At 36.0% G+C, this 72,089-nt stretch overlaps 1 protein-coding gene and 1 long non-coding RNA gene across 2 annotated transcripts in view; one reads left to right on the top strand and one right to left on the bottom strand.

The window, feature by feature from the left end:
- LOC139857788 (uncharacterized) overlaps positions 1–433 on the top strand; it is a 3,694-nt gene extending 3,261 nt beyond the window's left edge. Inside the window, exon 5 of the long non-coding RNA XR_011762696.1 lies at positions 143–433. This is a non-coding gene — a long non-coding RNA (uncharacterized lncRNA). The remainder of the gene's footprint in view (positions 1–142) is intronic.
- Positions 434–19,117: 18,684 nt separating this feature from the next.
- Positions 19,118–51,679, bottom strand: LOC139856859 (microtubule-associated protein 70-2-like). Its single transcript, XM_071845570.1, has 11 exons — positions 51,274–51,679; positions 51,090–51,175; positions 50,216–50,281; positions 49,955–50,125; positions 49,689–49,859; positions 49,407–49,562; positions 21,290–21,436; positions 21,090–21,161; positions 20,164–20,679; positions 19,885–20,072; positions 19,118–19,629 (listed from the first exon to the last, which is right to left on the bottom strand). Exons 1-11 carry the CDS (start codon positions 51,338–51,340, stop codon positions 19,590–19,592), a joined length of 1,680 nt encoding a protein of 559 aa, XP_071701671.1. The 5' UTR covers positions 51,341–51,679; the 3' UTR covers positions 19,118–19,589.
- Positions 51,680–72,089: the final 20,410 nt, after the last annotated feature.

Here is a 72,089-nt window from a genome sequence, read left to right on the forward strand (position 1 = left end):
TAACTGTCTTTCATATGTAATTGAATCTAGGGTTTTGGTTATAGATTAAGCTAATACTTGAATATGTTAAGTTTTAGCCATTGATTTTTCTGTTCGATGTAATAAGCTAATTAAATAATGTGTGTTTTTGTATGTGGAACAGATAAAGTATTTCCAAATTTTATATACTTGGATAATGTTGATGCTGAAGAATCTGATATGCATATACAGAAAGTTGTGAGTACAGGCTATGTTAACTATGCAATGAAGTATTCTACACACCTTCTCAATCCTTATAGTACCTGTCATTTTTTAGTACTACACAAGTTTTTCATGTGTTGTAATATGCTATGGGTATAAATCTGCAAATTTTCTTGAAACTTTATACAACTGTACTGATTTTATATTGCAAACTACAGTTTGTATAAGGGTACTTGGTGTGGACTAATTGGTTGAAGGTAAAAGTTTCTTTTGATGACATTCTTTTGTAGTATTTTCATGTAGGTTTTATGTAGTATTGTCATTTATATGTTTTGCATATATTGTTTGTAATATTACATTATGAGTACTTTTTATTGGATGCTCTGATAATATTTCTCGAGGTATATTGTTAGTCATTTTAAACGGTTTGTTTTAATAAACCCGTGATACCACATGTCTGTTCACTAGTGGGACCCTGTAAAGGGTAAACACAAGTAGTGTTTTTTTTTTTGGAATGGCGGCTAGGAAGAAGCCAAGGGAGAAGATTACAAAGACTCTAGAAACCATAAGTTCCAATTAGAAAAACTTGATGACCTATGTTTTTAAGCCAATTAAAAGAAAATAAACGTAAAACACAGGTAGTGTACTCGTAAAAATAGAAAAAAAAACAGTACATCTTTTGCACAATAGTCTACAAGTTTAATCTTCTGAACACAACACAGACATCCCGCACGCCTATACGCTTTTAGTAGCTAAATTAGAATTGTAATCTTCATAGTGATGTCATGCTGAAAAACTATTCAAACTACTTAATAGAAAAGAGCCATCACCACCATAAAAGCTTAGTTTATATATATATATATATATATATATATATATATATATATATATATATATATATATATATATATATATATATATATACCACCATCCGCTGAATAAGGACTTTTAATAAATATAAAAATAAAAATAATAAGTGGTAACAGTAAGTAGTCCATACTAATGTATACATGATTTCTTTTTTGTGAAAATTGATATATTACAATTTCTGTTTTTTGCCAAAAATAAAAAAAAATAAAAATAATGTATACATGATGAAGACATAAAATGATGTTAAAAAATAAATTTTTTAAGATTATTATTTAAAAATATTATGCAGTATTTATTTAAGTTTATATCAAAACGGTAAAATATATATACCAGAGCAAGTGATACGCAGTATACAACTCGTAATATGTAACAACCCAACCCGTTAACCATCCGTAAAAGTGCCATAAAAAAAAAATTTGAGAGCCAGTTGATCTGGACGGCGTCCAGTTGTAAAAACCAGGACGGCGTCCAGATGTGCTGCCAGATTCTGATCAGTTTTACGTTTTACACACGGGTGAAAAACCCGCTTCCCGACACTTTTAAACCAACACACTTTCACAATATATTACAATAGGTTAAACTAAGAGTTTTTCATAATAAAAACCGAGCTTTACGACACCGGACCCACATCGACCCAAAATACCACAAGTGACTATTTCGACCCATTAGTTTATACAAAACATAGACCGAGCATGGGATTGGGGACACGCTACCCAATCCTAAACAAATCCAAAAGCAAGTCTTCTAAAGCAACTACGCAAGTCCACTAGTCCCCGCGCTTACCCGAGCCACCGCATCTATGCAATCTATAAAAATGTAAACAACGAGAGGGTAAGCTAACGCTTAGTGAGTGAAAATATACTACATACATATATATGTATAAAATGGACACGCCACAATAATAATCAAATAGCGCATACCGAAGCATCCAAGTATAAGGCAAGCTAAACCTAGCATCCCATACGTTCACTAAGCACAAGCTAACAACACCAACAATATAGTAAGTTCGCAAACAACGTTGCGAACAATGCCAATAAGCTACAACCAGAAGGTTAGCTACATCACGTCAATACAACATTATACGTATACAATATATATATAACAACGCGTAAAACTCCCAAGGTTAACCATAACGCTATGGTGCTACCGGCTCGTGGTTCACACCATACGCAATTGAGTCATACTCTTTTATAGTGCTACCGGCTCGTGGTTCACACTCGATGCTACCGGCTCGTGGTTCACATCAATTATTTTATAGTGCTACCGGCACTTGGTTCACACTCGATGCTACCGGCACGTGGTTCACATCAATTATTTTATAGTGCTACCGGCTCGTGGTTCACACTCGATACTACCGGCTCGTGGTTCACATCCTATCACACACACACATTATGGCACTACCGGCTCGATGGTTCATACCATAACATTCACAAATAAATACGCCATATACACATACGTATAATTATTCCACTCACAATACTACCCTTCGCCATTGGGGTTATATCTAAGTCCGCATCACAATATTAACCCTTAGCCATTGGGGTTATATAATCCACATCATACCGCGTGTGATAATGTACACACAAATTGTGTACCCCGCCAAAGGTGGCCAACCAAAACGCACAACCGTGCTAATTGGACCTATACACAAGTCCATCAAATCCACCTATATGTGAAGTGAGCTCTATAACCAAGAAACACTTCACCCCGACCCGCACCCATCCTACACATACATATGCACATAGGATATTAACACTCACTTCGTCGTCTTGATGAATGCTTTCGAATAATCCGCAACGCGCCAATGGAAAGTACCTATTCCATTATCACAAATACAATAACACGATTAGGGTTGACTTACAAACCAACCCATATGACACTTAGTGCAATTTCGACCCAAATGCACTTCCAAGTACAAACCGCGCCCAAAACTAACCAATAATCACTAACACTAGTGAAAATGGTCCTAACACACCAATTAAACTCGAACACAAGTGTTAAACAAGTGTCATACACATTTTGACACCAAAACCCTAGTTTTGACCCATTTCAAAATTAGTTAACCAAACTCACCCAAAAGAGTTTCAACACTTCCATAGTCACTAAACCTAGTGATTAAACTCAAGATCAAACCCTAATCAAGGCTAAAACGTCAACCAACCCAAAACCCTCCAAGTGACAAGATTAACAAGTCACCATGAACCTACTTCATCATCTAAAAGGGTTTCACAACAATCTAGCTCAAAACCCTAACTTGAACATCAAATCTAACAAATGAAATTCGGAGTTTGAGCTTACCAATACCACCACAACGTAGCTAGGAGCGAGATGAATAACTTTAGAACCCGAGCTTTTGCGAGAATCCGACTCCTTCTTCTCCAAATCCACCTCTCTCTCTCTAGAACTTCTCCTCTCTCTCTAGATAATGTTGGGAGTGTTTGTGAGGATGAAATATGATCCACAAATGACCAAGGAACCAGCCTTGAAGGCTCCAAACCGGCATCTAAGTGATTTTACCATTTTACCCCTTTTAAAATAATTAAAACAGCTGGCTCGACAGACCGTTTGGACGGCGTCCCAAACTTTGGTCGGCGTCCCACCTTTTGTTGCTGGACGGCGTCCCCCCCTATCGGGACGGCGTCCCACCTTTTGTTGCTGGACGGCGTCCCTCCTATCTGGACGGCGTCCCAACCTACTGCAAAATCAGAAACAAAAACAGGGTGTTACAACTCTCCCCCACTTAGAATCGATCACGTCCTCGTGATCCTCGTCACTTAACCAAACGGACCACACTCTACGGTCCTCAACATAAGTCCCAATCCGACTTTCCTAGTCAACTCTTCCCAAGGAATCACCTTTAACAACTAAAATCGTCTCCCGCGATTTATCAAACCCACTATCCGAACACTAAAACCATGCTCACTCCCTATCATCGGGAAAACTCAACCAATCTCGGACCGAGATATCAACCCTTCAGCGTACCATTACAGGTACAATGCTAGAAGCAACCAAGTCTCAATCCTAAAGTCAACAATCCGAAATGATGAAGACCGAACCACATGAATCCTTACGGATTACACTTACCACTAAACATCCTTTGTAGTGCGCAATACAACCAATACGCCACTATCCTAACATCATAAACAACGGCTAAAACCAAAAGCGCCCAAAACGACTATGGCAATGCTAATCCTAAGGTGTACAAAATCGGCTATTGTCACACCCGTGACAACATGTGAGCGAAACACGGCTATCGCATCACAAATCACACCACACGGTCCTCACGACCCCACCATCGGCTTATAAAACAACCGATAGTTCCCACAACACAACTCAAGAATGGTACTCTCATTTCCCACCGGTACTCGCATTTCCCGATAATGTTATGCCATGCCGACGTAACACTACTCTCCTGATGAAGTCAGCGGACCCCGAAGGCCATGCTTCACCAATCTCAACACCGGATGAAGTCAGCGGACCCGAAAGTCATGCTTCACCGATATATCACCTCGCTCATGATGAAGTCAGCGGACCCGAAGATCATGCTTCACCAATCGCATACTCCCATGATGAAGTCAGCGGACCCTAAAGGTCATGCTTCATCAATCACATACGCACTTTCGGCCTCAAACAACGAGTAGTGCAACATCGCGCTCTGTTACACTATAGTGAACCCTAGCGGATACCACTAACCATCCACAATCGAGCAAGAACCACCTATATCGAACATAGGTACCAAACAATAATTCTCCAAAAGAGAACCCGACTCACACACATCCCTTAACCGAGGGATTTTACCTTGCTCACCAAACACGTCCATTATCTCTCAACGAGATTCACCAACATACCACCTCAGTGATAATTTACAAATCCAATATCATAAGTACAAGTTAACCAAAATTGTACTCTACTACAAATCGACCCAAACTGTGTCTCGACCAAATTTTCGGATCTACCAAAAGCATCATCCGAAATCTCACACTAAAACTTCCTCGTGCGGGAGTGTAACTCCCCCACTTGGAACTACGTTCCAATATCCACAACTCGTACAATGCTACCAAAGGTAGACTTTACCAACAATTGGGTTCACACGACCCATCACTACATCTTGCTCCAACCTTGAGCATACGAAGGATTTTAACCAATCCTTAAAACCTTTCGAACGAAAAGTGCACCACAAATTACACAAACCAATACCCTCGCAATCGTCCAATTGCTTTAGTTTGTCAACTTCCACTTACTCACTCATGTACCTGAGGGTTTCACTCCGGTACCCTAAGCACAATGTAACCGCAACACTATCGGAGTCGAACACCACGCTAGTAGGTATAAAAGAGGCACCTAATGTCGCGTCATGTAGGCTCCATTACCAACATACATCGATATCCAAAACACTCTATCTCAAGGGTTCCAACCCCCCGACGAACCTCACGGTTCATCAATCTCAACACAAAAGCGAACACGCGCTTAACAACCGAACACCAAAACTCATTTCCATGGCTTGGTAGAACATTTCCCAAATACTAAGGAATGCTTGGTTGCACCAAGTCTTAAGCCCTTCGCCCGACAATCCAACGTCACCATAGGGTACTTCCATTAGAAACGTCACCCATAACATCAATATGCACAACACAAGGCATTTAATCAACTCAAACGCAACGGCTCATAATAAATAATCAAAGGACATATTTATTAAAACGAAACGTACCTTAACGTCTCCTTGCCGCACCTGTCCCCGCTAACTTGGGACACTTCGACTTACGATGTCCTTCTTCTTGGCAATGGAAGCACACCATGCCATCACCCTTTGGTACCGAACATTCCCAAGACTTGTGACCCCTCACACCACAATTGTAACATCTAGCAGCACTAGAATCCGGTATACCCGTTCGCGTACCACCCATGCTCACACTCGGACCCTTAGTCCTCTTACTCGGAGCACCATAAGAAACAACCCTTCTCTCCCTTGAAGGTTCACCCTTCTTCGATCGTGAATACGACTCGAAACCTCTAGCCGCGGCGAATAACTCCGCAAACGATTTCGCCTTAACTCTGCTAATATTACTCTTCAAGTCATCATTCAAGGTTCGATAGAAATCTTGCATCAACAAATGATCATTTCCCAAATACTCCGGGCAAAAACGAGCCTTCGCCATAAAGGTCGTCTTGAGAGTATTCAAATCCATAGACCCTTGTCGCAAATTTCTCAACTCATTACGCAATTCCCACAAATCGGCCGAAGTCCGGAACTCCTCGAAGAATTCCTCCTTAAACTCGTCCCACGATAAGGCCATAAACGTTTCGCCACCGACAAGATCAATCTTACCATCCAACCAATCCCTCGCCCTACCCCGCAACAAACTCGTAGCTAGTCTCGTCTTTTTCTCGGGAGGGCAATCAATAGTACGAAAACACCCTTCAACATTCGAGATCCAAGTTGTGCTTACCAAAGGATCCGGTTTTCCGTCATTCATCGGGGGTTTAGTCCTCTTGAAGCTCTTAAGACAACGCTCCATTTCACCACTACTTTGAAGTTCGGAATACTTCCTATCCATTTCTTCTCGAAACGCACTCATTTGCTCCGCAACGGCGGCCACAACTCTAGCGTTAAACTCCGCGTCATTCGCCTCGATCTCGTTTCGCGTCGTCATTCTAAAGAATGTAAAACGATTAGTCCACGAACGTATAAAACCGCACGCACAACACCGTCCCATCTTGCTAAACACTCGTCGTACATCACTCGTTAGACACGATTTGCACCCGTAATAAGGTTTGCAAGTCCTTATTACGCACACACGCCGCATCGACTCGTTAGTACAACGACCGCCTCGCTCGATGATATAAACAAACACAACCACAAACAAAACACAACGCAAGAATCAATATCGCAACACAATAGCATATTAATAATATCTGCATTACTAATATAAACGTTAGTCAACCTACAATCAAGGCACTAACTAAACACATTCCGACCCGTAATCCTACAAGTCCCGCAACAAATAAGCACACACAAAAGTCTAAGTCTAGGCACCTATCTCAAGTCACCTAAATCCCTTAGACCATGCTCTGATACCACTTGTAACAACCCAATCCGTTAACCATCCGTAAAAGTGCCATAAAAAAAAAAATTTGAGAGCCAGTTGATCTGGACGGCGTCCAGTTGTAAAAACCAGGACGGCGTCCAGCCATCTGGGACGGCGTCCAGATGTGCTGCCAGATTCTGATCAGTTTTACATTTTACACACGGGTGAAAAACCCGCTTCCCGACACTTTTAAACCAACACACTTTCACAATATATTACAATAGGTTAAACTAAGAGTTTTTCATAATAAAAACCGAGTTTTATGACACCGGGCCCACATCGACCCAAAATACCACAAGTGACTATTTCGACCCATTAGTTTATACAAAACATAGACCGAGCATGGGATTGGGGACACGCTACCCAATCCTAAACAAATCCAAAAGCAAGTCTTCTAAAGCAACTACGCAAGTCCACTAGTCCCCGCGCTTACCCGAGCCACCGCATCCATGCAATCTATAAAAATGTAAACAACGAGAGGGTAAGCTAACGCTTAGTGAGTGAAAATATACTACATACATATATATGTATAAAATGGACACGCCACAATAATAATCAAATAGCGCATACCGAAGCATCCAAGTATAAGGCAAGCTAAACCTAGCATTCCGTACGTTCACTAAGCACAAGCTAACAACACCAACAATATAGTAAGTTCGCAAACAACGTTGCGAACAATGCCAATAAGCTACAACCAGAAGGTTAGCTACATCACGTCAATACAACATTATACGTATACAATATATATATAACAATGCGTAAAACTCCCAAGGTTAACCATAACGATATGGTGCTACCGGCTCGTGGTTCACACCATACGCAATTGAGTCATACTCTTTTATAGTGCTACCAGCTCGTGGTTCACACTCGATGCTACCGGCTCGTGGTTCACATAAATTATTTTATAGTGCTACCGGCACGTGGTTCACACTCGATGCTACCGGCACGTGGTTCACATCAATTATTTTATAGTGCTACCGGCTCGTGGTTCACACTCGATGCTACCGGCTCGTGGTTCACATCCTATCACACACACACATTATGGCATTACCGGCTCGATGGTTCATACCATAACATTCACAAATAAATACGCCATATACACATACGTATAATTATTCCACTCACAATACTACCCTTCGCCATTGGGGTTATATCTAAGTCCGCATCACAATATTAACCCTTCGCCATTGGGGTTATATAATCCACATCATACCGCGTGTGATAATGTACACACAAATTGTGTACCCCGCCAAAGGTGGCCAACCAAAACGCACAACCGTGCTAATTGGACCTATACACAAGTCCATCAAATCCACCTATATGTGAAGTGAGCTCTATAACCAAGAAACACTTCACCCCGACCCGCACCCATCCTACACATACATATGCACATAGGATATTAACACTCACTTCGTCGTCTTGATGAATGCTTTCGAATAATCCGCAACGCGCCAATGAAAAGTACCTATTCCATTATCACAAATACAATAACACGATTACGGTTGACTTACAAACCAACCCATATGACACTTAGTGCAATTTCGACCCAAATGCACTTCCAAGTACAAACCGCGCCCAAAACTAACCAATAATCACTAACACGAGTGAAAATGGTCCTAACACACCAATTAAACCCGAACACAAGTGTTAAACACGTGTCATACCCATTTTGACACCAAAACCCTAGTTTTGACCCATTTCAAAATTAGTTAACCAAACTCACCCAAAAGAGTTTCAACACTTCCATAGTCACTAAACCTAGTGATTAAACTCAAGATCAAACCCTAATCAAGGCTAAAATGTTAACCAACCCAAAACCCGCCAAGTGACAAGATTAACAAGTCACCATGAACCTACTTCATCATCTAAAAGGGTTTCACAACAATCTAGCTCAAAACCCTAACTTGAACATCAAATCTAACAAATGAAATTCGGAGTTTGAGCTTACCAATACCACCACAACGTAGCTAGGAGCGAGATGAACAACTTTAGAACCCGAGCTTTTGCAAGAATCCGACTCCTTCTTCTCCAAATCCACCTCTCTCTCTAGAACTTCTCCTCTCTCTCTAGATAATGTTGGGAGTGTTTGTGAGGATGAAATATGATCCACAAATGACCAAGGAACCAGCCTTGAAGGCTCCAAACCGGCATCTAAGTGATTTTACCATTTTACACCTTTTAAAATAATTAAAACAGCTGGCTCGACAGACCGTTTGGACGGCGTCCCAAACTTTGGACGGCGTCCCACCTTTTGTTGCTGGACGGCGTCCCACCTTTTGTTGCTGTACGGCATCCCTCCTATCTGGACGGCGTCCCGACCTACTGCAAAATCAGAAACAAAAATAGGGTGTTACAACTCTCCCCCACTTAGAATCGATCACGTCCTCGTGATCATCATCACTTAACCAAACGGACCACACTCCACGGTCCTCAACATAAGTCCCAATCCGACTTTCCTAGTCAACTCTTCCCAAGGAATCACCTTTAACAACTAAAATCGTCTCCCGCGATTTATCAAACCCACTATCCGAGCACTAAAACCATGCTCACTCCCTATCATCGGGAAAACTCAACCAATCTCGGACCGAGATATCAACCCTTCAGCGTACCATTACAGGTACAATGCTAGAAGCAACCAAGTCTCAATCCTAAAGTCAACAATCTGAAACGATGAAGACCGAACCACATGAATCCTTACGGATTACACTTACCACTAAACATCCTTTGTAGTGCGCAATACAACCAATACGCCACTATCCTAACATCATAAACAACGGCTAAAACTAAAAGCGCCCAAAACGACTATGGCAATGCTAATCCTAAGGTGTACAAAATCGGCTATTGTCACACCCGTGACAACATGTGAGCGAAACACGGCTATCGCATCAAAAATCACACCACACGGTTCTCACGACCCCACCATCGGCGTATAAAACAACCGATAGTTCCCACAACACAACTCAAGAATGGTACTCTCATTTCCCACCGGTACTCGCATTTCCCGATAATGTTATGCCATGCCGATGTAACACTACTCTCCTGATGAAGTCAGCGGACCCCGAAGGCCATGCTTCACCAATCTCAACACCGGATGAAGTCAGCGGACCCGAAAGTCATGCTTCACCGATATATCACCTCGCTCATGATGAAGTCAGCGGACCCGAAGATCATGCTTCATCAATCACATACGCACTTTCGGCCTCAAACAACGAGTAGTGCAACATCGCGCTCTGTTACACTATAGTGAACCCTAGCGGATACCACTAACCATTCACAATCGAGCAAGAACCACCAATATCGAACATAGGTACCAAACAATAATTCTCCAAAAGAGAACCCGACTCACACACATCCCTTAACCGAGGGATTTTACCTTGCTCGCCAAACACGTCCATTATCTCTCAACGAGATTCACCAACATACCACCTCAGTGATAATTTACAAATCCAATATCATAAGTACAAGTTAACCAAAATTGTACTCTACTACAAATCGACCCAAACTGTGTCTCGACCAAATTTTCGGATCTACCAAAAGCATCATCTGAAATTTCACACTAAAACTTCCTCATGCGGGATTGTAACTCCCCCACTTGGAACTACGTTCCAATATCCACAACTCGTACAATGCTACCAAAGGTAGACTTTACCAACAATTGGGTTCACACGACCCATCACTACATCTTGCTCCAACCTTGAGCATACGAAGGATTTTAACCAATCCTTAAAACCTTTCGAACGAAAAGTGCACCACAAATTACCCAAACCAATACCCTCGCAATCGTCCAATTGCTTTAGTTTGTCAACTTCCACTTACTCACTCATGTACCTAAGGGTTTCACTCCGGTACCCTAAGCACAATGTAACCGCAACACCATCGGAGTCGAACACCACGCTAGTAGGTATAAAAGAGGCACCTAATGTCGCGTCATGTAGGCTCCATTACCAACATACATCGATATCCAAAACACTCTATCTCAAGGGTTCCAACCCCCCGACGAACCTCACGGTTCATCAATCTCAACACAAAAGCGAACACGCGCTTAACAACCGAACACCAAAACCCATTTCCATGGCTTGGTAGAACATTTCCCAAATACTAAGGAATGCTTGGTTGCACCAAGTCTTAAGCCCTTCGCCCGACAATCCAACGTCACCATAGGGTACTTCCATTAGGAACGTCACCCATAACATCAATATGCACAACACAAGGCATTTAATCAACTCAAACGCAACGGCTCATAATAAATAATCAAAGGACATATTTATTAAAACGAAACGTACCTTAACGTCTCCTTGCCGCACCTGTCCCCGCTAACTTGGGACACTTCGACTTGCGATGTCCTTCTTCTTGGCAATGGAAGCACACCATGCCATTACCCTTTGGTACCGAACATTCCCAAGACTTGTGACCCCTCACACCATAATTGTAACATCTAGCCGCACTAGAATCCGGTATACCCGTTCGCGTACCACCCGTGCTCACACTCGGACCCTTAGTCCTCTTACTCGGAGCACCATAAGAAACAACCCTTCTCTCCCTTGAAGGTTCACCCTTCTTCGATCGTGAATACGACTCGAAACCTCTAGCCGCGGCGAATAACTCCACAAACGATTTCGCCTGAACTCTGCTAATATTACTCTTCAAGTCATCATTCAAGGTTCGATAGAAATCTTGCATCAACAAATGATCATTCCCCAAATACTCCGGGCAAAAACGAGCCTTCGCCATAAAGGTCGTCTTGAGAGTATTCAAATCCATAGACCCTTGTCGCAAATTTCGCAACTCATTAAGCAATTCCCACAAATCGACCGAAGTCCGGAACTCCTTGAAGAATTCCTCCTTAAACTCGTCCCACGATAAGGCCATAAACGTTTCGCCACCGACAAGATCAATCTTACCATCCAACCAATCCCTCGCCCTACCCCGCAACAAACTCGTAGCTAGTCTCGTCTTTTTCTCGGGAGGGCAATCAATAGTACGAAAACACCCTTCAATATCCGAGATCCAAGTTGTGCTTACCAAAGGATCCGGTTTTCCGTCATACATCGGGGGTTTAGTCCTCATGAAGCTCTTAAGACAAAGCTCCATTTCACCACTACTTTGAAGTTCGGAATACTTCCTATCCATTTCTTCTCGAAACGCACTCATTTGCTCCGCAACGGCGGCCGCAACTCTAGCGTTAAACTCTGCGTCATTCGCCTCGATCTCGTTTCGCGTCGTCATTCTAAAGAATGCAAAACGATTAGTCCACGAACGTATAAAACTGCACGCACAACACCGTCCCATCTTGCTAAACACTCGTCGTACATCACTCATTAGACACGATTTGCACCCGTAATAAGGTTTGCAAGTCCTTATTACGCACACACGCCGCATCGACTCGTTAGTACAACGACCGCCTCGCTCGATGATATAAACAAACACAACCACAAACAAAACACAACGCAAGAATCAATATCGCAACACAATAGCATATTAATAATATCTGCATTACTAATATAAACGTTAGTCAACCTACAATCAAGGCACTAACTAAACCCATTCCGACACGTAATCCTACAAGTCCCGCAACAAATAAGCACACACAAAAGTCTAAGTCTAGGCACCTATCTCAAGTCACCTAAATCCCTTAGACCATGCTCTGATACCACTTGTAACAACCCAACCAGTTAAACATCCGTAAAAGTGCCATAAAAAAAAATTTGAGAGCCAGTTGATCTGGACGGCGTCCAGTAATCTGGACGGCGTCCAGTTGTAAAAACCAGGACGGCGTCCAGCCATCTGGGACGGCGTCCAGATGTGCTGCCAGATTCTGATCAGTTTTACGTTTTACACACGGGTGAAAAACTCGCTTCCCGACACTTTTAAACCAACACACTTTCACAATATATTACAATAGGTTAAACTAAGAGTTTTTCATAATAAAAACCGAGTTTTACGACACCGGGCCCACATCGACCCAAAATACCACAAGTGACTATTTCGACCCATTAGTTTATACAAAACATAGACCGAGCATGGGATTGGGGACATGCTACCCAATCCTAAACAAATCCAAAAGCAAGTCTTCTAAAGCAACTACGCAAGTCCACTAGTCCCCGCGCTTACCCGAGCCACCGCATCCATGCAATCTATAAAAATGTAAACAACGAGAGGGTAAGCTAACGCTTAGTGAGTGAAAATATACTACATACATATATATGTATAAAATGGACACGCCACAATAATAATCAAATAGCGCATACCGAAGCATCCAAGTATAAGGCAAGCTAAACCTAGCATCCCGTACATTCACTAAGCACAAGCTAACAACACCAACAATATAGTAAGTTCGCAAACAACGTTGCGAACAATGCCAATAAGCTACAACCAGAAGGTTAGCTACATCACGTCAATACAACATTATACGTATACAATATATATATAACAACGCGTAAAACTCCCAAGGTTAACCATAACGCTATGGTGCTACCGGCTCGTGGTTCACACCATACGCAATTGAGTCATACTCTTTTATAGTGCTACCGGCTCGTGGTTCACACTCGATGCTACCGGCTCGTGGTTCACATCAATTATTTTATAGTGCTACCGGCACTTGGTTCACACTCGATGCTACCGGCACGTGGTTCACATCAATTATTTTATAGTGCTACCGGCTCGTGGTTCACACTCGATGCTACCGGCTCGTGGTTCACATCCTATCACACACACACATTATGGCACTACCGGCTCGATGGTTCATACCATAACATTCACAAATAAATACGCCATATACACATACGTATAATTATTCCACTCACAATACTACCCTTCGCCATTGGGGTTATATCTAAGTCCGCATCACAATATTAACCCTTCGCCATTGGGGTTATATAATCCACATCATACCGCGTGTGATAATGTACACATAAATTGTGTACCCCGCCAAAGGTGGCCAACCAAAACGCACAACCGTGCTAATTGGACCTATACACAAGTCCATCAAATCCACCTATATGTGAAGTGAGCTCTATAACCAAGAAACACACTTCACCCCGACCCGCACCCATCCTACACATACATATGCACATAGGATATTAACACTCACTTTGTCGTCTTGATGAATGCTTCCGAATAATCCGCAACGCGCCAATGAAAAGTACCTATTCCATTATCACAAATACAATAACACGATTAGGGTTGACTTACAAACCAACCCATATGACACTTAGTGCAATTTCGACCCAAATGCACTTCCAAGTACAAACCGCGCCCAAAACTAACCAATAATCACTAACACTAGTGAAAATGGTCCTAACACACCAATTAAACTCGAACACAAGTGTTAAACACGTGTCATACACATTTTGACACCAAAACCCTAGTTTTGACCCATTTCAAAATTAGTTAACCAAACTCACCCAAAAGAGTTTCAACACTTCCATAGTCACTAAACCTAGTGATTAAACTCAAGATCAAACCCTAATCAAGGCTAAAACGTCAACCAACCCAAAACCCGCCAAGTGACAAGATTAACAAGTCACCATGAACCTACTTCATCATCTAAAAGTGTTTCACAACAATTTAGCTCAAAACCCTAACTTGAACATCAAATCTAACAAATGAAATTCGGAGTTTGAGCTTACCAATACCACCACAACGTAGCTAGGAGCGAGATGAACAACTTTAGAACCCGAGCTTTTGCGAGAATCCGACTCCTTCTTCTCCAAATCCACCTCTCTCTCTCTCTCTAGAACTTCTCCTCTCTCTAGATAATGTTGGGAGTGTTTGTGAGGATGAAATATGATCCACAAATGACCAAGGAACCAGCCTTGAAGGCTCCAAACCGGCATCTAAGTGATTTTACCATTTTACCCCTTTTAAAATAATTAAAACAGCTGGCTCGACAGACCGTTTGGACGGCGTCCCAAACTTTGGACGGCGTCCCACCTTTTGTTGCTGGACGGCGTCCCCCCTATCGGGACGGCGTCCCACCTTTTGTTGCTGGACGGCGTCCCTCCTATCTGGACGGCGTCCCGACCTACTGCAAAATCAGAAACAAAAACAGGGTGTTACATAATATATGCTATGATAGTTAAAATTTTTAGATTGTATATAAAAAGAACGTAAATTTAAAACAAAATTAATAATTAATAATTTGGTGTTGTAAAAATGAAATAGAAGTGGAGATACAAAATTAAACTTAATAATAAATAAATGTCAGAGTGGTATGATGTAAAGACTGCGGGTCCCACATTTTCATTTTAATCTAGGCATATTAGAGTGTAGATTGCAGGTTTTAATGAGTCATTTAAAGTGAACCCCACATCAGTTTTTGGACAAGGTTTGTCCATAGGACATGACCCTTTAAATTTCGAACTGTCTTTGTAACTTCAAATTTCTTGAGAGTAAAGAACCCCATCATCTTGGTCTTATTTCCCTTCTCCGACTACTGACAGTCTGACACTACTAACTATAGATGCACAAACCGGATAAAAAACCGGATTCGGACAAAAAAAAAACCGAATTTTTTTGTCCGGATTTTTCGGAACCGGTTCCGGTTCCGGTTCTCGGCGTCGGATTTTTTTCGGATTTTTTTCCGGAACCGGTTCTTTTTCGGATCTCGATCGGATTTTTTCGGATTTTTCTTGGACTAGGATTCGATTTTGCGAATTATATTTTTACCGGTTCTATTTTTTTAACGTTTGACAACAATAATATAATCGGTATAAAGAAAAGTTATAATGCTCAACTGCTTAACACAATAGATAATATAAATAACAATATTCGAACAATACAATTATATAAATAACACTTTTATTCGAACGATACAATAATAAAAATAAAAACACTTTTATTCGAACAATACAATTATAATTAATACATTTCGAGCTTCGGCATGGCCATCACCCAATAATGTATTAAGACTAAAGTATATCGAGCTTCGGCATGGCCATCACCCGTTATACTTTAGTCGTCAAATGACCCAAATGTGTTATCTTGTTGAGCGCGTTGAGGATGGTGCCTTCGATCGTAGTCTTCAAAAGCGGGGTCATCAACTAGAGAAAGGTAAGCTTGTTGGTAACCCGATACATTCATTTCGGTTTGGTCCATATCAAACGGTTCATAGTCACCTTCATCCACTTCGTTTAGTTCATTGTCGGAATTCTCTTCGGTTGTTGTAGGTGATAATCCCGCTAAATTTTCTTCAAACTCTATACATTCTTCAATGTCGTTATATAACGGACCTTCTAATGAAGTTTGATCTTGTATCCTATCTACCCCATCCAAATAATCTTTCAAACATACACATACTTTCACAGCTTGGGGGGTAAGTCTTGACCTTCTTTCCGATATAATTCGACCACTCAAAGAAAAGGCCGATTCGGAAGCTACAGTTGAAGCTTGAACGGTAAATAAGTCACGAGCCATAATGCTTAATATTGGATATGTGTCTTGTTTTGTTTCCCACCATTTTAAAATGTCAAGGTTGTTAAATTGTTCTTCACTCATGTCTAGTGCAAAGTTTGCCATCTTATAATTTCCCAACTCGCTTGTGGGTGCCGATGTTCGTGCGCGTTTGGAAGCGTCTTCACGTACCAAGTTAAAAAGACTTATTTTGAGGTCTCGGCTCCTTCGAGAAGATGATCCGGGTTGGTCAACAATTGGGTTTGATTGTCGACCATATTTTGTTGCATAAATACCAAACATATTCTCAAAAACATCATTAAAAGCGTGTACTTGGTTCAAAAGGTAGTTGGGTTCGGCATCAAAAACACCATGCACACAATCAAAGTTGGTATATATTGTTGTCATCAATCGTTCAACCCCATTAAAATTTAATCGTGGGTCAAGTGCGGCCGCACATAAAAATACCTTCGGTATCTCTCCAAAATATTTTTTTAGTTTTTTTCTTATATGAAAAATCGCTTGTCTAAAAATAACATTATTTGAGTTCGCAAATTCGCATATTTTTTCCGTCATTATATAAAATTGTTCTAAAACTAGTACGCTAGTTGGGTAATAAACACCCGATAACATTGTTGATGCCTCTTTAAAAACTTGTAAAAAACTTGTTAATGATTCCAAGTCATCCCATTCGTCGTCACTAATTGGTTCGGAAAATCCCTTTCTAAGTAGTTTTCTATTAAAAGCGATTAACGTTTCTTTTTGACGTAAAATATTTTCGAACATTAAACAAGTAGAATTCCATCTTGTATTATTATCAAAATAAGGACCTAACCAAGTGCCATGACAATCTTTAACAAAAGCCTTATAGTTATGATGTCGTGCGTTGCTCGTACGATAAATCGTTACTAATAATCTTCTAAATTTTTCTTTTAATGAAGAACAAAAAGTTAAACAATCTTGAACTCCCAAGTTTATAATATGAGCAACACAACGTGTATGAATAAATGCACCATTTAAAATCGGTCTAAGTGCAATTTTTAACTCACTCATGGCCGCATCATTATTAGATGCATTATCTAGCGAAATTGTAAAAACTTTATCGATTAAATTATATTCTTCTAAAGTGTCTTGTAACGCTTTTTTTATATTATTACCGTTATGTGGATAACCAAATATTTTAAAATCGATAACACGTTTCATTAAAAGCCACGAATCGGGATTAAACCAATGAGCGGTAACGGCTAAATAAGAATTTGCCGTTCCATGTGGTGCGCTCCAAACATCACAAGTTATAGAAACCCTATGTTTATATGTTTGAAAACCTTCAATTATTTCAGTTTTAGCTTTTTTCCATAATTTAAAGGCGTCACGTCTTAAGGTAGAACGACTTACATTGCTATATCGCGGTTGTAGTCGATTCCGAATTAGCTCCGTAAGCCTTGGATTGTCGAAGTGGTTGAAAGGAAGCGCTTGTTGAATGACAAACCTTGACAAATCTTGCCGAAGAGCTTCGGCATCGTATTCAAAAATCGAACCATCGGCCCGCATTGTTTGTTGTCTCGGGTCTTGCCTTGCACTACAACTTTTGTCAAGATGTTTTCTTAACGTTGTATTACCCGAAACACCCATGAACTTCATACATTGTGTACAACGAGCTTTTTCCGCACCATCCTTCATTACACACAACTCGAATTTGGACCAAACGTCCCCTTTTCGCTTTGTTTCTTTTTTGTAATCAATATCGGCCGTAGTGTAGCCTTGTGAAGATGTTCCAACGGAAGCGGAACCGGAAACGGAAGCTTGTGAATTATCCATTATGGGATAATTAGACTAGAGATTAGAGAATATTTAGTGATTTAGAAATAAATATGAGAATGTTTGTTGGTGCATTTTCAACCAAGGCATTACCATGTATTTATAATGGACTTTGTGGGGTTAAAATGGTAAAAAAAAAACTCAAAAAACTGCAAAAATTGGCTGAAACTGCAAAAAAAAAAAAAAAAAAAAAAAAAAAACGGCTAGTTTTTTGAAAACCGGATCGGATCCGGATCCGGATCCAAACCGGATCGGATAAAATCCGGTTTATATCCGGAAAAAATCCGGTTTTCTTGAAAAACTGGATCCGGGTGGAACCGGATCGGATCTCGGATCCGGATCCGGTTTTTGCTGTGTCCGGTTTTGCTTGGATCCGGTTCCGGATCGGGTCACCGGATCGGATCTGGATCCGGTTTTTTTGCCCATCTATACTACTAACAACTACTGGGTCAATTTATCCCTTTTTTTTTTTTTTTTTGGTTAACCGAGGAACCACTACTACGCATAGGCACATTGGCCTCCGGCCCTCCGCGCAGCACGTAAACCTTGGGGCAGCAGGCAACCCAGGTATCACCTGTGCCAAGAAAAGCACCCTCTTGTCAGGGGCCACTATTAAGTTCATCTGCCAATGGCAGAATTCGAACCCGTGACCTCCCTTTGACTTTGACCTTGACAAACACTGTCAAGGTAACTATCATCATGTTAAATCACCACAATATTCACAAGAAGCAATATGAAACTATACAACCAACATTACATGATGTACAAGCCACATTGCATGATGCACAATTCAATCTAGATGCAATGATGATCTGTCAATTTGATACTACTCCGTATTGCCAATTAAAAAACAAAGACCGAGCAATCTAATATTTAATTTGCAAAGAGCATAACTATTCCTAAGAAAAAACTGCATTACGAACATCACATAAACACTACAACAATATCGACAAACAATCAATCAATAATCACACTACAAACTATAGAAACAAAAGTAAGATATAACCCCAACAAAAAAGCTACCTATACAACCACACAATTGTTAGTCCGGCTTCAATGTCCATCATCAACTAGCTCATTCTCCACCAACTAGTCCGAAAGAAAGAATACAGACAACACAATCGCCATACCCCTTTCCCTTTCTTCAACTCTTGATTCGAATATATACTACTCCCAAGACATAAGGTATCAGTATGCTACTTTTATAATATAGAACAACCCAACACGTGTTTTCTTTTTCATGTGTTATTGGGTGGTCTTTGTCAACCCACCCCGAGCCACATTCCTGCATAGACATAGATATACCATCAGATACTTGCCTCATTTTATCAGAGAGATGTTTTGGGTGTATGTGTGTTTGCAGTAATAAGTGAGTACTAGATATGATCATCCAACTAATCTGCAGCTCTAATTATCCTTGTGCTTTTGTAGCTAATATGATTTCAGTTACAAAAATTTCAGAAAGGTCAATTAGAAAACTGAAAAACAAGACCAAAAAATTACATGTATAGGTTAGACAATGAAACATAATAGACCATACCTGGTTGGAAGTTGCTGAGAACTATTTACGGGACCTTTAAAATTCGCAAACCGCTTAGACCTAATATCCTGTTCTTTATCAACACGCATAGAAGCTACTTCCTTCTCCATTGCAGCCACCTCTCTTCTCATTTTTTTGGCCTCAACCTCCATAGCCTTACTTAAGGTATCTACTTTTTTGGCTAACATCTGATAGTAAATAAATAATACAATTCAGAAAATCATAAGTTAACTCGTTTAAATAAAATATAATATAATATAATAATAATAATAGATGAACCTCAATAGCATCATCCTTGTCTTTTATGCTTTGATCTTTTTCATAACCAGCTTTCCTCAAAGCAACCACCTCTTTTTGAAGCAAATCGTACAACACTCCAGGCACACTATCCTCGGTTTCAGTTCCCAACGAACCACTCGGTTTTTCATCCGAATTTCCTATCTCAATATCTTTGGTTCTCTCACATGATTGGCCAACAAGGTTAAAAGTAGGACTGTGACTTCCGTTTGACATAAGTTTACTCCTTTCAAGTGCGCGTGTACCACCATCAAATGACTTCGATGTACCTTTTGCATGCCTTAGAATTGAACTCGAATCAGATGATCGTATTTGAAAAGATGATCTTTTTGGTAAAAATCCATTTGATGCGATTTTCGAAAAGTTATCGGCCCCACCTAGTGACTGGCGACGTGAAGGACCGTTACTCATGCCTTTTACATCTGATGAGCTACGAGCAAGAGAATTTGGTGATCTCAATGTGTCTTCAAGTACTCTAAGTCTCAGTTGAAATTTGTCCTACGAACGTTCAAGAAATAATATAATATAATATTCAGTATCAAAGTCTAATTAAAAAAATTAGCTAAAAGGGTAACAGGTCAAATGGGATTGAACAGGTTGATGCAGCCCAAAGTCTATTTATAATACATACAACATCCAGATTTGTTTTTATCAAGCATTTAGATTGTTATAGTGATAATACTTGTCAGAAAATTTATATTTACAGTTTATAATATTCGTAAAACTAGACAACAATAATGTTTGTGTGACAACGTAATCCAACCTGGACCATTTCAACCCATACTAAAAATAGCATGTTTCAATTTCAAACAATTCTGACACAATTCCCCGTCCTACCGACCCACCCAATTTGCCACCTCTTTGAAAGCACATGTTCCAGTAACAATAAATTAGCAGCAGCATATTACTTTCAGTTGTGCTTCAGTCCTGGCAGCACGCTCGGTTATCGCTAACTTGTCCCTTAGTTGTTGCATCTCTCCCTATCAAGATTAGAAGATGGTTATGCTTACAAACCAATGAGACAATAACTAAAATTATATATACGTTTTTTTAATTGAATTATTACTAGAAACTAATACTATAAAGAAATATCAATACGCATATATACCTGAAAGAACCTTCTTTCTTCAAGCCATTGTTTTACAGGCATCACTTTGTCATTAGCATCTTTCCATTCATTAGCTACAACTGTTGCTACTCTATTTGCTGTAACCTTTGCACGAGCTAGCTCTCGATCTAGAGTTTTTCGTTCCTCCTATATATTTAAAAATCAAAAACTTAGGTATATTAACATACCAAAGGATACAACATAAATGAGTTTATACAATAATTAATCAACTATAGGAATAGACTAGAGTTGAAAGGTGAAGGTATTTCATATGCCCGAGAGACATATTAAACTAATGTGGCTAACATGTTATGATCCAAGTCGGGTCATACCCAATAACAAGCTTATCAACACTCTTGTATTTATCTTATCGAATGGATCGTCAAGTAAATACTCGACACTTAAATTTAGAAAATTGGTTTTCTAAAATATAAATAACTTTTGAGGTTAAATTATTTGGATAATTTATATATATAATGGATCTAATTGTTTATATGGTTAAACAATTACTATGTATTCTACATTTTATAAAAGGATTATAAAAGTAGAATCTACCACCCCTTTTATACTTGCTTTATATATATATATATATATATATATATATATATATATATATATATATATATATATATATATATATATATATATATATATATATATATATATATATATGTTTGATAGTTTATAAGTACTTAAACTATTAATTGGAGTTGTATTTTATAAAAGGGTTTTATAAAATATAAAAGCAAGTAATAATCAACATGTACAAGTTTAATAAAATGTTGCAAAAAAAAAAGGGGGGGTGCATGGGTGGTGGCGGTTTTGGGCTCCCAAGGCAAGCCACCCATGCTTGAGTGTGGCATTAACTTTCACTTGGTTTAAGGGCATGCAAAGGCTATTCTCTTACACACTCTTCCATTCTCAAGTTACATTCAAAACAAGCAAAATAATTCTCTCTTCCTCTTGTTCATCTTGGCCGAAATTTTTTGGGGAGAAAGGAGGGATTCAAAGTTTGCTTCTTTGCTAATTATAAGTGTCTAGCAAATCCTAACTAAAGGTAGTGTTGGTTGCTATAGCTTGTGGGTATACTATACTTGAGGTTTCACACTTTTGAGGCTTGCTTCATCATCTTCTTCATCATCCTATATTGTAACCCTCAACTAGCTTGAGGAGGTAAAAATTCTTTAAACCCACCTTTTATATGTAAGCATATTATTCAAGACTTGATATGGTTATGGATTTTGTCTTTTAAAATGGTTAATTTATAACATGAACTACTTGCTTCCGCTCACTTTAATCTTCATAAAATGGGTTTTATGAACTAGTTAAAAATGTAGAACATGTAATTTTAAAAGTTTGTCAAAATCCATCAATGGTATCTAGAGCCGAGGTCTATGGATTATGCTTCTAAATTGTCTTTAAACCCACTATATTTTCATTCCAAGTACATGCATGAAAATGGAATACAAAAATTGTCGGGTTCGGGTGGGTTTTTTTTTTTGCCAAAAATTTGGAGACCCAAAATGGGTTTTGGGTGCTTCCATTTTTTCATTTTTTGTTGTTGTTTTGGTTCACAATCATGCCTTGACCTTGTGGTTGGATTTGTGTGTGATTTGGTTGATTATTCATTCTTATGGTTTGTAATAATTATTCATTCATTTTGGTTTGTAATAAGTTGTAATTATTCTTGTAATTTTGATGTAATTTATTCTATTTTGGTTTGTAAAATAGAATAGGTTGTTATTTCATTTTCTAGAAAAGAATTGTATTAGGATATAATTTTGTAAAGAGAAAATGAAGATTCATGAAGAAGATTACAAGATAGAACTTTGAAGATTACAAGATTAAGTGGGAGATTTTGTTTAAAATCTCTTACTTGTTTAACCCTTTAGGTAACACTTGTTTTGGCTAAACAAGTGCTTACCACTTTGGCATGATTGTGGACTTTCCTTTTGCATGCTTGTATGTTTTTTGTATGTGTTTGGTTGATACAAAATCTCTTGGAACAACTTGCAAAAATGACATTATAATTGGTTATAATTATAACAACATGACACTAATAAATGGTTATTAGGTACTAGATGAAATTGTAAATAAAATGGTTTATTTAAAAGGTAATGAATTGGTAAATGGTTTACTAAAAGGACATGAAAATAGGTTTTCATAAAACACTACACACCAAATGCATGTTGGTGTATAGCATTTTGTTTTCTAAAACTAGAATGTAGAAAACATAAAATCCCTTTTACTAATACAAGGTAAACAAGTTAAACGCCATCCTTTTGTATGAACACTTAGACATATTAGGAATCTCTTGATGGGATAAAGGTCACCTAACCGTCATGAGTGAACTAATGTGAATAAGGTACACTTCGCATACATGTGGGATAAAGGTCACCTAACCACTTGTATGTTAAGTCTACATGTTTACGCAAGTAGGACGACTTGATTTGGGAATCATGAACTTAGGGTCACCGAAGCATGAGGAACAAATAGGCGTTGATGGGATTAATATGCCATGCAAAAGGATTGCATGATCCCATAACTTAGAAGTTGCAAAAGGATTGCAATTGTCATTATGACTACCTAGCTAAATCAAATGACGGGATAAAGGTCACCTAACCGAAATTTGATTTACCGTTGGATTCTAATATTTAATAAAACGAATTAAAAGGGTATTGTTTATTAAATCTAAAATCGATACTTAAAATGAACTTTGTTGAATTTTGTAGATGGCCGCTAATAACAACAACAACATGCAAAACGCACCACTTAACATGAACAACCTATCGTTACGGTCTCTCCTCGAGAAAGACAAACTCAATCATACCAACTTTATGGATTGGTTCCGCAATCTTCGGATTGTCCTCAAACAAGAGGATAAAGCGTATGTACTTGAGGACCCCATTCCCGATCAACCGGATGAGAATGATGTGGAGGCAATGGCCTCTTACGATAAGTATTGCCACGACTCCCTTCAAGTCTCATGCTTAATGCTTGGGACTATGATACCCGAACTCCAAAAGGATTTCGAGCATCATAGTGCATACGACATGATAACGCAATTGAAGGAGATGTTCCTCCAACAAGCGCGTGTCGAGCGTTTCGAAACGGTTCGGGCGCTACATGCTTGTCGTATGGACGATACCCAATCGGTTTCATCTTATGTACTTAAGATGAAAAGCCTTATCGATTGTGCTAACCGCCTTAACCTAAACATATCTAATGAGTTAGCCACCGATCTTATCCTTAACTCCCTATCAAAAAGGTTTGATCAATTTGTAATTAATTACAATATGAATGGGATGGATAAGAGCATAGGTGAGCTTCACGGTATGCTTAGAACGGCGGAAACTAGCATGGGTAAAAGGGCTTTACTCGTGTTAGCAATCGATCAAGGTGGGTCAAAAGGTAACACCTCTAAGCCAAAGGTGGCCAAGAGAAAAGGACCCGCCCATCAAGGCAAAGGGAAAGGGAAGATGGTTACCCCAACCATCAACAAGGCTAAGAAGCAAAAGGTAGCCGAGAAGGCAAACCCCAAAGAAGACCCATGTTTCGGTTGCGGTGAGATGGGTCATTGGAAACGAAACTGTCCGGTCTATCTTAAGGAGTTGAAGGACAAGAGGGATGCAGGGCAAACCTTAGGTAATATATATATGGTATATATAGAGCTTAGTATTACTTCTTCTAATACATGGGTATTAGACACGGGATGTGGAACTCATATTTGCAATTCTTTGCAGGGGTTCAAAAGAAGTGATCATAAGGCGGGAACATCAAGTCTCTATATGGGCAATGGTGCAAAGGTGCATGTTAAAGCTCAAGGAGATTTTATTTTGAAGTTTCCGAGCGGATTGGAACTTATTTTAGAAAATGTTTTGTATGCTCCGGATTTGTGTAGAAACATTATTTCTATTTCTCGCTTAAAACAATGTGGTTACGTTGTTAATTTTATTGATGATGATATTCATGTTTCTAAAGACAATGTATTCTATTTCAAGGCTTCGCCTTCAAATGGAATTTATGAATTGGTTCATGAAGACGCATCATCGAGCTCTATGTACCATACAAGCACCAAGAAACTCAAAAGGGATTTGAGTGATTCCTATTTATGGCATTGTCGCCTTGGCCATATAAAAAAGAACCGAATGCATACACTTCAAAAGAATGGACTTTTGAAATCAAATGAAATGGATTCGTTTGATGTATGTGAATCTTGTTTACAAGGCAAGATGACTAAAGCACCTTTCAAAGGGACTCATGAAAGGGCTAAGGATTTATTGGGATTAATACATTCGGATGTATGTGGACCCTTTAAACCCATGACTAGGAATGGTGGAAGATACTTTGTTACTTTCACTGATGACTTTAGTCGTTTCGGATATGTCTATTTATTAAGACACAAGGACGAAACGTTTGAAGCATTCAAAGAATATCAAAACGAAGTACAAAATCAACTCAATAAGACAATTAAGGCACTACGTACCGATAGAGGAGGTGAATACCTAAGCGATGCCTTCCAAGATCATCTTAGGAGTTGTGGGATTATCTCACAACTTACTCCACCCGGAACACCCCAACTTAATGGAGTTTCCGAAAGGATGAACCGAACCCTAATGGATATGGTTCGATCATTGATGGCAAGAAGCTCGTTGCCTCTATCATTTTGGGGTTATTGTCTAAGCTCCGCGGCTCGTATTTTAAATATGGCCCCAACCAAGAAAGTGGAACGAACTCCTCATGAGATGTGGTTTGGAAAACCTCCTTCTCTTTCATATTTGAAAGTATGGGGATGTGAAGCTTATCCTAAGCGTCATGTAGCAAATAAGCTACATGCTCGATCCACAAAGTGTATCTTCATAGGATATCCCAAAGATGACATGGGATATTACTTCTATGATCCATCCGAGCAAACGGTATTTGTTGCTCGAAAGGCGGAATTCCTTGAAACCAAGTTCCTTATGGAAGGTCATGGTGAAAGGAAGATAGATCTTGTAGAGGTACAAGATCAAATCGATGATACACAATTGGTTGGCACTAGTACTCAACATGAGGATGTTGAAAATGATCAAGTGGATGATCAAAGTACACAAGACGTTCGAAGATCTAGTAGGATTAGTAATCCTCCCGAGAGATATGGGTTTCTCGTGGATGGTTGCTATACGGCTGATTTGGATGAACCGACAAACTACAAAGATGCTTTATCAAGGATTGATAAAGATAAATGGCAGGAAGCCATGAACGCCGAGATGCAATCCATGTATGAAAACCAAGTTTGGGAACTTGTTGTGCAACCTCCTAGCTCCAAGCTAGTTGATTGCAAATGGCTTTTCAAGAAGAAAACCGACATACATGGAAACTTGGATACATACAAAGCTAGACTTGTAGCAAAAGGTTTCACTCAAACTCAAGGGGTTGATTATTGTAGCGACCCGACCAAATCGTCATTGACGGCGCCGTCTACTTAGGTCCCGTTACGTGGTCATAAGTCTTTAAAACAACGTTTGACCAAAAGATATGTCGCATTCATTTCAAATGTAAAGGTTGTTCAAGTTTACAAGAATAGTTCCACCACAAGTTACGATACATAGTTTTAAGTACAAATGAAACTTATGCGACACAATTTAAAAGTATCCAAAAGACGCTCCATGTATGCATATATACTCGACATCCAATGCAAGTATCAAAATAATGAGCGGAAGCATGTATCATGTATCATTCAAGGACCTGAGAAAAACATAGAAATCTGTCAACGAAAACGTTGGTGAAATCATAGGTTTAAGTAAGTAAGTACAAGTGAACCACAAGATTTGCATCAATGAAATAATAGTAATACATTCCAAAAGTTTGTTTCACGAGCACCCAATTATCAATGCTTAACGTTTCCTTCCGTTGAACCCCATCACTTAGTGCTAGAACATACACTGTTTCTCGAAAATATATTTCATTCGTAAACGGTAGCGAACCGTTTGAATGAGGGTTTGTCAAACCCATATGGATCCATACAACATAAGTTCTCGCTTACACCCGGCAAGTGTAACTAATGATAATCGAATTGAGGATTTTGTTCTAAACTCGTATGTAGAATGTTTGTTTTCCTGTACTTGTGTTCACTTAGTAAAAGAAATGTTTATGTTTTCTCATCCCAAATGTAAGTTCAAAAAGAGTAAAAGTGGGACTATGATCTCACCTTGAGTGCACGAGTAGTAAAGTACTTCGACAAGTAAACGTGTGCAAAGAACAATGCTAGTCTTGACCTAAACAATAGGTTTGTATCAATAACGGTAAACACGATAGGTCAAAGATGTTCAATTAGTCCTATGGCTCGTTAAGACTCGATCATAATAGCATGTGAATCAAATTGTCATGTTTCATGCAAGGTACAAGTATAAAAACATGTTAGAACGATTGCACAAATATTTGGTTAAGTTTGATTAAAAGTCAAACTTTGGTCGGTCAAAGTCAACGAAAGTCAACACGTTCGGGTCGGGTTCCGAACTATTTTTCTGAGGTTTTTAATCATATATGAACATGTTAGAACAAGTTTCATGTGAATCGGAGGTCCGTAGTATGCCAAACATTTTCCATAAAATGGACACCGGAGACAGAAGCTGGGCACGGCTTATGCCGCGCCGCGGCACCCTTCTGTCTCGCCGCGACAATAGGCGGGTGCTGGTGCCTGGTCTGTTTCACTTGTCCAACTTGATCCAAACTTCAAATAAGCATAAAACGCAAACCACAAACACTTAGGACTCGCACCTTATATCGTTGGAAAGCTCTTTTGACATAGAATGCAACTAAACACAATTTAACAATCAAAAACCTCATTTGTAACAACCGAGTTTTCCAACCAAGTGATCATTCAATGCCCACATTAATGCTTCAAACTCACCAATGCACATTTAATGATTTGGGCATTCAATGCATACATGTGACATGCCATTTTGTAGGTAATGGAGCATACAATACAACTAACAACTTACTAACAACAATTCATGGCAATCAACGCATCAAATAATCACTTCAAGTTCTTCAAACCCTAACTCAATTCCACCAAAAATCAATAATCAAGCTCATGAAGTTTTCTAAGGCAACCTACACATCAAATTGAAGCTAGTGATGCTAGTAACACAATTAAAACATCAACTTTCAACATCTAACAACATATGATCATCCAAAATTCAAGAACAACACACCAAAATTCAAGTTCATGCTAGTTACACTAAAACAACGAGATCGAGCATATAAATCATATATTCATGTTAGACTTGAGCCATAGACACTAATTAACACTTTTATAAGTTAAAAACATCAAGAACACAAAATCTAGTGATTTTAGAAAGTTACCCAAATGAGATGAAGTTGGTACCAAAATGAAGAGGATGAAGAGAGGATCACGAATATGTAATTTATTTGGTTGCTAGCTCCCTAATCCGGATTTAGATGATGAATGAATGAGAAAGGAAATTGGGTGTGTTCTTGCTAGAGAGAAAGAGAGAGAGAGAGGGAGATGGTAATGAATGGGTGAAAGGGGTTTGACCCTTTGACCTAGTCAAGGGTTTGATCCCTTGTCAAGTTTAGTCCCTCAACTTTCGTTCGGGTGCGGGAATTACCTAAACGAGATAATTTAAAACGCGTATCAACGGGAGATGTTATAAACATATAACGGAGTTTAAATTAGTATAACGGAAAAGTAAATGGAAAAAGACGGGATGTTACATTACCTACTCCTTAAAAGAAATTTCGTCCCGAAATTTAAGTAGGCGTAGTAGTCGTTGTTTCTTCCTCGAGATCTTGCGTTTCCGAATTCACGAATAGATGAGGATACTTCCTTTGCATTTGATCTTGTCTTTCCCAAGTAAACTCGGGTCCTCTTTTGGCATCCCAACGAACCTTGACAATCGGGATTCGGCTTTGTTTCAATGTCTTGACGGAGGTGTCCACAATTTCAACCGGTTCCTCCACAAAATGAAGTTTGTCATCAATAGTAAGTTCCTCGAGAGGGATGACGATATCGGGTTCGGCAAGACACTTTTTCAAGTTAGATACATGGAAGGTAGGATGAACGGAGTTCAATTGAGGCGGGAGATCTAAACGATAAGCAACGGTTCCAATACGCTCCAAGATTTCGAAAGGACCAATATACCGCGGATTTAGCTTCCCGCGTTTCCCAAAACGGATTACACCCTTCCAAGGTGCGACTTTTAACATTACTCGGTCACCGACTTGAAATTCAAGATCGTTGCGTCGTTTGTCGGTATAGCTCTTTTGACGACTTCGGGCCGTCCTAAGCCTATCTCGGATTTGAACGATTTTCTCGGTGGTTTCGTGAATGAGTTCGGGTCCGGTGATTTGCACGTCGCCTACCTCGGCCCAACAAAGAGGTGAACGACATTTGCGGCCATATAGCGCTTCAAAAGGTGCGGCTTTAATACTCGCGTGATAACTATTGTTGTAAGAGAACTCGGCGAGAGGTAAGTGCTTGTCCCAAGCTTTTCCGAAATCAACCACGCAAGCTCGTAACATGTCCTCTAAGGTTTGAATTGTACGTTCGCTTTGTCCATCAGTTTGAGGATGATATGCGGTGCTCATGTCTAAACGCGTTCCCAACGCTTCTTGCAATGTACGCCAAAATCTAGAAACGAAACGGCCATCTCGGTCGGAGATAATCGATAAAGGTACACCGTGTCGGGCTATGATCTCCTTAATGTAAAGTTGTGCAAGTTTCTCCATTTTGTCCGTTTCTTTCATGGCCAGGAAGTGTGCGGATTTGGTGAGACGGTCAACAATAACCCAAATGGTATCATAACCGCCCGTCGTTTTTGGTAGTTTGGTGATAAAATCCATCGTTATCCTTTCCCACTTCCATTGCGGGATCTCGGGTTGTCGAAGTAGTCCGGACGGTCTTTGGTGTTCGGCTTTGACTTTGGAACATGTCAAACACTTGGAAACATAAGTAGCTACGTCCCTTTTGATGTTCGGCCACCAATATAGCTGTTTAAGGTCGTGGTACATCTTATTGGCACCGGGGTGAATCGAGTATCGTGACTTATGGGCTTCATCTAAAATAAGGCTTCGTAGGTCCCCATAACTAGGCACCCAAATCCTTCCGGCGAAATATCGGAGTCCGGTTTCTTTAACTTCGAATCGAGAGGTGAGGACGTTTAAGTGTTCGAGAGAAATGTTTTCATCCTTGAGAGCCTCATCTTGGGCTACCCGAATTTGGCTATTAAGGTTTGTGTGGATGGTGATGTTTAAGGCTCGGACACGAAGAGGCACCGCTCTTTCTTTTCGACTTAAGGCATCGGCTACTACGTTTGCCTTCCCGGGATGGTAACGAAGCTCGCAATCGTAATCGTTCAAAGTTTCAATCCACCGTCGTTGTCTCATGTTTAGTTGCTTTTGATCGAAAATGTGTTGGAGACTTTTGTGGTCGGTAAAGATAGTACTCTTGGTTCCATAAAGATAGTGTCTCCACATTTTAAGTGCAAAGACAACGGCTCCGAGTTCGAGATCATGTGTCGTATAGTTTCGTTCATGAATTTTGAGTTGTCGAGAAGCATAAGCAATGACTTTCGTTCGTTGCATCAATACACACCCAAAACCATGTTTTGAGGCATCGCAATATACAACAAAGTCATCATTGCCTTCGGGAAGTGACAAGATAGGAGCGGTGGTTAGCTTCGTTTTCAAGATTTGGAATGCGGATTCATGTTCGGTCGCCCAAATGAATTTCTTTCCCTTGTGAGTCAATGCGGTTAGAGGACGTGCAACCAAAGAGAAATTTTCGATGAATCTACGATAGTACCCGGCGAGACCCAAAAATTGACGAATGTGAGTAGGAGTAGTAGGAGTCTCCCATTTGCTAATGGCTTCGATTTTCGTTGGATCGACTTTAATACCTTGGTCACTTACAACATGACCAAGAAATTGAACTTCCTTTAACCAAAATTCACACTTGGAGAATTTGGCATAGAGTTGTTCTTGTCTTAAAAGTTCAAGCACAAGTCGGAGGTGTCCATCGTGTTCTTCTTCGCTTTTTGAATAGACTAAAATATCATCGATGAACACGATAACGAATTTGTCAAGATACGGTTTGCACACGCGGTTCATAAGATCCATGAACACCGCCGGTGCGTTAGTGAGACCAAATGGCATTACAAGAAATTCATAACTACCATAACGAGTTCGGAAAGCGGTTTTGGAGACATCTTCCCCCTTAACCCTTAATTGATGATAACCCGAGCGAAGATCGATTTTCGAATATACACAAGACCCTTGTAGTTGATCAAAGAGGTCATCGATGCGAGGAAGAGGATATCGGTTCTTAACCGTCAATTTATTTAGTTCACGATAATCAATGCACATTCGTAGGGATCCGTCTTTCTTTTTAACAAACAAAATCGGAGCGCCCCAAGGTGAATGGCTAGGTTGGATAAAACCACGATCAAGTAGTTCTTGGATTTGACTTTGCAATTCTTGCATTTCAGATGGAGCAAGTCTATACGGTGCACGTGCTACGGGTGCGGCTCCCGGAATAAGATCGATTTGGAATTCAACCGGTCGATGAGGCGGAAGACCCGGCAATTCGTCGGGAAATACATCGGAATAGTCACTAACAATTGGCACATCATCGATGTGCTTCTCATCGGACTCGACTTTCTTAACGTGGGCAAGGATCGCAAAACAACCCTTACGGAGTAGTTTTCTAACTTTAAGGCACGAAACGAGGTTGAGTCCGGTGCAACTCTTATCGCCATAGACGATCAAAGGTTCACCATTCTCGATAGGAATTCGGATTGCGTTAAGATCACAAAGAATGTGAGATTTCGTTTTGACTAACCAATTCATACCGATTATTACGTCAAAGCTTCCTAGTTCCATGGGTATCAAGTCAATTTCAAATTCCTTACCCAAAATGTTTAACGTACACCCCCGGTAATATGTGTCGGCACTTAATAGTTTTCCGTTAGCCACTTCAATGGTATAAGTGGTATCTAATGGAAGAGGTGGAGTGCTAAAAGAATGAGTCAAAGTCTTGGATACAAAGCATTTATCGGCACCCGAATCGAATAAGCAAGAGACATAAGAATTGTTGAGAAGAAACGTACCCGTGACTAGTTCAGTGTCATCCCGGGCTTCCTCGGTGTTTATGTTGAAAGCTCGGCCGCGCGTATTGGGGTTATCTTTCCTCTTCGGGCATGCATTTCTATAATGGCCCGTTTGGCCACATTCATAACAAGTGCCCGTCTTTGGTGCATTGGGCCACTTTCGAGCTACGGGAGTGGCACTTTTACAATCGTTGGCCTTATGACCAACTCCTTGGCACCGGTGGCAAATTATCTTACTACATTCGCCAAAGTGATGTTTGTTGCATTTGTTGCAAAGAGGCAGGTTCCCGGCATAACCTTTCTTGCCGTCGGAGGTGTAAGGCTTCTTAGCAAAGTTGTTGTTGCTTGATTGGGAGGGTTCCCACTTTCTTTTGTTGCCGCCCGATTTATCCTCGGCCTTAGGTGCCGAAACTACGATTTCGTCAACCGTTTCAATTAGTTGGCGAGCCATGTTCATAGCGGCTTGATGAGTAGTGGGTTTGGATGACATCACCCCTTGTTTGATGCTTTTTGGAAGACCGAGCATGTAGAGCTCAATCCTTTGAGATTCGGGGTTAACAAGATTAGGACACATCAAGGATAGTTCGGCGAAGCGTTGATTATAAGCTTTAAGATCGTTTCCGACCGCTTTCAAAGCTCTTAGTTCTTCCTCAAGCTTTCGGGTTTCTTCGCGCGGAAAATATTCAACAATCATCTTTTCCTTTAGATCGGCCCAAGAGAGGGAATGAGCTTCATCGGTACCCACCGATTGAACATAGGTGTTCCACCATGTTAGAGCAATTCCGGAGAAAGTGTGAGTGGAGTATTTGACCTTGTCTTGGTCCCGACAACCGCTTATGCTAAAGACGGCTTCCGTTTGCTCAAACCATCGGGTGAGCACGACCGGTCCCCCGGTTCCATCAAAAGTGTGAGGTTTTCACCCCATGAAAGCTTTATAGGAGCATCCCTCGTTTGAGTTTCCGGCTCCATTGTTGTTGTCGTTGTTGTTGTTGTTGTGGTTGTTATTATTATTGTTGTTGGATGAGTGACCGGCCATGGCCGCATTTACGGCGGTAGCTATCATCCGTTCGAGAGCTTGTTCGGGAGTTTCATTGCGGCGTACACGACGAGGAGCCATTGTTCCTTCAAGACACAAGAATATCATTGATTAGTATTCTCAATAATACTAACCGTGATATAGAATGAAGATAAAGAGAAGTTTTTCCTCGACTCGCCTTAAATTCTTTATGCCATAATGTCGGAATGTTCATATGAGTCACCGTAATATAATCCCGGAAATTATATTACCCTGATTCATATGTGCATTCGACATTATTCTATAAAGTCAAGGTGGCGTGTCAATCAAATTAAACAACGTGAGATTAAGATGAACTAAGAGTAGATATGAGTAGAAGCGTTCGAGTATAAATGCACAAGTAGTCAAGTAATTCCTACTTCAAGTCTATATGCCGGTTGTAGTCTAGACTCATCAATGTACCCTATGACTCGGGGTCGACACCAATGAACTCTAAATCCCTACAACCAACGCTCTGATACCATCTGTAGCGCCGACCAAATCGTCATTGACGGCGCCGTCTACTTAGGTCCCGTTACGTGGTCATAAGTCTTTAAAACAACGTTTGACCAAAAGATATGTCGCATTCATTTCAAATGTAAAGGTTGTTCAAGTTTACAAGAATAGTTCCACCACAAGTTACGATACATAGTTTTAAGTACAAATGAAACTTATGCGACACAATTTAAAAGTATCCAAAAGACGCTCCATGTATGCATATATACTCGACATCCAATGCAAGTATCAAAATAATGAGCGGAAGCATGTATCATGTATCATTCAAGGACCTGAGAAAAACATAGAAATCTGTCAACGAAAACGTTGGTGAAATCATAGGTTTAAGTAAGTAAGTACAAGTGAACCACAAGATTTGCATCAATGAAATAATAGTAATACATTCCAAAAGTTTGTTTCACGAGCACCCAATTATCAATGCTTAACGTTTCCTTCCGTTGAACCCCATCACTTAGTGCTAGAACATACACTGTTTCTCGAAAATATATTTCATTCGTAAACGGTAGCGAACCGTTTGAATGAGGGTTTGTCAAACCCATATGGATCCATACAACATAAGTTCTCGCTTACACCCGGCAAGTGTAACTAATGATAATCGAATTGAGGATTTTGTTCTAAACTCGTATGTAGAATGTTTGTTTTCCTGTACTTGTGTTCACTTAGTAAAAGAAATGTTTATGTTTTCTCATCCCAAATGTAAGTTCAAAAAGAGTAAAAGTGGGACTATGATCTCACCTTGAGTGCACGAGTAGTAAAGTACTTCGACAAGTAAACGTGTGCAAAGAACAATGCTAGTCTTGACCTAAACAATAGGTTTGTATCAATAACGGTAAACACGATAGGTCAAAGATGTTCAATTAGTCCTATGGCTCGTTAAGACTCGATCATAATAGCATGTGAATCAAATTGTCATGTTTCATGCAAGGTACAAGTATAAAAACATGTTAGAACGATTGCACAAATATTTGGTTAAGTTTGATTAAAAGTCAAACTTTGGTCGGTCAAAGTCAACGAAAGTCAACACGTTCGGGTCGGGTTCCGAACTATTTTTCTGAGGTTTTTAATCATATATGAACATGTTAGAATAAGTTTCATGTGAATCGGAGGTCCGTAGTATGCCAAACATTTTCCATAAAATGGACACCGGAGACAGAAGCTGGGCACGGCTTATGCCGCGCCGCGGCACCCTTCTGTCGCGCCGCGACAATAGGCGGGTGCTGGTGCCTGGTCTGTTTCACTTGTCCAACTTGATCCAAACTTCAAATAAGCATAAAACGCAAACCACAAACACTTAGGACTCGCACCTTATATCGTTGGAAAGCTCTTTTGACATAGAATGCAACTAAACACAATTTAACAATCAAAAACCTCATTTGTAACTGTAACAACCCGTCCTTATCCTCCTGGACGAAATTATCAACATCTGGTTCCATTGCGTTGATCGACTCCAAGTAATGTCTTTAGTATGAGCAAATGCACAGCGGAAGACTTAATTTACACCTGAGAATAACATGCTTTAAAATGTCAACATAAAGTTGGTGAGATATAGGTTTAATGTCGACAGTGATATAAATATAGACCACAAGATTTCATATATAAACATTTTAATAAAAATATTCTAAGTGGTTGAGCACTTGGTAACCATACTTAACAATTAATCACGTCGCATATTCCCTTTAATATGAAATCTTACTACACTGTACCAAGTGTAGTCACGAAACGAAGTACTGTGCAACCGTTGAATACTGGTCGTCCAGTCCGGTTGGGGTTGTCAGGCCCGATAGATCTATCAACAGGATTCGCGTTTACAATACCGCTGTAAATATTAGTTACCAAGCTACAGGGAAGTATGCCAGTGGTACAACTCAACGTAGAACATATTTTTCAGTTACTTGTGTCCATATCGTAAAACATAAAATACATGTATTCTCATCCCGAAATATTTAGAGTTTAAAAGTGGGACTATATACTCACCGAATGCATTTTGTAGTAAAAATACATATAACATCATTGAACAATTGTAGGGTTGGCCTTGAATTCACGAACCTATATCATTTGTATTTTCATTAATACATATAATCTTGTTCAAGTAAATTATATATAATTATTAATTGTTATTTTAATAACTTATATATTTCGTTAATAACTTAATTAGCTATATTTATTTCATATACATTAGATAAATATTTAGTATTTGTTAAAAATATTATAGTTATATTATATAAATATATTTCTCTTATGTATATAATATTTATTTAGTAAATTAATAATAATAATCTTAATAATGATAACGAAAATAATAATTTTTATAATAATAATAATAGCTATTTTGTTTGTAGTATTCCATGTATTAATAATAATATTGGTGATAGTAATGATAATAAAAAAATAATGTAATTAAATTATAAGAAAAATCATGTTAATGAAAATAATAATAATGAGTTTTAATAGGAGTGATAATAATATTAATTATTCTAATAATAATAGTGATTATAATGGTAATAAAATGTTAATACTTATAATAATATTAATAATGATAATAATTATAATAATAATACTACCTTTAGAGTAATAATCTCCAAAAAGAATGTTGTTGCCCGGGATCGAACACGAGACCTCTCCTTCCCCTAACACACCCCTAAACCATCCCTCTGATTGTTATTTTTCTGAAATAAATCGCAATTAAATTCATATAACCCTTCTGACTTCGTTTCTTTTGCCCCAACAGCAAGTTCCCAAGCCCAAACCCATTTAGGTTTATTCGGCCCAAGTAGGTAACCCGTATTGAAACACGGCCCGATATCAAAATCTGTTTTAATGTATTTTTAAGTTACAACCCAATGAGGGTTTCGATGTCTCGAATTTTTAAAAGAAGAAATTACAGCCGACATTTTTTTATAGATAATAAGGGATATTTTAATCAGGGCACTTTACAGCTCCATCCCCATTAACAAAAAAAATGTTTGATATCAAATCATCATCATCGTCGTTGTCTCTTTCCTTCATCATCATCGAGTTCATTATCATCATCATCTTCTTCGTTGAATCATAACCTCATCTTAATTCTTCTTATTCTTCTTTCGTTCATCGAATTACCATCATCACCATAATACTACGGTAACAGTAATTAAGTCGATCACTCAAGGGTTAACCTGACCCGTTTAGTAGTAGTAACAGTGTTCGTTAGGTGTTGGCTTGAAAGGATAAATCAAAAAAAAAAAAATATAACCGAAGGAATACAGAAGAACATGGGATCTGCAATTGTAGTTGTTGATCGAGGTGTTTAACAAAACAATATATATACAACCGTATTACTTGTGTCTCGGTTGTGTGCTGTAGAAAGAAAAGAAAAAAAAAATGAATAAAATAACGATGGTGATTGTGGGTTTGGCCTGATCGAGAAGCAACAGTGACGAGTAGCAGAAAGTGTAGACTGTTTTGGTGGTTTCATGGGTGGTGTTTTGGTCTTCAAATTAAACAGAGAAACAGAAATATGTAACGAGTATTTGCAAGTGGTAACGATAGTAGTAACTCAATAAATTGGTGATGTTTATGTTAGATTTCTGGTCAAAACAGGAAACAAAATGAGATGACTGAGATATAGAGAGAGGAAGATAGTGAAGACGGGGTAGTCGACTAGTTCATAGGTTTACCAGTTATCCTTCTGTCTTTTTAATTCAAATGGTTTTTATCAGGGAGCTATATAGAGACTGAGGAATGCTAATACATCCAAAGAAATCGATTTATATCTGTTTTTGTGGTGCAATGAATCCGACATCAATATTCGCTTGGTAGATAAAATACAAAACACTTTTATAAAGTTTCCTCATTCTGTTAAACCTGATGTTGATATAATTGTTGGAATCCTAGGCGTAAAATCTGTTTACCCTAATCTGTAATTGCTTAAAATTACTGATATATAATTTATTTGATTATTTATTTTAACTATTATATCTATTACCTAATAATTAATAAATGTATTAATAATATTAACATTTTTATATTATAAATAATAGTGGAAAAAAATATAGTAGTAATAAAATTAATAACAATATCAATAACTAAATATATCAAATTTCATGTGTATATATTATATTTGCTAATTTTATCATTAATTATAAATATCAATAATGATAAATAAATAATAGTACTAATATAACAACTATATTTTAAATTGCAATTAATTTTGATATATAAATACTACATAATATAAATCATGTAATGCTTAATATTCATCTAGCATACATTAAATAGATATTTAATTTATATATATATATATATGTATATATATATATATATATATATTTTATATAATAACATATATTATGTGTTTGTATATTATATTATACTATATCAATTTGTATATATCAATTATTATATCAAAATATTATTTATATATATATATATATATATATATATATATATATATATATATATATATGCACATATAAAGTTAAAATCAATTGTTCGTGAATCGTCAGGCATGGTCAAAAGGTAACTAGTTATTCTAATAACAAATTTCAAACTTTCTAGACTCAACTTTAGGGTTTTTGCTTATCGTGTCGGAACCATATAGAGTTTAGAGTTTAAATTTGGTTGGAAATTTCCGGGTCGTTACAGTACCCACCTGTTAAAGAAATTTCGTCCCCGAAATTTGGTAGAGGTTGTCATAAATAACAATAGGAATGTTTTCATGACGAATATGAGGTAATAATGGAGTTTTATCATTATTGATAGATGTAGATAAAACATTTCGATCATGTGAAGCGTACGAGCGAAGCTATCACAAAAGAGTGAAATGAGTAATTATGAAATCGTTTTAACCGACGACGTGGTTATAATTAATTTCCGGATTTTAAGGGATTTAAAGAAAATCTTATGTAATAAGATTTGGTTTTTCGGCGACTAGAATTTTCTTTGATTTCATGCGGCAATCCGTTTCGATTTCTTTATCGGATATTTCACTACATATCGATCCCTTCCTTTCCTTATTTTCCACAACTCACATCTTCTATTCTTTCTTCATCAGTTCATACTTTTGTCTCCTCTTCCCGACTTTCGGTCAAGCAAACAATGTTTCGGAATTTCGTAGGTATACGATTTGGAATAAACATGACTAATGTTCTCAAAAATGAATGGTAATGGTATGATTTTAATTTGTCAAATTACCAGAATATTTCAGAAAATTAGAACTATCAGGGTGATACGTTCTAATATGTTTGGAGATTAGATAGAATGTAAGAGCCGTGTAACATGGCACATGATGACGGTACTGTGAATCATCACATTCCATTAGAAACTTAACATGACTTACTGTAATATAATGAAGTTGATCAAGTTCCATTATATTATACTAATTCATGCATCAGTTCTCAACACTACTTTAAAACATTCATATTTTAAATTCGGAGGTTTCACAGTTTCTTTTGTGTTGTATTGCAGACATTACGGAGAGATAAATGATCTCGGATAATAGTTATGAAAATATCTCCAGGAATATGAAAAAAAACATGTATAACGGAAAATATGAAGATATCTTATAATATCTAAGATAAGATGATGATGAAAAGTATCACCTGAAGGGATTTAGAGTAAGAGTAGGGTTATTATTAACGGTTTCAGCAGGTACTGAATCGTTTGGATTCTTTGAAAACAGGTTCGGTTCTTGTGATTTATCCACAGCCTCTTTTATACGTTGCTCAATCCATCAATCCTTTCTATTTTTCTGAGCTTTATCAACACACTATACTTTATTATCAAACTTTTGACTGTTAAAGTCGTTTATGATTTTTGCTGCTTCATCAGTATTCCAGGAACTATTTCATAGTTCAGAGTGTTTTTTTTTCAAAAATTTCTCATTCGAAGTATAAAATTCTTAGGGATAGACGGTTTCGGTATAACTGGGAGAATTTTTACGAGATTTTCAAAATACTGATTGCGGATTTTGCCAAAAAGATAACGAGTTGCTGGTATATCTGCTGATGATGTTGTGAAATATAAAAGGTTCTCTGGTAACGACGGCAAAAGGACAACGTATTTATATCGAGGTGATAATAAGACTAGTTTTACTGAGAAGTTACAGTGGAGCTGTGACAAAATTAGCTTCTTGAAAAGGAATCGTACGGTTGTTTTTGCTAATGAATGATAAGGAATTCGACGCGGATAGGTTTTAACTATAATTTCGGTTTCGAAAGTTTTTCAGGTGCATAACTGTATGCATGAATCTTTCTTCCATAGACGAGGTGCGGCTGATTCAACTTCTCGATCGAAGTGTTTTCAAGAATCATGAAAGATTTGAACATGGATTGGAATTGTCAAGATTCAAATGAGGTTTAAGAAGAAATCAAGTGGCAAACATGAAGAATTGTTTAGTTTCATATGTTATAATCGATATTTTAATTCATTTTAATTGTCCAAAGTTAGCAGTTCAATAGTCCAATGGTTCATATACAGTTATATATATAATATTTAAATTAATACGTATCGTGACCCGTGTACCGGTCTCAGTATTGATCACAACTCAAACCATATATATATTTTGGAATCCACCTCAACCCTGTATAGCCAACTATAGAGTGTCTATGGTCGTTCCGAAATATATATATAGATGGGTCGATATGATAAGTCGAAACCTTGCATACGTGTCCCGTTATTTATAGTGCGTAAAAGTAAATAACAGAAATTAAATGACGATAAATAAAATTGCGAGAATGTAAATTGCGATAAATTAAATGTTAATCAGTTAGCTGGGAGCAGTTAGCCGGAACAGTTAGCGTGTAATCCTAACCAAATTTCAATTAGTTAATTCGTCTGTTTCTAACACTTTTTATTTTGTCCAATGTTTTCTTCGTTATGCCACTTGTTGGATTCTGATAGGTCAAAATCCGAATATGAAATTTGAATGAAAATGGTTATTCTGGGGTGAGCGGATACGTATATCGGTGATTGTAAATAGAATAGCAATTGACCGTTGAATCAGATTCAAAGAATGTACAATGTAACTTATTAATGTGAAGTCTGAATATTTCTCGGGTACTACCCACCCGTTAAAATATTTTCATCATTAACAGTTTGTACAAAAGAATTTTTAATTACAATCTTTATGAAAATATACTTGCATATATATTTTCATCGGATGTAGTCATGGATTTAATGAGTCAAAAACTCATCTGATTTACCGTTAATAGTAGATTACATAATCTCTAAAACTTTAGAAATTACATATTCACCATGTCGAACGAGGAAAAATGAGGTAGACTGATACGTAAAGCGAAGATAGCCGATGTAAATCGATGTGTAGAACGAAGTTCATACTCGAAGTACAGATGGTGATATTGAGGCGTGTAATGTTGATATTCGAGGTACAGATTGTGATATTGAGAGTTACGGCGCGGTTATGGTTTAGAGATGATAAGGGTACTGTCGACGTCGATAATGGTGGTACTGATTATGCTGCTGGTGCTGGTACTGGTGCTGGTGTTCGTAACCTTCGCACCAGGTTCTCCAAAGTCGTCACACGAGCGCGTAGTTCGTTAACTTCTTCTAGTGCTACGGAATGATTGACGGTTGAAGCGAGTGAATGAATAAGATTCGAACTATGGGGTAGTATGTAATCGTGATGGGATACTCGGAAAAAGGGGAGAGAAAAATGATTTCTCGAACAGGTTCGCCAGTAAGCGCTTCAGGTTGAAAAGGGCAATTTGGTGGATGGAAGAGATCTTCGACGTGAAATGATTTTCGGATATCGGATGATATTCTAACTTCATAGAATATCTATATATAATATTAAAGATTTCGTAGCCTACAGAGGAAACTACGGCATATGACAAGCAAGTCTACAGATACGCTAAAATATGAAATTTTTGTCTATACACTATCAACGCACTAAATGCAGTAAGACGTGTCTAGACTAAAGAATGATAAGCAGGCAATTCCCTAGGAATGATAAGCAGATGATTTCCGACTAGAATGATAAGCAAAACTTTTTGACAGGCAGACACGGTCGAAGTCCAGACTCACTACTGTATCCTAACAACTACTAGTCAGACACACTAATGCAAGGCCTGGTTCACTAAGACCAACGCTCTGATACCAACTGTAACAACCCGTCCTTATCCTCCTGGACGAAATTATCAACATCTGGTTCCATTGCGTTGATCGACTCCAAGTAATGTCTTTAGTATGAGCAAATGCACAGCGGAAGACTTAATTTACACCTGAGAATAACATGCTTTAAAATGTCAACATAAAGTTGGTGAGATATAGGTTTAATGTCGACAGCGATATAAATATAGACCACAAGATTTCATATATAAACATTTTAATAAAAATATTCTAAGTGGTTGAGCACTTGGTAACCATACTTAACAATTAATCACGTCGCATATTCCCTTTAATATGAAATCTTACTACACTGTACCAAGTGTAGTCACGAAACGAAGTACTGTGCAACCGTTGAATACTGGTCGTCCAGTCCGGTTGGGGTTGTCAGGCCCGATAGATCTATCAACAGGATTCGCGTTTACAATACCGCTGTAAATATTAGTTACCAAGCTACAGGGAAGTATGCCAGTGGTACAACTCAACGTAGAACATATTTTTCAGTTACTTGTGTCCATATCGTAAAACATAAAATACATGTATTCTCATCCCGAAATATTTAGAGTTTAAAAGTGGGACTATATACTCACCGAATGCATTTTGTAGTAAAAATACATATAACATCATTGAACAATTGTAGGGTTGGCCTTGAATTCACGAACCTATATCATTTGTATTTTCATTAATACATATAATCTTGTTCAAGTAAATTATATATAATTATTAATTGTTATTTTAATAACTTATATATTTCGTTAATAACTTAATTAGCTATATTTATTTCATATACATTAGATAAATATTTAGTATTTGTTAAAAATATTATAGTTATATTATATAAATATATTTCTCTTATGTATATAATATTTATTTAGTAAATTAATAATAATAATCTTAATAATGATAACGAAAATAATAATTTTTATAATAATAATAATAGCTATTTTGTTTGTAGTATTCCATGTATTAATAATAATATTGGTGATAGTAATGATAATAAAAAAATAATGTAATTAAATTATAAGAAAAATCATGTTAATGAAAATAATAATAATGAGTTTTAATAGGAGTGATAATAATATTAATTATTCTAATAATAATAGTGATTATAATGGTAATAAAATGTTAATACTTATAATAATATTAATAATGATAATAATTATAATAATAATACTACCTTTAGAGTAATAATCTCCAAAAAGAATGTTGTTGCCCGGGATCGAACACGAGACCTCTCCTTCCCCTAACACACCCCTAAACCATCCCTCTGATTGTTATTTTTCTGAAATAAATCGCAATTAAATTCATATAACCCTTCTGACTTCGTTTCTTTTGCCCCAACAGCAAGTTCCCAAGCCCAAACCCATTTAGGTTTATTCGGCCCAAGTAGGTAACCCGTATTGAAACACGGCCCGATATCAAAATCTGTTTTAATGTATTTTTAAGTTACAACCCAATGAGGGTTTCGATGTCTCGAATTTTTAAAAGAAGAAATTACAGCCGACATTTTTTTATAGATAATAAGGGATATTTTAATCAGGGCACTTTACAGCTCCATCCCCATTAACAAAAAAAATGTTTGATATCAAATCATCATCATCGTCGTTGTCTCTTTCCTTCATCATCATCGAGTTCATTATCATCATCATCTTCTTCGTTGAATCATAACCTCATCTTAATTCTTCTTATTCTTCTTTCGTTCATCGAATTACCATCATCACCATAATACTACGGTAACAGTAATTAAGTCGATCACTCAAGGGTTAACCTGACCCATTTAGTAGTAGTAACAGTGTTCGTTAGGTGTTGGCTTGAAAGGATAAATCAAAAAAAAAAATATAACCGAAGGAATACAGAAGAACATGGGATCTGCAATTGTAGTTGTTGATCGAGGTGTTTAACAAAACAATATATATACAACCGTATTACTTGTGTCTCGGTTGTGTGCTGTAGAAAGAAAAGAAAAAAAAAATGAATAAAATAACGATGGTGATTGTGGGTTTGGCCTGATCGAGAAGCAACAGTGACGAGTAGCAGAAAGTGTAGACTGTTTTGGTGGTTTCATGGGTGGTGTTTTGGTCTTCAAATTAAACAGAGAAACAGAAATATGTAACGAGTATTTGCAAGTGGTAACGATAGTAGTAACTCAATAAATTGGTGATGTTTATGTTAGATTTCTGGTCAAAACAGGAAACAAAATGAGATGACTGAGATATAGAGAGAGGAAGATAGTGAAGACGGGGTAGTCGACTAGTTCATAGGTTTACCAGTTATCCTTCTGTCTTTTTAATTCAAATGGTTTTTATCAGGGAGCTATATAGAGACTGAGGAATGCTAATACATCCAAAGAAATCGATTTATATCTGTTTTTGTGGTGCAATGAATCCGACATCAATATTCGCTTGGTAGATAAAATACAAAACACTTTTATAAAGTTTCCTCATTCTGTTAAACCTGATGTTGATATAATTGTTGGAATCCTAGGCGTAAAATCTGTTTACCCTAATCTGTAATTGCTTAAAATTACTGATATATAATTTATTTGATTATTTATTTTAACTATTATATCTATTACCTAATAATTAATAAATGTATTAATAATATTAACATTTTTATATTATAAATAATAGTGGAAAAAAATATAGTAGTAATAAAATTAATAACAATATCAATAACTAAATATATCAAATTTCATGTGTATATATTATATTTGCTAATTTTATCATTAATTATAAATATCAATAATGATAAATAAATAATAGTACTAATATAACAACTATATTTTAAATTGCAATTAATTTTGATATATAAATACTACATAATATAAATCATGTAATGCTTAATATTCATCTAGCATACATTAAATAGATATTTAATTTATATATATATATATGTATATATATATATATATATATTTTATATAATAACATATATTATGTGTTTGTATATTATATTATACTATATCAATTTGTATATATCAATTATTATATCAAAATATTATTTATATATATATATATATATATATATATATATATATATATATGCACATATAAAGTTAAAATCAATTGTTCGTGAATCGTCAGGCATGGTCAAAAGGTAACTAGTTATTCTAATAACAAATTTCAAACTTTCTAGACTCAACTTTAGGGTTTTTGCTTATCGTGTCGGAACCATATAGAGTTTAGAGTTTAAATTTGGTTGGAAATTTCCGGGTCGTTACAGTAACAACCGAGTTTTCCAACCAAGTGATCATTCAATGCCCACATTAATGCTTCAAACTCACCAATGCACATTTAATGATTTGGGCATTCAATGCATACATGTGACATGCCATTTTGTAGGTAATGGAGCATACAATACAACTAACAACTTACTAACAACAATTCATGGCAATCAACGCATCAAATAATCACTTCAAGTTCTTCAAACCCTAACTCAATTCCACCAAAAATCAATAATCAAGCTCATGAAGTTTTCTAAGGCAACCTACACATCAAATTGAAGCTAGTGATGCTAGTAACACAATTAAAACATCAACTTTCAACATCTAACAACATATGATCATCCAAAATTCAAGAACAACACACCAAAATTCAAGTTCATGCTAGTTACACTAAAACAACGAGATCGAGCATATAAATCATATATTCATGTTAGACTTGAGCCATAGACACTAATTAACACTTTTATAAGTTAAAAACATCAAGAACACAAAATCTAGTGATTTTAGAAAGTTACCCAAATGAGATGAAGTTGGTACCAAAATGAAGAGGATGAAGAGAGGATCACGAATATGTAATTTATTTGGTTGCTAGCTCCCTAATCCGGATTTAGATGATGAATGAATGAGAAAGGAAATTGGGTGTGTTCTTGCTAGAGAGAAAGAGAGAGAGAGAGGGAGATGGTAATGAATGGGTGAAAGGGGTTTGACCCTTTGACCTAGTCAAGGGTTTGATCCCTTGTCAAGTTTAGTCCCTCAACTTTCGTTCGGGTGCGGGAATTACCTAAACGAGATAATTTAAAACGCGTATCAACGGGAGATGTTATAAACATATAACGGAGTTTAAATTAGTATAACGGAAAAGTAAATGGAAAAAGGCGGGATGTTACAATTATGATGAAACTTTCTCGCCAGTGGCAATGCTAAAGTCTATTAGGATATTATTTGCCATTGCTGCTCACTATGACTATGAAATATGGCAAATGGATGTCAAAACCGCTTTCCTAAATGGATATCTTGAGGAAGATGTCTATATGGTACAGCCCGAAGGTTTTGTTGATCCGAAAAATCCTAAAAAGGTATGCAACTTAAAGAAGTCAATCTACGGATTGAAACAAGCATCTAGAATGTGGAATCATCGCTTTAATGAAGAGGCAAAGAAATTTGGCTTCATTAAAAATGGTGATGAAGCTTGTGTGTACAAGAAGGCTAGTGGGAGCTCTATAATGTTCCTTGTGCTATATGTGGATGATATATTATTGTTTGGGAATGATATTACCACAATGCAAGAAGTCAAAACTTGGCTAAAGAGTTGCTTCTCTATTAAGGATCTTGGAGAAGCACAATACATATTGGGGATTGGGATCTATAGGAATAGATCCAAGAGATTGATAGGTTTAAGTCAAAGTACATACATTGATAAAATCTTGAAAAGGTTCAAGATGGAAAACTCTAAGAAAGGTTTGGTACCTATTCAGAGAGGAACTGTTCTCAGTTCATCTCAGTGTCCTACCACGAAAGATGAACAAGAGAGAATGAAGAAAGTCCCATACGCATCTGCTATTGGGTCTATCATGTATGCAATGATATGTACTAGACCGGATGTGTCATGCGCTCTAAGCTTGACAAGTAGATACCAGAACAACCCAGGAAACAGTCATTGGATTGCTGTTAAAAGTATATTGAAATACCTTAGGAGAACTAAGGATATGTTTCTAATATATGGGTCTGGTGAGGAGGAACTCGCTGTAAAAGGTTACGTGGACGCGAGTTTCCAAACTGATCGAGATGACTCTCGATCACAATCCGGTTATGTATTCATGTTAAATGGTGGTGCAGTCTCTTGGAAGAGCTCAAAACAGGAAGTTGTTGCGTTATCCACTACAGAGTCGGAGTACATTGCAGCCTCACTGGCAGCTCAGGAAGCTGCATGGATGAAGAAATTCATCGACGACTTAGGAGTGGTCCCTTCCATTCAGGACCCTCTTGAGATCTTTTGTGACAACGAGGGTGCGATTGCTCAAATCAATGAACCTCGTGCTCATCAAAAGACTCGTCACATTGAGCGGAGATTCAACTACATCAGGGATGAGGTTGAAAAGGGAAAGATATGTATTCACAAAGTTCACACAGATCATAATGTTGCAGATCCACTCACGAAGCTTTTACATGGGCCAAAACATGAGGGACATGTTTGTGCATTAGGGCTTCGATATTCTAGTGATTGGAAATGATCTATTTTCTGTATTGTAACGGAACGAATTAGTTCAAACTCATTAATATAATTATGGTATTAATTTAATTTTGAGTTATGTTCCTATTTTGCATATTTAATCCATGAATAAATATTTATTCTAAATCCCGTAGTTGATCATATTTGTGGGAACAAGTATGAGGTTTAGACTATTATGAACTCGGATTGGTATACATTCACAGGGTTGAATGTGGGACTAGGTAGCTGCCAAAGTTCATAGATATTTGTGGGAAACAAATATTGGGAGACCCGCTCTCAAGATTTACTATATGGAGCCTTTGTGGTTGATCACATGTAATCTTGAGTAAAGGAGAATATCATTATATCCTCTGACCTGAGACACATATTGGGTTCAGATATTCACCGAATATTGTGCCTTGATTCTTTCCTTCGCTATTCTGAAATATGGTAGTACATAAGGGAGGCTTCAGGTATGGTACTAAGTGTGGTGTCTAGGACGTATGTAGTCAAGATGGAATTTGTCCCTCTTATTCGTTGAGAGTCGGATGTCTAAGGCCTGATAAAGTTAAATCTATAAGAGACTGATCATTCTATGTCTCTTGGATTTGACATGACATCTAGGATAAAAGGATATATTGAAAGATTCACCTAATTCATATTCGAGATGGGAACTCGAAAGGGATGATGTTATTGAATGGCACAAAGTCATAACATATTAGGGGTGATGGACGGTAGTTAGGTGGTATCCATCACTTGCATTAATTTCTTATGTTTCTCGTGCAAGTGGGAGATTGAAGGTATTTCATATGCCCGAGAGACATATTAAACTAATGTGGCTAACATGTTATGATCCAAGTCGGGTCATACCCAATAACAAGCTTATCAACACTCTTGTATTTATCTTATCGAATGGATCGTCAAGTAAATACTCGACACTTAAATTTAGAAAATTGGTTTTCTAAAATATAAATAACTTGAGGTTAAATTATTTGGATAATTTATATATATAATGGATCTAATTGTTTATATGGTTAAACAATTACTATGTATTCTACATTTTATAAAAGGATTATAAAAGTAGAATCTACCACCCCTTTTATACTTGCTTTATATATATATGTATATATATATGTATATATATATGTATATATATATATATATATATATATATATATATATATATATATGTTTGATAGTTTATAAGTACTTAAACTATTAATTGGAGTTGTATTTTATAAAAGGGTTTTATAAAATATAAAAGCAAGTAATAATCAACATGTACAAGTTTAATAAAATGTTGCAAAAAAAAAAAAAGGGGGTGCATGGGTGGTGGCGGTTTTGGGCTCCCAAGGCAAGCCACCCATGCTTGAGTGTGGCATTAACTTTCACTTGGTTTAAGGGCATGCAAAGGCTATTCTCTTACACACTCTTCCATTCTCAAGTTACATTCAAAACAAGCAAAATAATTCTCTCTTCCTCTTGTTCATCTTGGCCGAAATTTTTTGGGGAGAAAGGAGGGATTCAAAGTTTGCTTCTTTGCTAATTATAAGTGTCTAGCAAATCCTAACTAAAGGTAGTGTTGGTTGCTATAGCTTGTGGGTATACTATACTTGAGGTTTCACACTTTTGAGGCTTGCTTCATCATCTTCTTCATCATCCTATATTGTAACCCTCAACTAGCTTGAGGAGGTAAAAATTCTTTAAACCCACCTTTTATATGTAAGCATATTATTCAAGACTTGATATGGTTATGGATTTTGTCTTTTAAAATGGTTAATTTATAACATGAACTACTTGCTTCCGCTCACTTTAATCTTCATAAAATGGGTTTTATGAACTAGTTAAAAATGTAGAACATGTAATTTTAAAAGTTTGTCAAAATCCATCAAAAGGGAGTTTACATTCATCTCTTGAACTTTTCGTTGGTAGTCCCTAACAGCATTTGCAGCTGCACCGCCAGCAAGAACAGCCTCTTCGAGCTCACGTACAGTTTGTGTAAGTTTTTCAACTTCAGCAACTTTTTGACGATGCATTTTATCCAATATTTTATTCTCTTCCTGTACAAAGTGAGCCGAAAGTCGGGTAAAAGTAGGTCAAAGTCGGGCTGAGTTAGGTCTGGGTCGGTCAAAGTCAAAGTTAGGTCAAAAACTTAAAAAAATTTGAAATTAGATTTTGTGCAATACCTGACAGATTTCTATCTGTTTCATTAACTCCTGGTTCTTATTCTGAAGATCATCCACCATTGAAGCTTTCGCCAAGGCAACCTGCACAGTTCTCTCAGCTTCAAGTAAAGCAGCTTCTTTAGATTTAGTCAAACGATCTAACGCTTTATTGTCATCCTGTAGCTTAGCAATCTGAAAAAACATAAACGACAAAACTATTAATGTCTGGTCATAGTCAATTAGCACTAACTCAACAGTCATTAACTATTATTGCGAAGTAATCATACTTCTTGTCGAGCAAGTTTCAACTCAGCTTCTAATAGTACAAGGATAGCCTCAATTGGAGGCATATCATCATCCTTTTGAGCAGCATGAACCCTTCGAAGAGTGGCTTCTGCAGCAAACTGAGCCGCCATTGATGCTTTTTTTTCATCGTTGATCTTTTTTATTTCAAGAGTCTACATGAATGACATGTAAATTCATCATAACTTAACTACAAAGTGAGAAGAATAAAGAAACAGTAAATATATAAGAGCGTGAGTATATACTTTGGTATCTAAAAGAGACTCGGTCAACTTCAGCTTCTCATCCACCTTTGACAATTCTTCAGTTAGCTGAGGTTTACACAGAAAGTAAACAGCAATATTTGTCAGATATAACTCAAACTATAGATATAATTATAATTAATATGACAAGAAAGGAAAACACAACAAAACATATGAGACGGTGTACAAATATAAATCTGATTTTTACCATACTTGTACAACACCATATCGTATAAGAAAAAAGGAAAAGTACGAGAGTACTTTTAGAAGTGTACATGACATCCAACCAACACAAAAAGAATATAATAGATGGAATTTGGAGCTCCAATGTAATGCAATATATCGAGAAACTGATACAACTACGACGTTAATAACAGGAAATGCATTCTCAATCTCTAACTCACTAAATACATCTATAATAGCTTATTGTGTGTGTGATGCACGTCGGTGCTTAAATGCTTCTGTAGTTAATGAGAAAATATAATATGGATTTGCAACGGTGCAAAGACAAAAACTATGTTATTCTCATTGAATTCATTTGTCAATAAGATTAAACAACCTAATTAATAACAATAAAAGTGTACTCCATCTCTAACTCACTAATATATCTATATATCCCAAACATTGAAGAACACCATTAAGTCAACAATGTCAATGCAAGATTACGGAATAAAAATTCCACAAGTCTACACCTCACATCAGAATAAATAGAGCAATTAGGATTCCTATAAGTAATTACTAACAAAAAGGCCAACTCAAATTCAAATTGCCTGGCATATCATGTAAACTAAGCCACAAATTTTATATCCAATAAAATCAGAAACCACAATATCAATATCAATTAAATAAAAATCAAGACAAGTAATAACAAAATAACCTCTTCAACAGCTTTCTCTCTTAGGCGTTCAGAAAGCTTAAGAGCCTTGATCTCAGCTTGTGCCTCATTCAATTCTCGATCCTTATCTGCATGAACATCAAGCAAATGAGCAAAATATACAAATCTAATAACTCAAAAGGCTAGAATATGAATTAATCAACACAAATCATATCACATTACACACTTCTAACTTCATTTTCCAACCGATTAAGTTCAACTTTCACCGGATCCGAACCATGAAGCATATTCATAAAATCGTCAGTATCTAAACTCGGTCTCCTTCAACTCCTCCTACGACTAGTCAAACCTGAAACCCTACCTCCATCCTTAAACGATCCAGAAACCGTCAACGGCGTCGTTTCAGCCATCGGCGGACGTACATTGCCGCTGCCGCTATACTCGCCGCCGTTCAACAACTCCGGCATATCCGTTACATCATCCATGACCCTCGGATCTGAACGCAATCACTTACGAACCAGCTCAAATTGAATTAATTAATAATCTAGGGTTTTGGAAACGTATACACACTGTAGTCGAAATGTGTATAGATAGATATAGTACGAATCTATGTATGTATTGTATATATTGTATATATTAGTTAGTGTTATAAAAGTTAAATTGAATGTTAATTTTATTATTATTATAGATATTTTATAGTAGATTTTTTAAGTATAAATATGTGTGTTATGAGTTTATAAAAGACACACTAAAATATATATTCTCTCCTATTCTCTCATATTCTCTCATATTCTCTCTATATACTTATTAGTCTACAGTCAAGAACTAGGCCACTAAAGGTAGTTATAAGCCTACTGAATTATAACACGTTATCAGCACGAAGTGCTCCGTATAATCAAGGTTTATCTAAGCAAGCACACGTCACTAATCAAGTTATATATGGTCGGTTATACCGCCTGAATTATATTTCTGTAATCTAACTTTTATTAACTTCACTAACATTTATATTTATGTTAATAAGACTTCATGATTGTACGCAACACGTCATTTGACAACACGGTACTTTATGTACGCAACACGTCATTTGACAACACGGTACCATGGGTCGAGATTAATTCCGATCAATACGAATACGATGGGGTCTTTATATGTTATCTAACATTTATGATTACTTATGCAATTAATCATTATTTATTTCATGCATACTAATGTTTATTCTTAAATTTATAATCTTAAAAGTTAAAATAAGAAAAAGTATTTTGTATTTTTATTAAAAGTAAATCTTAAAAGTTAAAATAAGAAAAGTAGCTTGTATTTTTATTAAAAGTAAATCTTAAAAGTTAAAATAAGAAAAGTAGTTTGTATTTTTATTAAAAGTAAATCTTAAAAGCTAAAATAAGAAAAAATAGTTTGTATTTTTATTAAAAGTAAATCTTAAAAGCTAAAATAAGAAAAAGTAGTTTGTATTTTTATTAAAAGTAAATCTTAAAAGCTAAAATAAGAAAAAGTAGTTTGTATTTTTATTAAAAGTAAATCTTAAAAGTTAAAATAAGAAGAAAAAAAATCTTATCCTTTATATTACTCATACGCGTTTTGATATAGTGACTTTATTCGTTAACGTCAACTAACGACGTTACAACGGTCATATATACATAACGGTTGTTAACGTCAACTGACGACGTTACAACAAACTATATTTTTCAAATATAAAATAAACATCTCCGTTTTCACATTTTCACAAATCAATCTTCATTTTTCAGATTACTACTCTCAAAAAGTTTTTGTAAAAATGATTCACACAAGGATGATTTTTCCTATTGTATTGGTCATATTAACTATCATCATTGTTGCTAATATACCACCGGGTGAACCTATATTCTATCATGCCCTTGTGGTTTTATTATTTGAAATTATACCATTATTCTGTTGTTTGCTACTTATGAATTTAAAATGATTCTAATTTCATTTTATTATTTGTCTATGAATAGAAGTTGATTATGATTATGATTTATGTTATTCATCTTTTTGATAATAGAAAATGTCGAATTTGAAAAGGCTTAAATTTGCTCATTTAGAACAAGTGGGAACAACTACTTAACATGGGTTATGAATGTAGAAAAACATCTCGAATCAAACGGTATTTTAGAAACCCTGAATGAAAATAACAATTATTCCGAACAAGAGAAAGCAATAGTAAGTATTTTTCTTAGCAAACATATTGACGAGTCCTTAGAATCTACATATTATATGATCGAAAATCCAAGTGTATTATGGAAAATACTCAAAGATAGATACGATATTAATTATCAAAAAAAAATAACGGTGATCCATGAAAGAATAAAATTAAAGATATTAGTAGACGCTCTTATAAGAATTCCGGAGATTCTTATTAATGATCTGGTAACGTGGATCATCAGTCTAGTATTTATTGAATACATGAACATCTTGTTTAGCTCTACAAATAAGTCCCAAAAGAAAAGAAAACGAGAGTGAATCTGTTGACAAATCTTGATTAAATTAACCCTGAGCTACCTTGAGACTTGAATGGTTTGAATTTTCTAAGATGCCTAGTTTTTTATGTATCACTCATAAATAAATGGTTTTAGACCATAACGCATATGTTTTATTAAGTGTTATCTTTTATGTACTTCAGATTATAACTTGTTTGCAGGTAATATAATTTGATTATCTTGCTGAAATATAACTCATTATTTGCTTATCTTATTTGAAGTTTTAGTATGAATCCTGCTGAAATACATCAATTAAATGGTAAAGACCTGTGTATTGCAGATAGTAGTAACATACACACTATGATCAAATCTAAGAAATATTTCATTGATTTAAATCAAATGAATGAATTATAAATACTATATCAGCTCTTGCAACCTTGATATAAGGAACGAAAAAGGCAAAATTTCATATTACCAAATGGTACGAATTTTTTGGTAAACAATGTCTTGTTTTCTCCCAAATCAAAGAGAAATTTGTTAAGTTTCTCTGATATATATCATAATGGATATGATTATCAGTCAATGATAATCGAAAATGAGAAATATCTATGTAGCACCGAAAAGCGCATATGATAAAAAGCGCATATGATAAAAAGCGCATATGATGAAAAGCACAGCGCATATAATTAAAAGCGCATATAATGAAAAGTGCATATGACGAAAAGCGCAGCACATATGATTAAAAGCGCATATGGTGAAAATGATATATGATGAAAAGCACATATGGTGATTAATGAAAATCACATATGGTGATTAATGAAAAGCACATATAGTGATTAATGAAAAGCACATATAGTGATTAATGAAAAACACATATGGTGATTAATGAAAAGCACATATGGCGATTAATGAAAAGCACATTGAGAAATAATCACCAATGTTTCTTGAAAGAATTCAAGGGGGTATATATGGACCAATTCATCCATCATGTGGACCATTTTTCTAATAGACGCATCTAACGCATGGTCTCATGTTTGTGTGTTATCAAGCCGTAATATGGCATTTGCAAAGTTTCTTGCACAAATTATTAAATTGAGAACACATTATTCTGATTACACCATTAAAAAGGATGAGACTTTATAATGCTGGTGAGTTAACATCTCAAGCATTTAATGATTATTATATGTCTACAGGAATTGTTGTTGAACATCCAGTTGCTCATGTGCATACACAAAAATTGGTTTAGCTGAATCAATAGATAAACGCTTGCAGCTAATAACTAGACAATTGGAAATGAGTACAAAACTCTCAATATTTATATGGGGACATGTAAATTTACATGATGCGACATTAATTCGCATTAAACCAAGTGCAAGTCATAAATATTCTCCATTACCAACTTAATTTTGGTCGATAGCCAAATATTTTCTATCTTAGAACATTTGGTTGTGCGGTTTATGTCCCTATCGCACCACCACAACGCACTAAAATGGGTCCTCAAAGAAGGATGGGAATATATGTTGGATATGAAACATCTTCAATAATAAGATATATTGAATCCATGACGGGTGATGTTTTTACAGCACGTTTTGCTGATTGTCACTTTAATGAAACATTATTCCCTAGATTAGGGGGAGAAATAAAAAATAAAGAAAATGATGTTTCATGGTGTGAACCTCAATTAATGTATCTTGATCCTCGCACAAAAGAATGCGAGACCGAAGTTCAAAAAATAATGCATATGCAAGAACTTGCGAATAAATTGCCTGATGCATTTACAGATACAAAAAGAGTGACTAAATCATATATACCAGCAGCAAATGCTCCAGTTCGAATTGAAATTCCAAAAACTGGCAATAATGTCATTCTTGAGTCTTTGCCACGCCAGAAACGTGGGAGACCAATTGGTTTCAAAGATAAAAATCCTCGAAAAAGAAAATCAGCTGATAATGAGGTAAAAGAAAGTGTTCAAGAAGAACTACAAATCAATACTCTTTCTGCAGAGGAGATTGATGATGTCAATACGGAATTTTCAACCAATTATGCACATTCAAAAATATTATGGAACCGAAATGAAATGAAAAATCTTGATGAGATATTTTCATATAATGTTGCATATGACATCATGAATGATGATGATGATCCAGAACCAAAATCTGTCATAGAATGTCAAAATAGACATGATTGAGATCATTGGAAAGGAGCAATACGAGCTGAATTTGAATCGCTCAATAAAAGAAAAGTTTTCGGATCTATCATTCTCACACCTAAAGATGTGAAACCTGTGGGATATAGATGGGTTTTTGTGCGAAAAAGAAATGAGAAAAATGAAGTTACAAGGTATAAAGCTAGACTTGTAGCTCAAGATTTTTCTCAAAGACCAGGAATTGATTATGAGGAAACTTATTCTCCTGTTATGGATGCAATTACTTTTAGATACTTAATCAGCCTGGCAGTTTCTAAAAATTTAGAAATGCATCTCATGGATGTTGTGACTGCTTATCTTTATGGATCACTTGATAGTGATATATATATGAAGATACCTGAAGGATTTAAGGTATCAGAAGCAACCAATGCAAAACCCAAAGAAATGTACTCAATCAAGTTACAAAGGTCTTTATATGGGTTGAAACAATCGGGTCGCATGTGGTATAAACGATTAAGTGATTACTTGATAAGCAAAGGGTATACCAATAATCTTATTTGCCCATGTGTTTTCATTAAGAAAACAACATCCGGATATGTGATCATAGCTGTTTATGTTGATGATCTTAATATCATAGGTACAAATAAAGAGATCCATGAAGCCATTCAACTTCTAAAGAAAGAATTTGAAATGAAAGATCTCGGAAAAACCAAGTATTGCCTTGGTTTACAAATTGAACATATGCCTAATGGTTTACTTGTACATCAAACAACATATACTGAAAAGATTTTAAAACGTTTTAATATGGACAATGCAAAACCATTAAGTACTCCTATGGTTATTAGATCACTTAATGTTGACACTGATCCATTTCGTCCCTGTGAAGATCATGAAGATATCCTAGGACCAGAAGTACCATATCTTAGTGCAATTGGAGCTCTTATGTATCTTACAAATTGTACAAGACCTGACATTTCTTTTGCAGTTAATTTGTTGGCAAGGTTCAGCTCAGCTTCTACCAAAAGACACTGGAATGGGATCAAACACATATTTCGATACCTTCGAGGAACTACTGATTTAGGATTATTTTATTCTAACGAATCGAAACAAGATTTGGTTGGTTATGCAGATGCAGGTTATTTATCTGATCCACATAAAGCTAAATCTCAAAATGGATATATATTCCTAAATGGAGGTACCGCAATATCATGACGTTCTCAAAAACAAACACTTGTTGCAACATCATCAAATCATGCCGAAATGATTGCATTACATGAAGCTACTCGGGAATGTTTTTGGTTGAGATCAATGACACAACTCATTACTGATTCTTGTGGACTATAACGCGATAAAAGTCCAACAACTATCTATCAAGATAATGTAGCTTGCATAACACATGAAAGAAGGGTATATCAAAAGTGACCGAACAAAACACATACCTCCTAGATTCTTCTCATACACTCAAAATCTCATTAAGGACAACCAGATTGAAATGTGATATGTTCAGTCCAGCAAAAACTCTGCTGACCTTTTTCACCAAAGCACTTCCAACTGCTATTTTCAGAACACACATTCATAATATTGGCATGAGGCATGTTCAGAAGATGTAACAAATCAGGCGTTGCCTACTGTAGCGACCCGACCAAAACCGTTATTGACGGCGCCGACTACTTAGGTCCCGTTACGTGGTCGTAGTCCCTATATGAGACTCGTTTGACCAAAATTATGTCGCATTCATTTGAAAAGTACAAGACTTACAAGTTTAGTTTACAAAACCGTTCGACAACAAGTCTAAGTTTACAAAAGTCATAAAGTATAAATGAAATAACTTGCGACATAATTAGTTTAAAAACACAGTTGCTATAAATAGCGTAAGTATGTAAACAAAAGTTTGAATCCAAAGGTGCTATCACTAGCGTATGTATGTATGTATCTTGACTCCAAGCAAATAATCAGAGTGTATGCATGTATGCTTGACCCCAAGCAAGTATGAGTGTACGCGGAAGCATGTATCAAATAGCCAAGTATGAACCTGAGAAACATATAGAAAACTGTCAACGAAAAACGTTGGTGAGATCATAAATGTATTTGTAAACGTATACTTTGAACCACAATAGTTTGTATAGATGATTATCCAAATCGTATTTATTCCGAAGAATGTAGTTTGTATTGCGAGCACCCAATTACCAAAGCTTAACTGAATCTTCCCTCTGAATTTTGAATATAGTGTTAGAACATACACTATGCACGTTGAAATTATATTTCATCCACTAACGGTAGCGAACCGTCTGAATGAGGGTTCGTTAAACCCGTATGGCCACACAACATAATCACTCGCTTACACTTACACCCTGCAAGTGGAACTAATGATAATTGGATTGAGGACTTTTGTTCTAACTCGTCTGTATCTTTGTATTCGCATTTGTGTTCAAAGTATAAAAGTATGAAAAGTATATATACATGTGAAATGTATATAAGTATGTAATGTATATGTTTCTCAGCCCACGATTTAAAAGAATAAAAGTTGTTGAAAAGGTGGGACTATGATCTCACCTCGAGTGCACGAGTAATAAATGTACTTCACAAAGTAAACGTGTGCATGAATGTTGCTTAGCCTTGACCTAAACAAGTAAATTGTATCAATTAACCGGTTACGACACAAGGTCGGGTGAAATGTGTTCAATTAGTCCTATGGCTCGTTACGACTCGAATAGTATAGCATGTGAATCACGTTGTCAAGTTTCATGCAAGAATCAAGTATAAAAACATGTTAGAACGATTGTAATAAAGTTTGAGTTGACATTTCAAAACCTTACCATTAGAAAGGAAATCTTATTACGTTTCCAACGATATTTGATTCATCGAAAACGGAGTTACGGTCAAAAAGTTATGGCCAAAACAAGTTTGCTGAAGTTCGGATGAAACAGGCAATTGTCGCGGCGCGACAAATTGCTCCGCGGCGCGACAAATGCCTATTTTGAAGGTCAGAAAGCCTGAAAAACATGTTCTAAAATCACCCTTTGGGCCACGGCGCGACAAATTGCTCCGCGGCGCGACAAATAACGTGGTCTGGTGCCTGGTCAGTTTCAAAAGTTCAAGTCTTGATCAAAACTTCAAACAACCATAAAACGCAAACCGTAAACAACTAGAAGACGTATCTTATACCGTTGGAAAGCTCTTTTGACAAGGAACACAACTAAGCACTTATCATCAAACAAAAACAACATTTTCCATAACCGATTTCTCGTCAAGTGATCATTTAAAAGTCCATTTTCAAAGTTTCAAGTTCATCAATTGCATTTTAAGTTTCGGGAATCCAATTCACACATATGATATGCCGTTTTGAAGGTAATGAAGTATACATTACTACTAAACACAAACAATTAACATTCCATGGCATTTAAGCATCCAAAAGTTCATGTCAAGAACTATCAAACCCTAGTCAAACATCACAAAATCATTAATCGGGTTTTTGAAGTTTTCTTAATCAACCTACGCATCAAAACGAAGCTAGTGATACTAGTAACACAATTAAAACATGCACTTTAACAATCTAACAACATTAACTCATCCAAAATCAAGGATTAAGCAAACCCATTTCAAGTTCATGCTAGTTACTCCAAAAACAACAAATCGAGCAAACCAAACATATATTCATGTTAGACTTGAGCCATAGACACTAACTAACACCATTTCAAATCAAAAACACGAATTTAGAGAAATCTAGAGTTTTAGAAATGTTACCCAAACGAGATGAGGTTGGTATCAAATTGTAGAGGATGAAGAGAGGATTCCAAATATGTAATTTGTTTTGAAGTTTGCTTCCCGATCCGAATTTAGATGATGATTTATGTTTGTGTTCTTGAGAGAAAAAAAAGAAAGAAAGAAAGAAGAAGAAATGGATGAATGAGGGGTGGAGGTGGTGAGTGGTTGACTAGTCAACTACTAGCCACCTCTTTGGTCAAGTGGCGGAACTAGTCCCTCAAGTTTCAGAGCGGGTGCGGGAATTAACCAAACGAATATTTTTAAAACGCAAGTTAACGAGAGATGTTATAATTAAATGATGGAATTATTATGAACGTTAGTCAACGGAGACTACGAATTTAAACACGAAAGATTATTATTAAAAAAAAAGACGGTGTTAAAAATAAATTTAACGGAAAAACGCGGGATGTTACACCTACTTGAGGGGGAGTCAACTCTATGCTGCACTCTTTTTCCTTTGGCTAAAGTTTTATCCCAATGGGTTTTCTTTAGCAAGGTTTTTAACGAGGCAGTACTAGTTATTCTCTAATAAAATTGTCATCCAAGGGGGAGTGTTATAAAAGTTAAATTGGATGTTAATTTTATTATTATTATAGATATTGTATAGTAGATTTTTTGAGTATAAATATGTGTGTTATGAGTTTATAAAAGACACACTAAAATATATATTCTCTCCTATTCTCTCATATTCTCTCATATTCTCTCTATATACTTATTAGTCTACAGTCAAGAACTAGGCCACTAAAGGTAGTTATAAGCCTACTGAATTATAACAGTTAGAAATAGAAACTAAAAAGAGAGGTAGTGTGTGAACAACTGTAGTAACAAGATGAAGAAGGGAATAGATTATTTATTTTATTTTTATTTTTTAATTTAAATTTAAAAATTTACTCCGTAATTTTTAATATTTTCTTTCGAATGGAAATGGAATCAACAGCAGCAGCAGCATGATTGTACTTTCAGAGATCTGAAAGAATGTGCGATTTTAAATATTTAAAATTTAAATTACACTGATAATTAAATTTAAATGTTATTTTAATTTTAATAAGTAACGATTTAAAGGTTAAATTATTAATAATTTAATTTTCAATATTATTTTAAAATCTTAAATAATTAAACGTTAAATATTTAGTATTCTACATTTTCTCACAACTTAATGTAGTCTTTTTCAAAAAAAAAAAAAAATTTGAAAGGCAAACAAATTTTATTAACAACTCAAAGATTACATACAATGAAGCCTATGAAGCTCCATATACAACTCACAACTAACTCGACATATATACACCTACGGATGTAAAGCGGAAACTAAGAACGAAACCAACTATTACATCAATAGACCATGAAACAATACAAGCCGCAAAACAAAACGAATTTAAAGAATATAAAGAAGAGAGAACTTTCATCTAACGATGAAGAAACCACAAAAAAGGTTAGAAACACAACGGCTCGGATTGCAAATAGACAACTATACCAACAAAAATCCATGCCTAAGCTTTTTTTTTTTAACAGTAGTTTTGGATCACCCAGGGAGGACTAAACCACCCACACGATCATCTCCAGCGGTTGCATAACTCGCCCGCAACTGCTGTCCTGGAGGAAACCTGGACCAATCTGAATGCATGGCCGGTAAACTTCCCCCTCTCCCCGCAACGCGATGTAAAACCCATGCCTAAGCTAAGAAGAAATGAACCAAGGGAACAACCAGACCAACAAAGAAAACAAAACAAACAAACATACAACCTTAAACAACAACCCAAACCAAAAGAACCTGAACCCTAGCCAAATACAAAGCAACAAAAAGATCAAAAGTCGTTTCCAACAAACTTCTTCAACTCTTCCCTATAAAACTTTTTTCGGCTTAAACTTTTTAGATTCAGGAATCTTCCTCGAATTAATAAGCTTGCCCACAACATGAACACCTTCAAAGTCTTTCATAACCGAATCAAATAAACTCGCATACTTGCCCGAAGAGGAACTATGGCCATCTTTGCCAAAAGAAACCAACGGTCTTTTACCATCTTTCTTATTAAGCAAAGAATCGTCTGCGAGCTTTGAGAAACTGCCGCCACCATCAACAATTAGATCATCTGAACCTACGTCAACTTTATCTCGATCACTTAAAATAAATGAATCATTCTCGAAACGTGCCCTAATCTTGCCTTTCTTCTGCTTACTTTAATCAAAAACGCAGTTGGGGCAACACCAAATGATCCAGTTTGATTCGAGTTATGTATCTTGTGCCTTTTAATGTTCACCCACGCTTTTAAACAAGCATATGTACACTCATCATCCAAACATTAGCATGCACTCTTCCCGTCAACCATGCTCGGGCCTTCTTCCATAATATCCAGCGGGCTGCTCAATTCACTCAAGTATATCGGGAATCTCTATCATTCTACGAATAGAATTCGCTCAACAGTCAATCATGTTGTATTCATTGCCATAGGCTTGATCAAGACTCAAGTTCACGTTACATATGTTAAGACGAAAATGATTATAGCTTTTAATTCTATCATAAGGGTTTTGTTGTTCGGTGAATGGAGTCTTTTTTCGTTGAACTGTGGATGTAATGTGTTGTTTTTGTGAGGGGTTTGCTTTTTAAACAACAACAACAACAACAATAATACCCAATCCCGCATATGCGAGGTATGGGGGAGGTGAGATGTAGACAATCCTTCCTCTAACCTAGAGTAGAAATGAAGAGAAAGTCATCCCTCTCCCTATCCCAGCTTAGAGATATTGCTTCCGTGAGGACCTCCGGCCTACAAAAAATAATAATAATAAAGTAAATAAATAAATAATTGATTAAAAATAAAAAAGATAAAAAGATAATAAAAACTAAAAAATAAAATAAAAATATCTATAAATAAATAAAATTAAAAATACAAAAATAAAAATTAAAAATAAAAATAAATAAAATAAAAAATATATAAATAAAAAATAAAAAATAAAAAATAAAAAATAAAAAATAAAAATAAAAATAAAAAATAAAAAAATAAAAAATAAAAAATAAATATAAAAAATAAAATAAATATAAAAAATAAAATAAATATAAAAATAAAATAAAAACTACCCAAAACCAAGAACAAGAACAAGAAGCACGTTAGGGGCAAAAACTACCCAAAACCAACGGCCCAAACACAAATCAAGCAATCCAAAAAAAAAAAAAAAACGAAGCTGATAGTTATGCGAGGTGTATATAAAATAGCTTTATATTTTAGCAGGAAATACTATTAAATACGATACAATTTTACACAAGATATTTATTTATTTAGAGAATGGATATACTTAAACCTTGCTACAACACTTATAGGCAGTGTACCTAATCGTACAGTAGTGTAGTTTTTAGTAAGTCCGGTTCGCTCCACAGGGAAAATCTTTAAACAAAGCTTAACGCTATATTAGTTTACTTTTATAAAAATACAAATATATATATAAGTAATATTATTATTATAAAGGGGGGTTTTTACCGTTTAATGACCGGTTTGTCGATTTTAAAACTTTAGTCGCAGTTAAAACCAAATGTAAAATAATAAATAAATACAAGACTTAATTTAAAGCATAAAGTAAATAACGATAATGAAATTGCGAATAATAAAAGTGCGATAAAATAAACTTGCGATAATTAAAAAGTACGATAATTAAAAGTGCAATTAAATACAATAACAATGAAAAAAATGCGATAATTAGAAGTGCAATTAAATATAAAATAAAGGAAATTAAATATGAAATAAAAGAATTATGCTTATTTAAACTTCCGTAACCATGATGTTTGACGTGTTGATTTTAGTTTTATGCCCATGGGTTAATTGTCCTTTGTCCTGGATTATTTAATATGTCCGTCTGGTTTTTGTCCATAACAGTCCATCAGTCATAAATATAAAGTGCGAGTGTCCTCGTCAAATTATCCTTATACCCGAAGTTAAATATTCCAACTAATTGGGGACTTAAACTGTAACAAGATTTTAATACTTTGTTTAATAATTACACCAGGATGTCGACTGAGTGTAACCCAAGGTTTTAATATTTTGTTATCAATTATACCAAGTGTCCTTGTACATAATTTCACCACTGTTTTAATTATTCTAGTGGCTATTAATCCATTCCCATGTCCGGTTAAATGAACGATTATTCGTACATATAAATACCCCGCCCATCGTGTCCGATCGAGTGTATATGGTAATTTATAGGGACGCCCAATTGTAAATCTTTATATTAACATTAACAAACTATCATTTAGTTAAACAAATATAAAGCCCATTAATAGCCCATAGTCTAATTTCCACAAGTGTCGTTCTTTTGTCCAAACCCCAATTATGGTACAAAGCTCAATTACCCAATTTTAGTAATTAGCCCAACATCATGATTACTTCGGATTAAATAAGCATAATAATAACTTAGCTACGAGACATTAAATTAAATTAAAAAGGTTGAACATAACTTACAATGATTAAAAATAGCGTAGCGTTACACGGACAGAATTTCGACTTGCACCCTTACAACATTTGCTAAGATACCCTTATTATTAGGATTAAAATTAAAATTAAAATTAAAATTAAAATATAAATATAAATATTTACGTATAGATATAGAGAGGATGGATATATATGTTTTTGCGTTCACCAAACTGCGAATTTATAGGAGATGTGGCCTGACTTTTCATGCCATGCGATCGCATGGACTTTCTTCTTCCTGGCCATGCGATCGCATGGCCAGCTGGGAGAGCTCACATGTTGCTTGTTTCCTTGTGCCGACGTTTTATAAATATAATATAATATATATATATTAATTTTAAGAATTAATTATATATTATATTATATTCATATGCATAGTTGACTTGTAATTTTTAGTCCGTTGCGTCGAGCGTTGAGAGTTGACTCTGGTCCCGGTTCCGGATTTTCAAACGTCCTTGCGTACAATTTAATATCTTGTATTTTGCGTTTTGAATCTTGTACTCTTGTGATTTCGAGACGTTTCTTATCAATAATTGGAACCTCTTTGATTGTATTTTGTACTTTTGAGCTTTTTGGACCTTTGCATCTTCAATTTGTCGAATCTGTCTTTTGTCTTTACCTTTTATTATTTAAACGAATATCACTTGTAAATAGAACAATTGCAACTAAAAGCTTGTCTTTCTTGAGGAATAATGCTATGAAATATATGTTCGCTTTTAGCATTATCAAATATTCCCACACTTGAGCTTTGCTTGTCCTCAAGCAATATAGTCTTGAAATATAAGAATCACTTCTTTATTCTTCACACTTTGTACATCAGTGATTTCTTTACGGCGGTATAAACAATGGTAGTAACGATGTGGTTTACAGTCCCACATGACTATAAAATTTAGATCCATTAAGGAAATTGGATCTTTATGAAAACATTTGATCTTTTAAAAATTAAATCTAGTTTTTACCCTAGATAAGTTTTCCGGAATAACCCTTCACCGGTGTTTGCAAAATATTTTTGTGGGCTTGGTGGGTTTCAGATTTGAAAATTTTAGCTCAAAACTTGCGGTTTTGTGTCACCCACTTGCTAACCTTATATTAGGAAAGCAACACGTCCAGTTTACTTGTCCCGTATATTATCTTTCAGTAAACTACCGTCCGGTTGTAAAGGAAAGCATTGAACAAGTAACTGTTAAGGCAATATCCCCTGACATGCTTTTAATTATGGTCTATAACGTGTCGGGCGCAATTACTATCCTTGGTAGGAGCAATAGTAAAGCTCACCCTTATAATTTTCCGGTCTGGCACAAGGTCCTGTCTTTGACTATGCTATGCAACCACCGTTCTTACTGTTGACACCCGATTTGGTTCAGGTGACCTAATGAATTCCAGGTGAATTCCTAGGATTTTACGTTCAATGGTAATGAACGCATTGAAAATGGGTTTTCAGAAAACAAATCGGTTTATAATTTGATCAAAATATTTTCTCGTTCAGGCTCGAGTTTAGATATCATTGAATTCCATGAGTTTGAATTCTCAATCTTTAAGGTCAATCTCTAGGATTGAGTAATATCAGACTTAAAAGCTGATTTTTAATCTTTAAGGAGATTATCCTTTCTGGGGATCTGATTCATTAGTCTTATCCAGCTAATTTGCACGGTGCCCCCCCATTTTACGAGACAGATCCTCTCATGGTTAGGATAAGTCTGACCACTTGGCAACCCTATTTAATGCTGAGGTCCGTGAATTTCCTGCTGATTTTAGTGATGACTTTTCTAGGTTTTTCGTCAACCTACAGCTGGTCTGGACGACAACTTCTTGACCTAAATCAAGAAGCGCATTTCTTTTTCGGAAGACTTTACTTCCTTTTAATGATGGAATTGATTCATCGTGTAGATCCATCTCTTCTTTTCTTTCATCGGGTAAAATAGTTTAGTTTAGTCCAAAGCAAAAGTATTTTCAGTTATTTGTTACAGAAATATGTGACATATGTTTTAAGATAACTTGGTAATTTTTCCCACACTTGGTTTTTTTTTTTTTTTTTTTTTTGAACATTGTTCCATTTTAAATGAATTTTAACATTTTGGTTTGTTTCTCAATTTATGTCCTTTCTGAGCTAACAATAATTTCGGTGTTAACACCTAGTTTTATCGTTCATAAATATGTATAAACATGATTTTGAGTTCATTTAATTGAAAATTTTAAAAAATTTTACTAGATTTGGGTAGTCAGTATATAAGACTAGGGCTGTTCTTTATCATCAGAGAGCACTAGATTCTAATACAACTACTACGTTACTAGTATTTTTAATGGTAACCAAGTGTTTAAGATAAAAATTTTAAAAATTCGAAAGAATTTAACCCCTTCCCACACTTAAGATCTTGCAATGCCCTCATTTGCAAGAAATCAGTAATAATTTAAATTATTGAGGGTGATTAGCGTAAAAATGATTAAATTTTACCAAAGTTTCCAAACATATTGGCGTTTGGTTGCTGAATGATAAATGGTGCATATCATTTGTTCATTTCGTCTGTTGTTACATCACATTTATTTGTCATCTTGTCATCAAAATTAGTAGCTTTTGCTGAACTCAATGCCAGTCTTTGAAAATGCGCTGTTTTACCCTGTTTTGTACAATCGACAATATTCATACATACAAATATAATCATGCATGGCAATTTGAAATGAGACTTAATATCCCACTTTCAAATTCTAAATATAAAATATTAGTACACAATAATAATAAAAATAATAAAAATTACACAAATATATCCAATAACATAAGTTTAAATATGAAAATTTCAAAAGATAAAAACATAAAAATCATAAAAATAACCAAATGGAACTAAATCAGTCTGGATATGGGTTCCAGTTCATCTCGTCAGGTGGGTTCCATTGTTGGTTATAGGTGTTTTGATAGGCTTGGTTATAGTCATACCGGTTAAAGGGTGGTCGAATATCGGGGCTATGTGGCGGAAAATGAGCAGGTCGAGTAGGTACATAGTTATTTGGTACCTGATATGATAGCTGGCTCATGATTTGGTGCTGATGAACTAACCAGCTATCGTGTTGGCGTCGCCTATAATCCTCGTATACTCGCTCGGAGTTCCACTGCTCATACATACTATGTCTGGCCGCGTTCGTCATTGCTTCCTCATCTATACGAACGTGGACGTCAAGAATAGCATCTCGAAAGACATCCCTAATGTCTTCCACCTCCTCCATTTCCTCGTCTGAGCCTCTCTCTACCTGAGGATGAGATCCCCCATAGGGTACTGCCTGGTTACGTCTACTTTTCAATACCTTAGCACCCACATAAACTTTCAATCCTAAGGGCTCAACCTGTTCTCTACAAAGCTGTAATGGACCCCCTTGGTTCCTATCAACACCTAAATACTCTCCAATGAGAGTCACAAAAATACCTCCTCCTATTATACTCCCGTCCTGCATTCCCTCTACCATTTTAGATAAATAAAAAGCAACACAGTAAGGGATATTGACAAAGCTTCTAGGATCCCGAATACACTTAAGGTAGAATAAATCATGTAAGGTAATTTTTTCTTTATTATGACCTCTCTGTGTAATCGAGTTAGCCAAAAATCTATGAATAATACGAAGCTCGGTGATAATGCTAAAAACGAACATATATTTCATAGCATTATTCCTCAAGAAAGACAAGCTTTTAGTTGCAATTGTTCTATTTACAAGTGATATTCGTTTAAATAATAAAAGGTGAAGACAAAAGACAGATTCGACGAATTGAAGACGCAAACGACCAAAAAGCTCAAAAGTACAAAATACAATCAAAGAGGTTCCAATTATTGATAAGAAACGTCTCGAAATTACAAGAGTACAAGATTCAAAACGCAAAGTACAAGATATTAAATTGTACGCAAGGACGTTCGAAAATCCGGAACCGGGACCAGAGTCAACTCTCAACGCTCGACGCAACGGACTAAAAATTACAAGTCAACTATGCACATAAATATAATATAATATTTAAATAATTCTTATAATTATTTAATATATTATATTTATTTATAAAACCGTCGGTAAACAAAGAGCCAAACTCGTGTGAGATGTAAAAGCAAACTCCGCGACTCGCGAAGTTTGAAGGCCAAAAATGCCGCGAGTCGCGGAGGCCCAAACTCTGAAAGTCCCTATAAAAGCAACCGAATTCTGAGCATTTTTCATTCATCAAATATCTATCTCTCTATCTATATCGTATATATTTATATTTATATTTTAATTTTAATTTTAATTTTAATTTTAATCATAATAATAAAGGGTATGTTAGCGAATGTTGTAAGGGTGTAAGTCGAAATTCTGTCCGTGTAACGCTACGCTATTTTTAATCACTGTAAGTTATGTTCAACCTTTTTAATTTAATGTCTCGTAGCTAAGTTATTATTATGCTTATTGAATCCGAAGTAATCATGATGTTGGGCTAATTACTAAAATTGGGTAATTGGACTTTGTACCATAATTGGGGTTTGGACAAAAGAACGACACTTGTGGAAATTAGACTATGGGCTATTAATGGGCTTTATATTTGTTTAACTAAATGATAGTTTGTTAATGTTAATATAAAGATTTACAATTGGGCGTCCCTATAAATTACCATATGCACTCGATCGGACACGATGGGCAGGGTATTTATATGTACGAATAATCGTTCATTTAACCGGACACGGGAATGGATTAATAGCCACTAGAATAATTAAAACAGGGGTGAAATTATGTACAAGGACACTTGGTATAATTGATAACAAAATATTAAAACCTTGGATTACACTCAGTCGACATCCTGGTGTAATTATTAAACAAAGTATTAAAATCTTGTTACAGTTTAAGTCCCCAATTAGTTGGAATATTTAACTTCGGGTATAAGGATAATTTGACGAGGACACTCGCACTTTATATTTATGACTGATGGACTGTTATGGACAAAAACCAGACGGACATATTAAATAATCCAGGACAAAGGACAATTAACCCATGGGCATAAAACTAAAATCAACACGTCAAACATCATGATTACGGAAGTTTAAATAAGCATAATTCTTTTATTTCATATTTAATTTCCTTTATTTTATATTTAATTGTACTTCTAATTATCGCATTTTTATTGTTATTATATTTAATTGCACTTTTAATTATCGTACTTTTTAATTATCGCAAGTTTATTTTATCACACTTTTATTATTCGCAATTTCATTATCGTTATTTACTTTATGCTTTAATTTAAGTCTTGTATTTATTTTTAATATTTTACATTTGGTTTTAACTGTGACTAAAGTTTTAAAATCGACAAACCGGTCATTAAACGGTAAAAACCCCCCTTTATAATAATAATATTACTTATATATATATATTTGTATTTTTATAAAAGTAAACTAATATAGCGTTAAGCTTTGTTTAAAAAGATTCCTTGTGGAACGAACCGGACTTACTAAAAACTACACTACTGTACGATTAGGTACACTGCCTATAAGTGTTGTAGCAAGGTTTAAGTATATCCATTCTATAAATAAATAAATATCTTGTGTAAAAATGTATCGTATTTAATAGTATTTCCTGTAAAAATATAAGCTATTTTATATACTACTCTGCTCCCACATCAAGTATTTTTGGCGCCGCTGCCGGGGACTCGCTTAAAAGCCGGAAGCGCAACGCTAAAATATAAAAAGAAAAACAAAAATATAAGTATTTTTAAGATTTTGTTAAATATTTAAGTTTTATAAAGTTTCTTTATTTTTATTTTATAAAAATATAAGTTTTATTTAAGTATTTTGTTTTTATTTAAAAACATATAAAAAAATATATATATATAAATCTAGTTTTAGGATTTTTATTTATAAAATTATAAAGTAATTCTATTTTTACTTTAGTTTTTAAATATAAGTTTTTATTATACAAATATTTAGATTTTAAAACAGATTTTATAAACAGAAAATAAAAAAATAAAAAAATAAAAACGCGTAAAATTTCAAACTGTACCTGAGTTGAATTCGGGAACCCCGCGACTCGCGGAGTTTTTTTCTTGAAATACCGCGAATCGCGGAGAAACTCTGACACCGACAGAAACCCTAAACAGCATTTAATACGGAGTAATAATTATTATTAATTAATTAATTAAGATTTAGGTTTTAATTAAATTAATATTTAATTTTAATTATTTAGTTATATTAAGTTTTAATTAGTTTTATTTATATATTTAAATTAATACTTTTATAAAATAATATAAAAATAATATTTTTACAAAAATTTTAATTTTTACAACTTTTTGTATATTTTTATATTTTGTCCCTTTTTAATTGTTTTAGCGTAATGTTTGTATTTTTAGCTCATATTTAGTTTTAAACTTAGTTTTTGCCATAGTTATTTTTACTTCTAGATTTTTAGGCTTTGCCGTAGAATTCCTTAAGTGCTTTTTCTTTAGACTAAGATTTAGGTACTTTAGAATTTTGCGACGCCTTTTTAAGTTTTAGTTTCTTTTTAAGTTATTTCCATTTGGGATTTAGTTTTTTTTTGTAAGCTTTAATATTTTTAGACGACCTTTTATCTATGTATCAATTATCATTCCAATTAGTAATCTCAATTTGCGATTATAATTTTAAGTTAGTTGTAGTAATAAGGTTAGGTTAGTCAAGTATTTTTAAGTTTTATAAGTTTCTTTTATTTTTCAGTCAACTTTTATTTTTCAACCAATTTTTCTTTTTCGACCTTTTTCAACGAACTCTTTTTCTTTCTTATTTCTCGCTATTCTAGTTTTAGGACATAGATTTTTATTCTACTTCTTATCTAAATTTCTTAAAATTACGAAAATTTATTTTAAGTGGTTAAATTGATAGACATCAAAATTTTCTGGTTCGTAGTAATAGTTGGATTTGTACGTGGACCGGGTTATTGGAGCCAAACAGTCCTCAATTATATTGAGACCAAACGAATCCTGCCCCTCTGCTGCATCTTTTGGCTATTCGAAACGTGGGCAAAATCAGAAAAGTCTATTGATTGGATAACTTATTATAATTTTTCTTTCCTTTTAAAAACTAATAGGATATTCAGTGAATGCACCGAGCAAGACGTTCACCACCTTTTGTACGTTCACCACCTGTAACTAGATCAAGACATTTAGCAAATATTACTGCCGTTGATTTTTCTTTAGAATCGTCATCCAGTCGACCAAGTACTCCAGTTCAAATTTCCAATAATCCATTTTTTGAACCCGACCTCACAATTGAGAATTCGGAGAATATTCAGGAATGATTCGTAGATCCTGAACCACTAAACTTTCCTCCGGAACCACCAATCATTCAAACAGAGATTGTTGAGGAACGAACCATTAAATCAGAATCCTCTAGTGATTCCGATTCAACAAGTTCAATTATGGAGAATCTGGAACCTTTAAGTATGGAAGACCGAATGAGAGCTAAACGCACTGGCCAAGGTCACACAATTACTCATCCAGACATTAATGCGCCAGATTATGAAATCAAAGGACAAATTCTACACATGGTGACTAATCAATGCCAATTTAGTGGTGCGCTGAAGGAAGATCCAAATGAACATCTACGTACCTTTAATAGGATCTGCACACTATTTAAAATCCGAGAAGTGGAGGATGAACAGATATATCTCATGTTATTTCCCTGGACTTTAAAGGGAGAAGCCAAAGATTGGTTGGAATCGTTACCTGAAGGGGCGATCGATACATGGGATGTATTAGTTGAAAAATTTCTTAAACAATTCTTTCCTGCATCTAAAGCCGTAAGACTTCAAGCAGAAATTGTTACGTTCACACAGAAGCCAAATGAAACTCTATATGAGGCATGGACTAGATATGGAAAGTTGTTAAGAGGATGTCCGCAACATGGTTTAGACACCTGTCAAATAGTACAAATATTCTACCAAGGATGTGACATCACTACAAGGAAAGACATAGATATAGCAGCTGGTGGTTCTATTATGAAGAAAACCGAAACTGATGCTTACAAAATTATTGATAACACTGCTTCCCACTCACATGAGTGACACCAAGAAAAAGATATCGTTAGATCATTTAAAGCAGCTAGAGCCGATTCTAGCCATGACTTAGATTCCATTTCTGGAAAGATAGATGCTGTCGAGAGACGAATGGAAAAGATGACTAAGGATATTCACTCAATACGAATTAGTTGTGAGCAGTGTGGAGGACCACATTTGACAAAAGATTGTCTCAGTATTGAATTAACAA

The sequence above is a fragment of the Rutidosis leptorrhynchoides genome, chromosome 7 (assembly GCF_046630445.1).
Source record: "Rutidosis leptorrhynchoides isolate AG116_Rl617_1_P2 chromosome 7, CSIRO_AGI_Rlap_v1, whole genome shotgun sequence".
NCBI lineage: Eukaryota > Viridiplantae > Streptophyta > Magnoliopsida > Asterales > Asteraceae > Rutidosis > Rutidosis leptorrhynchoides.

Coding starts and splice junctions, on each gene's coding strand:
- LOC139856859 (XM_071845570.1), bottom strand. CDS start 51,340: ATGAATATGCTTCATGGTTCGGATCCGGTGAAAGTTGAACTTAATCGG. Junction 21,437..49,406: donor GAAAAGTTCAAGAGATGAAT/GTAAACTCCCTT, acceptor TTAAATATATAG/GAGGAACGAAAAACTCTAGA. Junction 20,680..21,089: donor GGACTGAAGCACAACTGAAA/GTAATATGCTGC, acceptor GAACGTTCGTAG/GACAAATTTCAACTGAGACT.